Source organism: Stegastes partitus, unplaced genomic scaffold (assembly GCF_000690725.1).
Source record: "Stegastes partitus isolate 25-593 unplaced genomic scaffold, Stegastes_partitus-1.0.2 Scaffold19, whole genome shotgun sequence".
Taxonomy (NCBI): Eukaryota; Metazoa; Chordata; class Actinopteri; family Pomacentridae; genus Stegastes; species Stegastes partitus.
This window is the reverse complement of record NW_007577750.1, coordinates 698,721-770,360: the sequence shown is the minus strand read 5'-3', so window position 1 is coordinate 770,360 and position 71,640 is coordinate 698,721. Positions and strand designations below refer to the sequence as shown.

Genomic DNA, 71,640 nt, shown 5'->3' with positions numbered 1-71,640 from the left:
GTTATCTACAGAAAGCCTTCTCCTCTTTCTGTGTGCTCCTCACTCTGTTTAGCTGTCTCTCAGACATCTTGAGCACTGCCAACAACAGCTGCTCATTAAACCTCCAGTCCTTGGGCCCCACAGCAATTTATTTGGTTAAACATAAACATTCATTTACACAAATTAGAAGTGTTTTTTGTTATCATGCTACACATCAAACTAGTTTTGTTTTGTATGTTTGTTCTTAGTATTGACAGGTTTATATATTATTAACAAATGCATATATTACAGCTTCCATCAGCTAACTACAAATACAAACTTTGCTTCACTGTTTGGCTACAGAAGTGTGAAGGTCGTGTGCCTGCCATCTGTCAAACATGTAGTTGGAAAGCTGTCCAGCTGTCTTCTGGAAGTTTTAGGTTTTGGCATCAGCATTGCACAGAATCACTTGTCAGATGTGAAACAAATCCAGATTTCAGTGTTAGTTTAGTTACTCAAATTTTCAAACTATGTTGATTTCTTTGTGTTTGGTAAGCTGGTCAGAGATTTAAATATACATCAGAGAGCCAAAACATTATGCGAATTAAATGTTTGGGTTTTTTTGTTGTTGGTTTTTTTTTCAGAATCATGTCTCCTAAATTGGGGTTGCAAGTTGTGAATGTGAATGTGAGTGTGCTTGGTTGTCTGTCTCTCTGTGTAACCCTGTGAGTGTCCCCTGCCTTCATCCTGAGTCAGCTGGGATAGACTCCAGCCCCCCACGACCCTAGTGAGGATTAAGTGCTGTATAAATGAGGGATGTCTCCTAAATTAACAAGAAACACTTTTACAACAGAAATGGAACAGGTACTCTTAGGTAGAGCAAAGGTAGAAGTTATTTTAAAAACCTTTATTTATTTAGTCGAGCATATTCATAGAAGGGCTGCAAGGTGGCTTGGTGGTTAGCATCGTTTCTTTGCAACAAGAAGGTCACCGGTTCGCGTTCTGGTGAGGACACCCGGGATCTTTCTGCGTGGAGTTTGCATGTTCTCCCTGTGCAGCGTCGATTCTCTCCGGGTTCTCTGGCTTCCTCCCACAAGGTCCAAAAACATGTTGAGGTTAATTGGTGATTCTAAGTTGTCTGTAGGTGTGAATGTGAATGTGCTTGGTTGTCTGTCTGTAGTCTGTAACTGTAGACTGGTGACCTGTCCAGGGTGTCCCCTGCCTTTGCCCTAAGTCAGCTGGGATAGGCGCCCCCCCCAGTGAAAATTAAGCGGTGTATAGATAATGGATGGATGGTTATTCATAAAATATAATGAACAAAAAATATAGTAACAGTAGAAAAGAAAAATTAAACATGCAAACTTGAGACTAATTTGTTGAACCTCTGTCCATGGTGCTGAAACCCTTCTGCTGTCTTTCCCGAAAGAGGGCGCTGAACACGTTTAATGGCTAAAATAAACTTGTCACCTTTTCTCTTGATAAGTAAACACCTCAACCCTCTTTAGAAAATAACGTGTCTGTTACACTGTTTGTGCATGTCTGTCGTTATACTTTGTGTGTGTGTGTACGCCCACTTGGACTTTTTTTTTTTTTTTTTTTAAGTCAGACTGTATCATTAAATATCTCCGCTGCTCTTCAGGATCCATCCTAATTGGATGCCTGTCAGTTCTGACAAGAGGAGTCCAGATTAAAGGACTTCAGGCGGAGGAGGCCATTAAGTAGACACAGCTCGTTGATATATATCCTGAAGTGGAAGTGGCAGACACACTTAAATGACTTGTAATTGCTTCAAGGTGGGGGAGCATTATAATTGCGATTTTTTTTTTAGGCCTAGAAAAAGATGACGAGTGTATCGTTTCTCTCCTTTTCTAATATATCGATTTCTCCCTAATCCTCTCCTATTAGGGCATCAGGTTGGGTTTTTCATCCTTCACAGTTGCGCAGTTTTTGCGCAACTGTGAAAAGTTAATTGTACAGTAGAATGCCACATGTGGTGAGAGTGACAGAGGATGAAACGTGGCTACGCAATCAGGCGGCTGTTACGCACGTATTCATTGTTTCATACGTAAAAATGTTTATATTAAAATTCATGTCAGGAATTCAGTGATTAAAAAAAAAAAAAAGAAAGAAAAGAAGAAGATGAAGATGCCCATCCGTCCACGTTACTGAGTCGAGGAATCTCTCCCACCCTGCAGTCAGATCAGCCAGCACACTGTGACGTGTTTCCATGCAAGGTGCTCATTAAGAGGGACGTTTGGTTCCTCTGACGCGTGTCCCGGTCCTCTGACGGCACCTGCCCCCTTATAAGCCTCAGTAAGTCACCCGGGAGACCCCCACTAAGGTTTCATTTGACTGTGCAAAGAGGGACGAGGATCTCCATAAACATCTAGCTGTTATGCGCATTGTTTTTCCCAGGTGCCCCAGCACATGACTCTAGAAATACTTAAGGTAAGTTTTGCTTTTTTCTTTTCTTTCCTTTCCTTTTTTTTTTTAAATTTTTAAATTTTTTTAATTTTAATTTTAAGTTATTCATAAAACAACATTTTTAGAGGACTGAATTGCTTTTGGAGCATTACTGAACTCGAAAACTTCCACATAATTTGGACTAGCTGCCATTTTTCCATATTAAATCCTGCGCGTAATGTGAGTTTTACGCGCACGAATCCTTGCAGAAGGAGACGAGCAGAGAGAGAACAAAGAAAAGGACGGACCTAAAGACATGACCACATGAGTGGGAAATCAATTTGATTGTTTAACCCTAATTCTGACAGATTCACCTGGTTTATTTTTTAGTTATTTAAGAAATTAGTTTTCACGTATAGCACATTTGTTGCACCTAATGTTGGGCTTTACCGAGATGGATTGAGGAGGGGGAAAATAAATTGAGCTTCCAGGTTTCTTTTCGGTACATTTTCATCCGTTAAACTGTGTAAATTCTGACACAAACTGTAAAATTACATTTTTAGAGAATAATTAGCTTTCTAGGCTATACTCTTGCCCTCGAAGCTCTGTTTAATACCTCCAAAAGCGCAGGAACTCTTTTGGATCGCAATTAAGAAAATGTTTCTGGGTTATTCTGATCTGTTTTAACAAGTTAACATGGGTCAAGACCCCCCCCCCCGCCCAAACACACACACACACACACACACACACAAAGGAATATTTGTCCTTTTTATGTATTTTAAAGCAACCTAACAGATCAACATGTTGTCATCTATCACTTACTTGTCTAGTTGTCCAAATGCAGGTAATTGAATGTCAAATTACTGCTCTTTTCACTGTATGTCTGATCCTCTTCCTCCGTGCGCCCACGCAGGTCTTCATGCCTTCCCGTTCCTAGCGAAGGACCGCTGCGACCATGACCATCCATGTAGAGGGGCTTGTGGCTATCGCGCTCTTCTATGTGCTGATTCTGTTGGTGGGCATCTGGGCGGCATGGAAGAACAAGCACACCGGGGAGGCGGAGGGCACCGACCGCAGCGAAACCATCATGGTCGGAGGGAGAGACATTGGATTATTTGTCGGTGGATTCACCATGACGGGTGAAGTTCGTGTTTGTTACTTTTTAAAAAACAAACAAACAAACAAACAAACAAACAAAAAAACCAAAACTCGAATCTTAGTTACTTTAACTGATTGTCAGCAGCAGTTTGGTGTTTTTATGAAAACAGTTTCACCTTTTAACATTCAGTGAATGAAAAGTCAGCAAATGGAGACATTTTATAATTCCATCAGTATTATAATGTTTTATATATGTTTTATAAATTGATATTAATTTAGAAAAAGTCAGTTTTTACATTTTTAATTTTTAGAATTAGTTTAAAAGTGATTTTAAGCTTTAATTGTGTGTCTGTGTGTGTCTGTGTGTGTGTGTGTGTAATTTCCAGCTACCTGGGTTGGAGGAGGCTACATAAATGGCACAGCTGAGTATGTGTATCTTCCAGATTATGGCTTGGCTTGGGCTCAAGCCCCCTTTGGATATGCACTCAGTCTTGTTGTGGGTGAGTGCTGCTATATGTTCCTCCAGTTTAAAACTGTTTAAATGTAGCTTTTCTATTATTTGTCAGCATGAGCATAAGAAAGAATTTGTGGTCAGTGCACAATGAACCAAATGGTTCTCTACCCATTTAGACAAACACAAAACCTGCATATTACTACACTGACTTGTGCGTGACAGTGTGCCTGATTGAAACGATCAGTTTGGTTGCTAATTCAACCTTCACAAGTGGTCCTCTGTTAACCCTTTTGAAGGGGGCACTTAGACTATGTTCCGGTATCAGCATCTTTTATTTCATGGTAGGTTTTAATTGATTTAGTCAATTCAGATTAACTTCAGGGGTCCTCTTTGGAGGGCAGTTGCTTCATTTTTTACCCTGTCATGTGGTCAATCTTTCTCCAAGGTGGTTTATTTTTTGCCAAACCCATGCGCTCACGAGGTTACGTCACCATGCTGGACCCTTTTCAGCAGATGTATGGGAAACGTATGGGTGGCCTCCTCTTCATACCCGCACTCATGGGTGAGATTTTCTGGTCTGCTGCCATCTTATCGGCCCTCGGTGAGTTTATTTTTCTACTTAATACAAAATAAAAGCTTTTTGAGGATAACAACATGAAAGCGTTTTTCATTTCATGATGCTGAAGTGCCCGTCATATCCTTTCTTCTGTCCATGACCTTAGGTGCTACTCTGAGTGTCATCGTGGACATCAACATTAAGATGTCAGTGGTTATCTCTGCACTCGTTGCAATCTTTTACACCCTGGTTGGAGGACTTTACTCCGTGGCCTACACTGATGTTGTGCAGCTGTTTTGTATCTTTGTTGGCCTGGTAGGTTCATGTTGAGCTTAAGTGAAAATTACATCCTAGCAGTTAGTAGAATTAATACTGCATATAGTTTTATTTTGGCTTAAATTTCTTATAGAATTATGGACAAAATTGCACAGAAGCCTACACATCTGGTTTGTGCTTCTTGCTGTACTGGTTTTTGTCTCTCTGCAGTGGATCAGCGTCCCCTTTGCTTTGAGCAACCCCGCGGTGTCAGACATCACTGTCACTGCGGTGAAGCAGGTGTACCAGTCACCCTGGAGAGGCAGCGTCAGCAAGGCCGATACCTGGGTCTGGATCGATAACTTCTGCCTCCTGGTACGGGAACCATGAGTGGTCACATCTCACACTTCATCAGAATATCTGAAACTGATCATACTGATGAACTTGATTTTGAACCTTATTAATCTTGAAGTTGATGGTCAGAAAATTCCTTGGGAATTAATTTGATCTGTTAAGTCATTAACAAAGGGAGACAAGTGAATGTTGCTGGTTTAGACCTTTAAATGTCAGAACTTTGCTTTAACTAACTGTTGGTGTAGATTTGTCTTTGTTGTTTGACATTTTGTAGACAAAAACTACATATCAATTCATCTCAGAAATAATCTATGGATTAATAAATCAGGATAATAATTGTTCATTGCAGCAATGAAATGATGTTGTCTATTTTGATTGGACAAAATTAATCATCTGCTTACTGACAGCTGCTGTACAGATGAGCTCTTTACCAGTGTAGCTTGCTGTAAGGAGTTGTTCCTGTCAAATAGGTTTTGGGGAGTTTATTCCAGTCCAGATAAAATGTCTAAGGCTAAAAAGGCATCATATGCTCTAAATCTGTGATTCTAGGGCTATAAAAAAAACAAGACTGACTTCCCATGGCTAAGTTGAATCAGAATGCTATTGACTGCTCTTATTCGCTGTGCTGCAGATGCTTGGAGGAATCCCCTGGCAAGTGTACTTCCAGAGAGTCCTGTCAGTCTCCTCCGCTACCTACGCTCAAGTCCTCTCTTTTCTGGCTGCATTCGGGTGCCTCATCATGGCTGTGCCCTCCGTTCTCATCGGGGCCATCGGGGCCTCCACAGGTTAGAGACTCATTAGTTTGCATATGCACAGTCTGTTTGTTTGTGTGGGAGGTGTTTGCTGCATTTGTGTGTGTATGTGTCGTGGAGGCTCTGGATGGGTCCGTGTTGCCCTTAGATCTGAGAGAGCCTGGTAAATAGCAGCTGGTTCACCTCATCCATAATGAAAGCAGCAATCCGTTTAATAACCACGCTGGTTGTGTAAATATTACATTAGAGGGAGGCAAGGGACCAAATTAGTGGTTTGATCTCCAGATTTTTATGCATCAGATTCCTCAGTGAACAAATGGATATGTAACTCTGTTTTCTCTTGTCCTGAAATATGAGCTAGCCATTTCGAAACTAAAATCAGTAAAGGAAATTTTGCACTAAACTTACAGCTGCAAACAGTGAGAATTTATTAGTAAGGCTTAAAGCTTGATTGTTTTTAGTTCCATTGTCAGTGAAATATTGTTCATATTAGCCAGAACCTTTTGCAAAACAGGTATAATGAGCCAAAAGTTTATCAAACAAATAAACTAAATGGACAAATACAATGTTTCAATACAAATATATTTCATTTTGAAATCAGTTGATGGATGTTGCAGTCAAGTATACTGATTGAGCAGCGGCTTACATTTTCATTTTGTTTTAGTGTATATTTCTCAGAATTTTTAATTGCAAATGATTTTTTTATTTATCTCAGTTGCAGTAAATGTGTATGGGATATGTTGGATTTCATTCTAAATGTAGATTTATTTTTATTTTTGTACTTTCTCAGACTGGAACCAGACAAGTTATGGTAGTGCTTCTCCTAAAGAGAAGGAGCAAGCAGACATGATTCTACCCATCGTACTCCAACACCTTTGCCCTCCGTTCGTCTCTTTTTTTGGCCTGGGTGCAGTTTCTGCTGCTGTAATGTCATCAGCAGACTCGTCCATCCTTTCAGCAAGCTCCATGTTTGCGAGGAACATCTACCAGCTCGCCTTCAGACAGTCAGTGAGTACATGTGTCTGTTTCTGTTTAGACACCAACACTTTTCTGTTTTAAGTTGACACAGAATCTATTTCTTTGTTGCTTGTCTTTGGCTGTTCTATAGATGTTAAAATTTTTTCTTCACTCCTCTCTTTCTGCTCAGGCATCTGACCGCGAACTTGTGTGGGTGATGCGTGTTACCATCTTTGTGTTCGGCGGTCTTGCCACCTTGATGGCGCTGGTAACTGGAACAGTTTACGGCCTCTGGTACCTAAGTTCAGACATGGTTTACGTCATCATCTTCCCCCAGCTGCTCAGCGTGCTGTTTGTCAAAGGCACCAACACATACGGCTCAGTGGCTGCGTACCTGTTCGGTCTGGTGCTGCGTATAGGTGGAGGCGAACCCTACCTGCTGCTGCCTCCTTTCATTTATTACCCCGGCTGGACGACTGAGGAGCGGTTACACCCCATGACTGGACAAATGGAAGAAGTTGTTATCCAGAAGTTCCCCTTCAAGACCATCTCCATGCTGGCATCTTTTTTGGGCAACGTCGGTGTCTCATACCTGGCAAAGTACCTGTTTGAGAGCGGTAAGATTTCACACAAGTACGACTTTCTCGACGCGGTGGTGTCCAAGCACAGTGGAGAGATTATGGATAAGACAACACTTGTAACTCGTGGCAACAACATCGGGCTGTCGGAGATGGCGCCCGTCAAACCGCGGCTGAGCGTGACCTTGGCGGCCGCCTTCACGCGCCGCGACACGCTGCCGACGGAAACGGTGGAGGAGGAGGAGGAGTCCAGCCCCGACTCCTCCCACCATGATGAGGAATGACAAAGTCAGGATGTGATTTGAAAAAAAAAAAAAAAAAATAGCATAAAATAAACTCAGCAACGTGACTGAACTGCCATAGAACTGCCAACGAACCAGGAGACTGCAAGCAAACATCCTCCCTTGGGACTACAAAGTTCAACATCCCGCTAGACTGGACAACAGCCACATGTCAGGATATATAGTGTAGCAGCTTGCTGATTGTCCAGACATGAAGCTGTCTTTCTGTGAAGTAAAGTAAACACACACACACACACACACACACACACACACACACACACACACACACAGCCCTCACAGATAGTTGGTTGTACTGTATATTCAGCTTTTTTTTTTTTCTTCGAATGATTTGGGGATGTACTTAAAAAAAAAAAAAAAAGTTGATAGACTATTTATGTGATTAATTTAATTCTTCATCACTAATTAATTTTTAAAAAAAACTCTAATATACCAGATGAGCTGAAATATAAGATGTGGGCATGTATACTGAGAGGAAGTGGTGAAATATTCAGTCAGAAATATGACAAATAATAAAGCAGTAGTTTATAAGAAGTGACTGACAGCACAACCATTGTTTAGACAGAGAGCAGACTGTATGTACCAATTAAATAAAAAGCAATAACACATAATAACACACAGTTTACCACCTCTTATTATGATGGAATTATTTGTGAGAGTGGAAATACAATAGACAAACAAAAGGAAAGAATGGAAAACATTGTATTTTGTAGCTTTAACTTGTCACATCAAGCCAGGTTCCTTATGCGATGTGCATCCTAATTCACCGAAACAACTGGGATTTGTTTTCTTAATTATTTGTCGTATCAAATTAAGACAGGAAATCATGTCTCTCATGTTATTACTGATTATCACTGATATACATATATTGACTGTGAATGAAGAAAGACACAATTCATGCATCATGCTGAGTAGAAAATATATGAGCAGTAGCGATGGTAGCCGACTCGAAGCATTAGCTAGTATTCTCTTTAACGACAGGTGTAGATGCAGTTTTAAGCATAAGAATCAATGTGAGTTAGTGTTTAAAATTATCTTGTATTCAACTGCCTTAATGAAGCTCATGAAAAGAGATACTTTCATTTCCATGGTTTTGATCAGATGCTGGTCAGACTGAAGTGAACAAAGACTTGAACATGAATGTAACCTCGACAAAAAGATCTCGTTATATCTAATAGTGTACTTTTAAGCTTTTGTTGATGATTTGCAAAGTCAAACTAACTGTTGCAGAACAAAGCGGCGACGGCAGGTTCTGATTTCTAAAATCAGCTGTTTGTTGGCAGCAGTGTGCAGATTATTTTCTCTGTGATGTGTATGTTTGTATACATATGAGGGTGAAAAAGATATGTAGATAACAAATATTGCTGGTTGAAATTATTCACATAAGATGGAAAGGATGCTGTCTAAATGTTTATTTATTTTTGATGTCATAAAAACATTAAACAATAAAAAAGAAAATCAGGAAATATATATATATATAAATCATACAATCCTACGAAGACAAAATTGGTATTTCACTTCATTTCCGAGTCTTGTTAAAATTGTTGTTGGTATTTCAAATGCGAGTTTTCTGAATTGTGGGTTTTCCTTTGTTTGCTTGTGATGTCGAAACGTGAAGAGCATTGTGATCTGTGTGGGTTTCATGGCTTCCGACCTTTATGGCGTATAATATCTTTGAAAAAAAGACCTTGGGATTCCTTTTCATGCTGCAGAGATTTAACAAAAAAGTAATGATTCACTGTTCATTGTTGTATGTTTATAATTTTAGGTCTGCAGTATTAAATTTACTAGTATTTTACAAAAGTAAAGAACAAGGATTACCAAAAAGAAAAAACCTAAGACATAAGATGTAAGAATTTTGTTTTGCAGAAATATTTTGATTTCAGCTTTCCTGTTAAATATTTTGTCCTTCCCATATTTATCTTACAACCGTCCTGAAAGATCTGTTCTCGATAAATTTCTGGGCTTATTTAAATATTTTTCATGTTTTCTTTTACATATTTTATATAACTCAGAGGAGGAGGTATCTCAGTCTCAGTTTTTAAGACCTTTAGCTGGCTGTTATTTTATAATATGTGCTTCTTTTTTTCTTCAGAAAAAAGCTCACAGGGAATTTGCTGGTCTTTCTTGTCTCTTCAGACCCTTCGGCTAAACTGGACGGTAGACCGAGAAAAGAGAACATGTCGGAAAACGTGACTGAAATTACAATCGCTTGGCTTGCATCTTTGTCCCCCTCCTTGTCCACAGTGAAAGACAGCATCTTAAAATAGCTCTCCTCTCTGGTTATTTACATTACTTTAAGTGCTGTACTCTCTCTTGTCTGGGACTTGGGGAGGAGCCACGATGGGGTGGGTGGGAGGGTGAGGTTGCTGCTGGTCAGGCAAGGAAAGACCGACTTTAGGCGGAGGGGGAGGAGGTTAGGAGGACGCATAGCTTACTGGCGCCGGCCGTTGCCATAAAACCCACCCGCCCTCTGATGCGCAGGAATGACGCAAGTGCCCCACCCATCTACTGCACCTCCCTCCTCCATCGCCAACGTCCTTTTTGATGCCCTTGAGAACTACGACCAATCCCGTAAAAAGAACAGAGGGTGGGGAAATAGGGAGAGAGTGCCATCTCCATTCATAGAAAGTACCTCAGAGAGCACTCATGATAATTAACAATTATGAAAGAAAACTGATGCTTGTCCAAAAGTCAATCCATTTATTTGAGGCCTTTATGAGAGGAGAGGAGATCATTGGGGGATGGGTTTTTTTTCTAGATAGCAATTGGATGCAAACCAAAACACATTCAGTCATTTATAATCACTGGATATACTTAGAACGTCCTATTGCGTCTTTGCAGGTGTCATTGATGCCTTGAACAGATTTTTTTTTTTTTATCTTGAATTTGTGACAATTACCAACTAAAATATTCTCTGACTTTCATTTTGGTAGAAGTATATAATTAGATCCCAAAAGAAAGCCAGCAGACTTTAACCCACCCTTGCCACCTTCTTTTGAAGGTTGCTGCTCAGTATTACTGTGACTAAAATGGCCATTTTGTTTGTTATGTTTCATTTCTTTTGCATCAAATTTAGTTGATATGCAATAGAATTTTTTTTCTTTTAGAACAGGTTCAGTTACATCACTGCTTACTCTGATCAGTAATCAGTAATGACAGCTTTCATAGTTTTTCAGATCTCACTTTAAGTCTTCTCTGTTATCCATGAAACCCAAATTTTGTTTTTTGTTTATGTTTTGGCCTTCATTACATTTTATCTGTTTCTTCTGTCTTTTCTAATTCCTATCTGGACTTATTTTCCCAGACCGACCTTAAGAGATAAAAGGGAATTCTGGGAAACAAGGTCTGACTTTCCCTCAATATGGACGCGAGGTGATGAGATTACCGAGAGCAGACGGTGCATTCAGATAAACATCTAATGTGCTGGAGTCGGGCATAACTTTGGAGAGAAGACTCAAGGCAAGGTGACTGTCCAGGTATCAGTGTTTGCTGAAAATGTGATTTGTGAGTTTTTTTTTATTTGGTTTATTTGTAAAAGCTTCTAAAGATTAGCATAAGTTAACATCATATTCATTACAAACATGTAACATTTAGTTTCTTTTTAAGGCCAATATGTCATGACAAGGCAGATTTTCAACACCATCGTGGTGAAGCAAGTGAGCAAATCCTGAAGCTGAAGGTTCATTTAAAGGTGCAAATACTCCAGGAATGAGTGATAATGAGTAGTACTCATAAGCCTTGTCATTCAGTGTATAACAAAATAACCCAAGTTCGTCTAACATTTGAGCTCACAACCTGTTCTTTTTGTTGTTGTGGTTGTTTGTTTTACCACAAACTTACCACAAACTCTATAATAGAAATTGGAAGAAGCAGCTTAACAAAAAGCATCACTGAATTGTATAAAAGGAATTTTAGGACCACACTTTTTTGGAGAATGACTCAGTAAAAGAGGATTTTTGATTTTAATTTAAACTCTTTTACAAGTTAACCAACTTTATAAAAGTTTAACACAAACTTGCCCCATTTGACAAGAATTGTGTCAGCGATGACAATTTCCAAGGTCAACTCAAAATTTACTGTGTAGGTCTCATTTTAATGACAATGCTCAGATTTTCAGTGCTTTCATGTGACTGAGGCTCCAGAATCTCACTTCGTCCAAACAGTGAGATGCAGACTAGAAAGCTGCCCTGATATTTCCTCTTGTTTACCAATAAAATGAGACATAACATATAAAAATACTGATTTTTGAATAGTTTTTCTACAAAAGGTGCATCTTTTTGCACAGTGAAGGTCAAACATATGACATGCAAAGCACATTTTTGAGTGGAGGGAAGCTTTACTCTTTCTTACTGTGAATCCAGAATAAGTAAAATGTGTGGCTTAAACATTAAGTAGAGTATGGGACATGGTTTCTTCCAGGTAATGTGACACAAGACAGGTCATATCTCATCTGAGACTTAGGCACCACATCACATCGGTGGACTACTATTTATGTCCCTCTTAAGTAATGTCCCCTGTAATTTAATTACAAGGCAGCTAATTGAAACACAGGACGATGTCAAAGGATGGAAAGGGGAAGAAGAGGTGACGCAGATTTGAGGAGATACGTAATAGCATGTGTGCAGTCTATTAATGTAAAATAACATTTTATAAAAAAGATTTTCTTTTTACTTATCACCACACACATAAAGGATTTTTATGCATGAGTACAAATGTGCACAAGAAAAACACATGCGTCGCATTATAATGTCATGTCTAATTGGTTCCCATATATCTCTCCATCTCCTCCATTAGTCCCCCCAAGCAGCTGAGGAGCATCTATAGCAAAATGAATGCAGCGGCTGCTCTAATCACATCAGCCAGGAGAACCTAATTATAGAACCGGCTTTGTTCCACTCACGGATGCTGCAGGTAGACCGTCTGGAGCTCACCGCTGGAATGAGACAACTGCTCCGCAATGAGCAAACCCACTAATTCTTAATGAGTCGGAGCCATGAATCAGCTTGGCTCATGTAGAATTAGAGCTGTGACTCCAAGAGTTACTCCGATCCTGTGAGACCAGATTTTGCAAGTGGTGGAGGGCCCTCGGCTTCAGTCGATCAATGAGAATCAAATGATTCCAATGCATCATGGTCAGTGTGTCGAGACTGAGAATGAGGAACAAAGACAAAGCTCTTACATGTGAAATTTAAATGCACATACAATAGTCATACAGTGTAACACAATGTCAATTTCTATTCTGGTTGAACTTACTAATTGATTTTTACAGTCTTCCAAAGATACACACGAATTTTGGTCACAGTACAATCTTTGATGGGTGCTTAAAAACACACTGTAAAACATTCCAGATCACTAAATCAATGGGTTTTTAACAGGTTGTCTTTATTAAACCAACAGCACTCTGGTAAGTAGCACTGTCACACACTGTAATTGCTAATAACTGAAGGGTTCATTTGCAAAAACAGATAACTCCCTTTTTGTAGATTTTCAGAAAACATATTTTTTGTTGTTTGCTTGAGATAATATCAATCAAACTGAAGTTGAGTGGATTTGACTCAGTAGAAGTGACATAACAAAAATTGAGATGACTTAAGTTTGATTGATATTGCCTCAGGTAGATGATGGATAAGTGGGTTTTCTGAAGGTTTGTAAGATGGAGTTATCTGATTTGGAAAAGTGAACTCTTCAATACTACCTCATTTCAGTGTCTTTTTGTAATAGCAATTGTTGTTTAACATTATATACATTCTAGTCATTCACTATTACTATACTGTAACAAACACAGCAAAATCAGCATACCCAAGTTAATTCTGTCAAAATTGATTTCAACACTTTTGAAGTGTCTTTTTTGGTCCACACCACAAAGTGTTACTTTAACTCTTTTTGGGGGGTTGATATCTTAACACTAACTGACTGTACTAAACAGGTGTTAAGCATCAACTCTCTCAAGGCACTTTTTGTCAATTCAAAATCAGTGTTACGCCAACAATAACACTGTAGGGGGCAACGGCTCTTCTGAATGACTAAAAATTACTGAAAAGTTTTCAAAAATAATAATAATAACAATAATACATTTTATTTGAGTACAAGTGCTTTTCATGACATCCCAGGACACTTTACAAAACAAATACAATAAGTATCAATTTGCAGAAACAAAAGAAAACACAGGAAAAGACAATAAAATTAATAAAATACCAAGGTAATAAATTAGGTTAAAAACAGACAAAGCAGCTGCATTAGGATGGGATGAGCAGTTCTAAACAAGTGAGTTTTGAATTTGGCTTTAAACAAGGTGAATGAATCAATGTTACTGAGTTCCAGTGGTAGTGAGTTCCAGAGCCGGGGAGCACAAAGCATATATATATATATATGGCACAGAGGCTCAAAGCTCTGCACACGTTACGTTCCCCCAGCTGCTTGTACAAAATAATGTTGATATTGTATGACTAATATTGTAGTCTGACTCACCAAAATAACATTGTGCTGTAGGCTACTGTTCGATGTAAGCTAGCGCTAATGCTAGCTTATTGCTAACAGCCCACAACCAAAACATTAGTTCAGTTAGTGTTACTTTAGCTTTTGAACAGCTCTGTAGATAAACTGTCTTATAAAACTTTATCATAGCTTCAGTGTTTGCTATCAAATGTGGAGTTTTATCGGTGGGCATGTGACAGTGTGGCGGTAAGCAGTGTGACTTATACCAAAAACACCAGGTGCCGGAAGAGAGATATTTATATTAAAACATCCATCCATTATCTATACACCGCTTAATCCTCACTAGGGTCGCGGAGGGGCTGGAGTCTATCCCAGCCTACTTAGGGCGAAGGCAGGGGACACCCTGGACAGGTCACCAGTCTATCACAGGGCCACACTTAGAGACAGACAACCAAGCACACTCACATTCACACCTAGGGACAATTTAGAATCATCAGTTAACCTCAACATGATTTTGGACTGTGTGGGAAGAAGCCAGAGAACCTGGAGAGAACCCACGCTGCACGGGGAGAACATGTAGACTCCATGCAGAAAGATCCCGTTGCCCCCACCAGCGACCTTGTTGCTGTGAGGTACATATTAAAACATAATGCTAACAAAACTTGGCCTGGTCTTGGCCTGGTTTAGAGTTCAGAGTGAAACGTTCAGCGTTAATGTTACAACAATAACACTTGCAGATTTGATCTAAAGACACTCGGCTTTGACACTCTGTTTTGACACCAACTACTCAGAGTTAAATACAAGGGGTTTGCCTCTATCTAGAGTAAAATTAACTCTACTCTTGCCGAAATTTCACCATCACCCAAAATGTAACTCTTTTCAATTTGCTGTGTACAATAACGAGAAAAAAATGTGCAGTGAGTTTTATCAGTAAAGTCAGAGTGTAGACAGCTATTGTCTAAATTTACGATAATTGTATGATTCAACTTCAGTGCTGAATGTATGAAATGTGATGTTTTGTTAAGCTTGCTTTCTGTTGTATTACTTAATTTTACACTGATATTTTTATTCTGAGATGTTAAGGCCACCGTTAGGAATGTGATGATTTGTGTTGTGAAAGTCTGTTGTGAATATTGAGTGAAAACATGTGAAATATTAATCTAACTGTAGTATTTTTATCTCTCTGCAGTCTGATGTGTGGGTAAGGGTTGTTCTGCTTTACAGTATGTTCCACGGCATCCAGCTTTCTTTCTAAATAAAAAAAAAGAAAAGAAAAAAGAAAAAAAACAAAAAGAAAGAGACATGCTGGATGGACTGTCATTTTATTTTATTTTTTTCATCCCATAGAAAGTCAGTGGGGAGAATAATGCAGCGGCCACACACACACACACGCACACACACACACACAAAAGCTCACATTAGCCCCAAGGGACCTGTTCACGCTCTGAATGAAGACGCCAAAGGAAGGAGGGTGGATAGACCCATGTGAACCATTCAGACACACACAAGTACACACCAGGGCCCTGGTGGGGATGGTGGTGGCGTTGGGGTATGTCATATAATTTTACATTATTAGTCTTAAGGTTTAAGAGTTTGTTTTTTTTTCATTCTAAAGCCATGACAAGTTATTCTATATAACCATCATTTACTGCAGCAATGCATGAAATTGACTGTAGCACGCTGAAGCAACAAAAGAAGAAACAAAGGACAAAGACAGGAGGAAGATGTGAGGAGGGCCATCGTACCTCTTAGCTCATCACGACCGATATCAGCCTCCAGCCCCACCCTACGCTATGTCTGAGTATGTGTGTGTGTGTATTTGAGTGTCTTTTAGTATCACAATCAGTTCCCTGGCTGAGTCTGAGCCAGAGGATCCATTAGAGCTGATTGAGGAACACAAGGGTGCAGATGTAACCCTGAGAGAAGGTGACAAGAACACACACACATACACACACACACACACATACACACACACACACACACACACACACACACACATACACACACATACAAGCCCAGTTCGGTCCCATAAAACACGAGTACAACTGGAGCCACATGCAGCTCTGTCACAGGCATGTTAAGAAACAGGAATGAGCACTGAGGTATCCCCTGGAAAGTAGGTATCTTTGTGAGGACATAATGCATCCTGTAGCCAATTCCTTTAACCTTAACCATCACAACAAAATGCCTAAACTCAACCTTTGCTCTATCCTAAACCTAAACCTTAATCCTGACACCAAGTCCAACCCTCAAACAGTCCTTTAAAGGCCAAAAGAAAAAAAAAAAGTCCTCACTATCCCAATATGTTCTCATTTTTGATGGTTTAAAACATAACCTTGTCCTTATAATGATTGTTGTACAAGCACACATGCTCTACAAAGATTCTCATTTGTACAAACTGCGCAAGAAGAACACAAATCATATACTTAATTAATCCGTAACTAATGCATGACTCCTAAATATGCAGGCGTGACCCCTGTTTCTGCATGCATTTCAAACTTAAAAAGAGAGAGGATTTTAAAATTAACAAACAACTTCTGTGCCAAAGATGATTACTTTTAATTACTTCATCTGGACTTCGATAGAGGAGTCAAATGCCGGACACAGAGACAAGCAAGTTGAGAAAAATAAAAACCAAGCCTTAATGCTAAGTGACCTCCAGACTACATAAAACAGGCCAAGGCAATTAAAAAACAGAGAGTAGGCTGAGGACAATAATCCACGCACACAAAAAGAAGACACAGGGTTTCATTTAAGAGACAGTGGCCACATTTAAAAGCCCAGAAACAAAGGAGATGGGTTGTGACATAATTGAAAATAACATTAATTTAACAATATCAGATAGTATGTAGTGTGAATTATCTTTGACAAAGTTGTCTCTTGCATACTGTATGCTATATAAAGAAAGAATTTATTAACCTCAATTTAAAGTGATTTATTTATTGTTTTTAAATGTTTTATTGTCAACATTTAAAGAGGGATTATGCACTGAAATCATGTCAAATTTATGAGCTTGTAATTGGTTGATATGTCATATCTGAACACAATGTGGTATCAGACAATAGTGAGAAACACATAAAAGCACATATTAGAATAACAAATAAAGATGAGAAAGGTGAGGAGAATATAACATGCTGCTTAGGATTACGGATGCTCTTTTCTAAGTATGGTGTACATTTTTATGTATGGTACTTCCCACCTAACTTTCCTCATTTGTCTTTCAGTCTCTCAGGATCATAAAAAAGACGTCCTCCCAACTGGGGTGATCCTGAGTGCTCCTTTCTGCTGGTGGACTGCAGAAGATGACATGGAGAAGACAAGTCCATGACATACTGTACATGTTGAAAAATATTTTTTAAAATGACCCCCGCGACCCTAGTGAGGCTTACGCGGTGTATAGATAATGGATAAAGGACATTAATAAAAACAGCCAATTAAAAAATGGTTTTATGGCAGGCACCATTTCTCATTTATCCATGCTGCTTGATAAAAACCGTTATTGTGTCCCATCTCTTTACTGAGTTATCAGTCTTACAGTTGCTACAGGTGATACATACACTCCTGATCAAAATCTTAAGACCAGTTAAAAAATTGCATGAATTTGCATTTTGCACTGTTGGATCTTAGGAAGGTTCTAAGTAGACACAATTTAACTAAAATAGGCTGTTCATCAACTGATCAAAAGTTTAAGACCACAACCTTTAAAAGCCAAAATCTGTGCAAAAAATTTGGATTCCATGTCATTTCCTGTCAAGTGTGAACTGTGAAGATCTCTTTATGGCAAAGGCAAAAAAGCTCACCGTCTTTGAACGTGGTCGGATTGTTGAGCTGCATAAACAAGGCCTCTCACAACGTGTCATTGCTGCTGAGGTTGGACGCAGTAAGACAGTCATTTTGCATTTCTTAAAAGATCCGCAGGGTTATGCAACAAAAAAATCAAGTGGTAGACCCAAAAAAACCTCACCAGCGCTGAGCCGGAGGATCCGAATGGCTGTCCGTCATGACACAGGATGATCCTCGTCCCACATTAAGGCCACTACTGGTGCTGACTGCAGCCCAATAACCATCAGACGGCATCTGCAAGGGAAGGGCTTCAAAAACAAGAAACGTCTTCAAAGGCCACGTCTTTCTCAATGCCACGAAACTGCCCGTTTGAACTTTGCAAGGGCGCACCAAATATGGGACATTCAAAGGTGGAAGAAAGTTTTATTCTCTGATGAGAAAAAATTTAACCTTGATGGTCCTGATGGCTTCCAACGTTACTGGCATGACAAGGAGATGCCACCTGAGATGCTTTCTACGCGGCATAGTGGAGGGGGCGCCATCATGATCTGGGGTGCTTTTTCCTTCAATGGAACAATGGAGCTCCATGTTGTGCAGGGGCGTCAAACAGCAGCTGGCTATGTGGAGATGTTGCAGTGGGCATCCCTCATGAGTGAGGGCCCTCATCTGTGTGGTAATGACTGGATTTTTCAACAGGACAACACTCCAATTCACAATGCCCGTCTGACCAAGACCTTTTTCCAGGAGAATAACATCACTCTTTTGGACCATCCTACGTGTTCCCCTGATCTTAATCCAATTGAGAGCATTTGGGGATGGATGGCAAGGGAAGTTTACAAAAAATGGACATCAGTTCCAGACAGTGAACGCCCTTCATGAAGCCATCTTCACCACTTGGAGCAACATTCCCACTAGCCTTTTGGAAACACTTGCATCAAGCATGCCAGAATGAATTTTTGAAGTGATCAACAAAAATGGTGGAGCTACTCATTACTGAGTCAGTTTTTGACACTTTAATTTCTGTTTTAGGAGGTTTTGGGTTTTTTTTTTTTGAGCTGTGGTCTTAAACTTTTGATCAGCTGATGAACAGCCTATTTGAGTTAAATTGTTGTTTTCAATAAATTGCCTGCTCACAACTTTTGGTCTCTTGTTCCCATTTCTTCTTTTTGCATTTTGAAGCTCTACTCAGAACCTTCCTAAGATCCAACAGTGCAAAATGCAAATTCATGAAATTCTTTAACTGGTCTTAAGATTTTGATCAGGAGTGTACAACTGTGCCATAACAACACCTTTTTCCTGCCAAATCAAGTGCACCTTTTTAGTCGATTTGTTTCACAGGATTTTCTTTAATTAAGATTCCTGATCTTAATTTTTAAGTATATATAATTAACTGTTTGCATCTTCAGTTAAATAATGATCTTAATATTATATTTAACTATGGTTGCGAAATGAGTGTGATCTAGTTGTTAATGCATTGTAAATGAGCATGTGTAAACGGTGGGAAGTAAAAAGGTGTTTCCACACTATAAATAAATATGGAACTCATTCAGGTAAGATTTAGCTGAGCTCTGTATCATCACTGCTACACTGCTGCCTCCTATCAAGACATCCTTACAAAGTAAGTAAATTTAACAAGTAAACTTAAGTAAAGTTCCGAGGAGTGTAGTATTATTATATCAATGATAGATCACAAATGAACTCACTCCACATGGCCAGTTCATCAATTAAACCACAGCGGAGTATTCGTAGAAATATAATGCCACAATTGTGTAATTACCTTAGAATTAACAGTATGCTAAATTCAATAGTTTGACAATGTGTATTCTCAAGTTTACAGTATAAAATCATTCATCATTCAGGAAAAACATCTTAATTTCTACAGAAACAAGATGCTGAAAATTTTGGGTGTCTGTCAAATAATGGCAATTTTACTGTAAAATATATATGGTTGAATATGATGTGATTTCCTGTAATTATACCTCCATACCTGTGACAGATGTCAGAGACATCATGTTTTCTTAGAAAAACCTAAAGAAATCTCTTTAGATTTGGCATAAATGTTTACTTGGACTAGAGGACTGACTGATTTGGTGGTCAGAGGTTAGAAGTCACTGAACCACAAAACATGTTTTTGGGCTATAACTGATGAAGACCCAATACAATAATTATGACAAAATTACATGCAAATGTTGAACAGGATAAAATGATAAAGAGATCGCATTTTATATCAAAAAGGGCAAAAGTCAGAGTCATTTGCTCCCCACAGAACATGTTTCTGGCCATAACTTGACTCATGAATGCGATATCTTGAGGGAAATTTCTCTAGTTTGGCAAAAATGTTTACTTGGACTTAAAGAAGAACTGATTAGAATGTGGTGCGACCTCACAGATCGTGTTTTGGGCGATTAGTCAAAAAGTCATGTATTAATTATGACAAAAAGTCCACATTGTCTAATGAGATAAAAGTAGGAAACAATGACATTTTTCATCCAATAGGTCAAAGGTCAAGTCTGGACAGACTTGGATGTAAACTGCACCTAAGTTATTTTTTATTATTATTATTATTTTTGAGAGAAGCATTTGTCACCACCTGAGTGTGATGTAAATAGTTACTATTGTTGTTGTCAGTAATAATATTTTTTGTTGTTGTCTTTTTCCACGCTGCAGACTTGATCATTCAAATCCACTGTGAACAGACTTGAAGACTAGTGAGTGAAGCTCACTAAGTGGAAAATAGCTTTGCTAATAACCTTTATAATTGATAAAGTATCTGAGCAACTGGCAAAAACTGATGGATTTTATCACTAAGCTATCATCTGAATTTGTTTCACCCATGTAGACATAAATATTCAAGTGCCTCCACTGAGAAATTAGACAGTCATCACACATTTGCTACAACACAGACCAGGTTCAGCAGTACAAGATCTGGTCATTGGCATTTACAAAATCTTGGGCCATTGGGCTTTTCATGGATACACTGGAATAGTTTGTGCTTTGGTATTTGTACAAATGCATTTTTGCTTTGATAATTACATTTATTATTGATTATTCATTGATTTGTAGTTCATCAGTCATTGTTTGCAAAACCTTTTCACTATTCATCATGTATTTGAAAGGCTTCTGGTCTGTGTTGGAACAAATGGGACAATTGCATGATTGGTAGAGCGAAAGCATGTATGTATTTAAACTGAAAGTCATCATGGGGGAAACAAATATTGATGGCCTCATGCTGAAATGTATCTGTTTCTACCTTTTGTCCTGATGCTCTTTCAGTTCTAAATGTGATGTAGGAAAATCAATTGCAGAGTGCTGGTTTCCTTTACGTGTAGTTCATTGAAGTCCAGTTAACAACAGAAGGATGAGTTTATTTCTGTGTATAGGCGTCATAATCAAGCACTTCATCAAGCTAACTTTATTTCTGTTTTCTGGCTTCAGACAGGATCATGCCAGTCAATTTACACCTGATGGACAACATGTAAGTCCTCAAGTGGAACAGGCAACAACACATGATTTAGTTTCCAGTTTCATTAGTGTCATGTCCATGTGAAACTGTCCCATGTTGACCATCCTCTTGTGTGACGTCTGGACTCAGTGACTGATTTTTCTTGACCAACCAACAATAAAGATTCAAGAGGTTTTTGGGTTTTTTTTCCCTCTTAAAAAAAATAGAAAAGAAAATGTCACCTCAAACATAATGCACTACCTCATTATCATTGTGATGCCAGTACAGTGCAGTGTGCAAGAGTGCAGTCGTGTGTGTGTGTGTGTGTGTGTGTGTGTGCGCGTCCACCTACATGTTATATACATGATCTAGTGTGCTATAGCAGACAGACGAGGTGCTATGATTTAGACTTGAGGTCAGAGTTCGCAGTCCTGACAGCATGAGGAAGGACCTGAGTCTCTCTGTGTTTGCCTTGATATTACACCAGCGCCAGCCAGATCGTAGCCTCTGAAACAGTCTGTTGCTGGGGTGGTGGGGGTCTTCCATAATCCTGTTTGCTCTGACCACGCTCCTGCTCGAGTAGATGTGTTTGTGGGTAAGGAGCCCTGTGCCCATTGTATGCGCTGCTGACCTCAGCACCCTCTGCAGGGCTCTCCTGTAGCAGTGCTGTTCCCGCACCGGTGCATGATGTTACCAGTCAGTGCACTCTCCAGCACTCCATTGTAAACAGTCCTCAGGACCTTTAGAGAAACCTTGGATTTCCTCAGCTGTCTGAGTTGCCTTCTTCAGTCTTGTGCAGTCTCCTTCTACAAATCCTCTCCACAAGTGATATGTGTATTCTCAGTGGAGTGTAACTCCTCTGCTGGCTTCTCCCGGTGTCCACAGTCAGCTCCTTGGTTTTACTGACATCCAGTAGCAGGTTGTTAGTCTGGGACCACTGTGACAGGCTGTCAGCCTCCTCTTACTACGTCCGGTCATCATCGTTACTGATGCATTGCAAATTTTACAATGGTGTTCGTAGCCACACAGTCCTGCATGTACAGGGAGAGGAACAGAAGGCTTGGGACACACCCCTAGGGGGCTCCAGAGTTCGGGGTGCAGGGGCTGGAGGGGTGTCAGGGGCAATTGACTGCTTTTTCACGTTTATTCGTTCATTCATTCATTCATTCATTCATTCATTCATTCATTCATTCATTCATAAATATGGACACATGCTGTTCTTCAAGAACTCAACACTGCTTTGAGTGGAATGAACAAGTAACTGGGTCAGTTGTGTTTGGTTTTCATAGAGAATGTATGAATCCAAAAAAACTTTCTTAAAGTTTGTCAGTGATTGTCTGTGCCTTTGCTTATAGTGAGCTTTATTTGTTCCTTCCTTTGTAATTTACCACAAGCAGGTGTTGAATGTAAAATCTATGCCAACCATATTTTGCAGTACTTCTTGTGCACACATAAACACAATCAGATGATGCCAACATGTTGATATACCAAAGTTGTTTAAAGACAATGTAAAATGACTCTTCTTTCATTTACAGAAAAGAAGGTGGGAAGAGCATGAAAGTACCAAAGACAGCAGCAGGAGGAGCTGCTGTGGTTGAGGAACATAATCAAGTACCTTTTTCCAGAAGCAGGCGTGTTGCCCAACTTTGTTCTGGAGTCACTTAGTAAGTTATTTAAATCAGACTGCAATTCGCAGATGTACTTTTTTGGTTTTGAAATTCTTTTTCTCCTGCTTTTCTGTGTGTTGTTGTGTGTAGGAGCATGTATTTTGAAATGATCAAAACCATACCTGACACAAGTCGAAGGCCTGACATTCTTTGGAATACAGAATCAATGATAAGCTGTAACCCCAAGTATTGTCATTCAGGTAAAGAACTACACTTACAGGACAGAAAGACACAGTATGGGAACAGGTGGAATTTCTATTTTTTTATACACTCATCACACCACCTAAACTCTCTTTATTCTCTTCAGGGGCAGTTACATCTGGTCCCAGATCATTGCTGGGCTTTTGCTGCAGGACATGGACATTCGTCCTTCATCCTATCTTACAACGTTCTCATCAGCCATGTGACACCGTATCACGTATCTTTGTCCTCAACTGGCTCCATCTCTAGTGCTTCCAAGGAGTTCTATGTAAGTCACAGGTTGTTTAATTTTCACATGATGTATATGGAGAACAACAATGTGTTCAGCTGGATGTGTATTTCTTTAGATGATGAAAACATCCACCTGGGAACTTTCCTTTAGGATGAGGACGTAGACCCGATACAGACCTTCAAACTACCATTGAGTATAACAGCATTCTATCAAACATATTAACATGCATGTTTGTTTGTTTTTTTCAATGTCAGCAGCTAATTTGAAGCTACAACTAATTTAAAAGTTAAAGTTTGTCCTTCTGTCCTTACTGTATTCACCATATCCCTGATTTGTCATCCTCTTGTTATTCTCTTTTCTTTTTTTTTTTTTTAGCATACACCTAACATCTGTCTTTTTTGTCTTGTTTGTCAGTATCATAAACAAGATGTCTTCAGCTATGTAACAGTGGAGATCAAAAGCAACCAGGGCAACGCTGAGTACACTTGTCTGTACAGTTTCAGGGTTCATGGGAAGCTGGCAGACTGAAGAGGACGCCAAAAAGAAGACCATGACAAGCACATACTTTTATTTTCGCAATTTATGGTTATAATATTGATGCAGACTGATGAAAACAAAACAAAACAAAAAGCCTTGCAGAGGCCACTATATGATACTCTGCCACAGATGAAAAAAAAGGAAACAAGTAAAGAAAGAAGAACATGGGTTGACATATGGTGAAGTCTTTATGCATGTGTACTGTGGGTTAAGACAAAACAAGCACAGGATGTCATTGTGTGTTTTGGAGGAAAAGAGTAAAGACTAGTATTTCCCTGTTGACAGAGAAAAAGAAATGGCTTCTGCTACTCTTCTCTGTCTGTTTGTCCGACAAGAGCAGGAAGAGGATCACTGAAGAGGACCTGGGAGAGGGCGAGAGAGGAGAGACAACACACGGATGATGGGCCGGGTGCTGCAGAGGTCACACTCCAGTCCACAGCAGAGTGACAGTGTCTGGCAGGGTATCACATCAGAAGGCTGCTTTATGTCACAAGCAGGGCGTCACACTGTTCCTTGGAGTGAGAGAGAGGTAGTAGCAAAACACTGCAGACCCACATACACAGACAGATGGAAAAAAAAACAAAAAACAATGAAATACACAAATGGAGCACTAGTACTGACAAATTCACAGCATGCAGCAGCCCTTCAAAATACAGGGCAATCATCCTTGACTTGTATTTGGAGGGCTGCTCATTTTAGACATTGTTTTGTGCTGCTAGGTGTGATTATACAAGCAACAAGTTACAGTACATGGGTGAATTCAGGTGAAGTAATCAATGACCTTCTCAGCATGAAACAAATACAAATCTTTAAAAAAAAAAAAAAAACGAACAAATTTAGTCAGTCAGTATTACAAACACGGAAACATACACGAGCAGAGTGTTTAAAAAAAATATTATGTCATCTGCATATCTCCACACAACTAGGTGAAGTTGTCCTCTTTTTCTTCTTCTTCTTCTAATAATAATAATAATGATAATAATAATAATAACAAGTTACTATAAATTGAAAAATGAAAACTTGTTTATTTTATTTTTGTCAATAAAATGAGCAATGAGCTTGAAGATCTTCAGGTGACTTTTGCTGTAACACCAGAAGGTTTAATCTGTTGTCTTTTTTTAGATGGCACCAACAAAAACAGAATGGAAGGATTTTACCAAAATAACAATTTGCCTGAGATGATCAGTATTAAACAGCAATTTAAATCAAAACCTTTAACATAACACAGTATGTGCCCCCAGAAATATAAACCAAAAGCCATGAATGGACTCTTGAACTAATGCATCTCTGGAGGGAATGCCATTAGAGGGAATGACAGGGACAGCTTTCTGCATAGGATTAGTAAATGAGATGTCACACTTCTTATGGTAGCCTTCATATTCTCAGAGAAATGGTTGGAGAGCTAAACTTTACAACTTTCTTTATCCAATTATCTTCTGCCAGACTATGGGAAAAGAGGGTAACCTTTCACAGCGATGACACAGACAGGAGGTCGAGGCTGGACAGAGAACAACGATTTTGGTGTGGTGTGCAGAGACAGAGGATAAAAAAGGGAGACTCATTTATACTCTGCATTTCTGGGGGGGAAAAAAAACAAAAAACATTAAGATGAAAGACAACATAAAGGATAAAGCAGAGCAAAAGCACAGTTCTAACAAATGTTTTGTTCAGTTACCTGTTTTTGTGTGTGTGTGTGTGTGTGTGTGTGTGTTTAAAGTGTATAATGTAAAATTTATGAATAATTTATTTACTTTCTATCATAACTCACAAATGACGACCAGTTGTCTTGAAGGCGGATAATACAAAAGTTGTAGACAATATAGGTTCGTACTACAGTAAACATCTAATGTTAGTAGCACTAGAGAAGCAACCTGCTTCTTTATTTTCAGCCCACTAGATGTCCCTCTAATCCAAAGTTTGAAACTAAAGAAAGGCAGGAGGATGTGTTCAAAAACAGTAACTGTCAAGAAAGCAACAAGTTCACATGCTTTGAATGGCAGAAGTTGCACACTTGCAGAGCAGTTTTCATGATCAGAAACTGTGAACTTTGCACCTGGAAAAGGGAGTAAAAAATTTTCAGGATTTCACATTTCCATGTCATCAAGACATGATAATTGTCATCCTGACAGAACCTTAAATGTTTTTTCAGTGTCTATTTTTTCTGTTTATTTATTTTGTCAAAATGCATCAACATAAAAAGGTATTTAATGATAAGTCTGTTTTCTGTCTAGTTTGAGTTTATTAGTCCACGATTTAGACTCAATAGCTTGATATTTAAAGTGATTTTTGCTTCATCAAAATCTAACAATCTCCCTTCAACATTTCCATGATTCTACACTGTTATGTGCAGATTTGTCCCATATTTACATTTATTGCACAGCTATATCAACTGCGACTTCACAGCAATTCTGATTAGTTCTGATTAATTAGCATTGCAATCCGTTTCTGCAGGCTGCCGTCGTATCTGAATGTTTGTGTTCTCTCAGACCTCGTTTGTTTCTGAGCAACATTGTGATGATTTGTTTTTCACAATACAAAGGGATTTTAATCAGTGGTCTCCCCTATAAACAACTGATGCGCTTTGTGCATCAAACTAAATTCAGCATCTAACATAACAACAGAGCAATTATATCTTCTGCTGAGAGCGTGAGCCATGATGTCAGTGGTCCTGCTCTGTAGAAATGCTGGCATGTGGACTGAAATATGAATACAGTCTACTCTGCACTTTAAGACTAGATCAAAGAGCTCTTTGGTGTTAAGCTAAGATCGATTTAATGTTAAGACTTATGTGGGTTTGAGGAAAGATATAACCTCTTTTTAAGGGATTTTCGAGACATCCCTGACCAGCTAGACCGGTGCTATGTTGACTTTAAAAGTAGAGGTTATTGGTACATCATGTGTACTCAACTTTGCCTGTTGCACTACTTTTCAGGAGACTTCAGTCACACATACCCATCTTGGGAACAAAAGATCAGCTCCTACCCTGCCTGATATTACGCTGTCATTCATCCTGTCAAACACAGTATAGTTTGTCTCAAGGGTCAGTCTGTGTCACTTCAGACAGAAATCAGGAAATAAGTTCCTGCACTGTCTCAGATTTTGTTCAGAGCTATTTGTTATTGGGGACCCAAAACTATGTTGTGTGAAATATTTTGGCAGAATTTTGAGAAATTTGTGTGTTTTAGGAACTGGGGGTGTTGGTATTTTCACCCTCAAAAGACAACCACAAAACTCCTGTCCAACCTGAAAAGTAATTTTAAAGAGTTCAATAGTTCCAGAAATACTCCCACAGCTATAAAATTTGGTGAGGACACAGACAAAATGAAGTGATAGCTGGACTCACTACTGACAAGAATGAAGAGAAATCAGGCTGTAAGGGTAAAGTTTATGCACTTACAAGGGCCAGCATCATCATTCAAACAACCCACAGCTGATGATATCTGATGGGTGTTCTCTCGACCATCCTAGCTTCAACTGCAGTGAGAAAGGGGAAGACAGTACAAACTTGACAGTGGGGCCAACAGAGTCATTAAAATGGCTATTGGGAATTTCCTTTCTGCAAATGTGAAAAGCAAATAGTGAGTCTTTTGCATTGTTTTCTTGTGTTGCTTTCAGTGCAGCATTGATCTTCTGTTTTACTTGCCTTGATGCGTTACAGCAAACACGAGATTTATTGTGGTGTGTTGAATTAACATCAGTTTCTCTGGTCAGAGTTTATTTCAAGTATATGCATGGTAACTTCTGGTCAGGCAAAATAAGCCTCTTATGTTCTTCAATGTCAATGTGGTGACAACCACTGTAGCAAGTTGGTGCAAATATAATGACATGACATTGACCCCTAGTCACACTAGTTTTCGTGGACTTTACGCACGAGTCCACATCTCTATTTTGACATGTCAAATCAGCAAATAAAATGAAACCTTTGCTTGCCATTCTTGTAACAAATCAAATTCTATTGATGCTACTGGCCACAAAGGGAACTTTTTTGAGGACCTGAAACAACCGTTGTTTGAAAACTTTGAACTGTTTTTTTTCCCATTTCAAAGGCCAATAAATAAAAATGTGGCCTCTGCTGGAGCCATTTATTCAGCTGTCTGTGCTGGAAACTGTTTTGTCTCTGTCAACATCAAGTGTTTTGGCTGGGACAGATACATTTCTGGAGATACTGGACCCTTAAAATGGCTTTTCAGGTGAGCTGTATTTTAGTCCTCCAAAAAAAAATATGTCACTTGGGAAGCCTTTTTTTTTTTAGGGCTAAAATACAAGAATTCTCAGTTCTGAAAACATAAAACATTTTACAGAACTTAATTTTGGAACGATTAATAGGTCAACTCTGATCAAAACCTGACACAACACAGCAGCACTACTCTCTGAAATGACATTTCACCAGCAACATTAAAACTGTAACAAATTCTTGCATCTTAAAAACACAGTAAAATAAGAAAATGCTTACCTGATAAAGATTTTAAAAAGTTCATTCATGCTCCCAATACTTGGAGGGTGAACTACCTTATGCTCTCCTTACTGGTCTTCTTAAATCGACTATGAGACATTTGCAACTTTCAAAACGCTGCTGCTAAAATACTGACAAATGGCATGAAGGAAAACTCATCGCTCCAGTTCTTAGATCCTTGCACTAGCTTCTGTTGAAAGATAGAACTGAATTAAAGGCCAGACTTATTCTATCTATGTTTCTTAATGGTCAAACTAAAAATATGTACTACTATACGTCTGATAGGCCTCTCGATCCGCAGGGACTGGTCATGTACTGGTGTCAAGTTCAAACCACAGATGGAATCAAGTCTGCTTACAACTTAGATATGACCCACCTGTAGCCATTTTTTGAAACAAAGCTGTTTTTACTGCTTTAATAAATATGCTATGCCTGTACGGTACTAAAGTTGTTCTTACTTTTATTTGTTGTACTTTATCTTTAAATCTTTTTATTTTTTAAATTCCTTTCATATGAATTAAAATGTTTTTTTTTTAATCCATTTACCTCCCTTTCTAAACATTTTAATGCACTATATAAAGCACTTTGAGTTGCTAATGTGTGTAATGTGCTATGCAAATAAACTTGCCTTGCCTCAAATGTGGGAAGCCTGATGATGAGTTTGATTTCCCCAGGGCCCACAAGAAAAAGTACCTGTATGACAAGTATCGTTTCGCCCCTGCACTGCTGAACTCGAAGCCTTACTTCTAACTAAAGGCACAGTCACTACACATTTTAGCAATGCTTTGAAATACGTTCATGCACAACAAATAAGGCAGTAACAAAGTACCACATCAAACCTTTATAACGAATGCATTACAAAGTCCTATAATAACAGGGATAAAGCATAATAAGCATGTTTAGCAGTATAGCTGTACAGGAGCTTTCAAACAATCCTCCTGCAGATTGAATTCACCGATTGTCATAAAATTGCAAAAGTTTAAAGTTTCAGTTTTGTGAACAAAGGTTTTACCATGGATAAGAGCTCAGAAAAAAAAAAGTAACTGGGCAGATTCCTGCTGATAAGGATCATCTGATGTGATAAAAAAAAAAAAAAAGCTCCAGAACTCCGACAATACTGAGTGGATCCTGAGTATCACAGCTGTTTATATCACTGTTCTCATTTTATGTGACAGCTTACATAAATGTGGTATTAACAGTGTGGTGCTTCATGTAAACATTATGAATAGAGAGTGTTATGGTTGTCACAATAGTTTTATCTTCATAACAGCTTGTCTGCTTATAGTCAGTTAAAGTTGTATTAATAAAATCTGAACAAATCAAATGACATCAGTGTTTCTGCAGCCAGCTTGACTTTTTTTTTTACTGTTATAGTGCCAATAAAAAAAAAACAGAAAACATTCACCCCCTTTGGAAGCTTTTCCCTTTTATTACTTTCCGCATTGAATCATGGTCAATTTTATTAGGCTTTTTTGATCTTTTGATATTCATCCATCCATCCATTATCTATACACCGCTTAATCCTCACTAGGGTCATGGGGGGCTGGAGCCTATCCCAGCTGACTTAGGGCGAAGGCAGGGGACACCCTGGACAGGTCACCAGTCTATATCATCACATACACTCAGTCCCCACTGTGAAGCATGGTGGTGGCAGCATCATGATGCGGGGATGCTTCTTGGCAGCAGGCCCTTGAAGGCTTGTAAAGATAAAAGGGCAAATGAATGCAGCAAAGTAAATCCTTTAGAACAACTTGATGCAGTCTGCAAGAAAACCTGGACTTGAGCGAAAATGTGATATTAGCAAGATAATGACCCAGAGCACTCGGACAGTTACACAAATGGTTTAAATACAACAACGTGAATAATCTGCAGTTGCAGTCAGAGCGTAGATGTCAATTAACTGAGAACTTGTGGTTGGATTTGAATAGAGCTGTTCACTTGCAATCTCTGTGCAACCCGACAGAGCTTGAGCAGTTTTGCAAAGAATAGTTGGGTAAAATTGCAGTATCCAGATGTGCAAGGCTGGTTGAGAAAGGCTAAAATTGCAGCCAAATATACATCTACTGAGCACTGACTTGAAGGGGATGAACAATATATGCAATCACTTATTTTACCTTTTTTTTTTCCTTTAAAAAAATAAAAAATAAATAATAATAATAATTGGAAGTACTTTGTAGTTGTTGTTGTTGATGTTTTCATTTTGAAAGTCTGAAAAACAAACAAACAGAAAAACAAAAAACACTTCAACGCTGAAAAGAAATAAAAGGGGAAAACTTCCAAGGGGACTAAATACTTTTCTTTTCTTTTTTTTTTAAACAGTCACTGTTTGTATTGTGCAGCATCAAGACACAAAACAACCAGATTTCTTACTTCACTTGAAACAGTGCATTAGCTGTCATAAGGCCTTACCACAGACAATACAGAGCCATCCATTATGGACACAAGAAGCTCCGCAGTGTTCCCACCTGTCATGAAAAATGGACAATAGCATTATTTAACTTAGGTTGTCTTATAAATAATGAAGTCTTATGATGCACTGTGCAAGTTTTGTTGATCAGACAAGTTGGAAATAGTTGCAGTGGAAGAAGAAGTAGCAATACCAACAGAAATGAAGTAAACAGTGAAAGAATTCACCCTGAAATGGTGTAACTAAGTACAGCTGAAAAGTTCATTCGCAAAAACAGATAACTCCATTTTTGTATATTTTTAGAAAAAATATTTTTTGTTGTTTGCTTGAGATCATATCAATCAAAGTGAAGTTGAGTGGATGTGACTCGGTAGAAATGACATAACAAAAATAGAGATGACTTAAGTTTGATCGATATTGTCTCAAGTAGACGATGGAAAAGTGGGTTTTCTGAAGGTTTGTGAAGATGGACTTATCTATTTTTGCAAACAAACTCTTCAGTTTCTCCAATACTTCAACTAAATTTATGGAATTCATGATATGGGAATCATTTTTTCCACCACTGTCAGACCATCAGACATGACATGATACAAACTGAGATGTTTAAAGGTTTGAAGAAGGAAGTTTAGACTTCTACATGGAGCCCTTGAAGGCAGCATTGTGTTTTCTCAGAGCTTTCCGCTTAACAGTTAATGTCTCTGCTGGCCGTCCTTTTCCTTCTCCTCCCACACAGACAAACCAATATAAACATTTCTGTACAGTGAGGATACTCCCCAACTCTCAGGTTCCCTACAGGACTCAGCACACGGGCAGAGATGGCACTAACCGAGCGACAAAGTTCAACTTTCCCTGAGATAGTGGAGCTGAACGTGGGCGGGCAGGTGTATGTGACCCGTCTGGAGACTCTCACCGCGGCGCCCAACTCTCTCCTCTGGGCCAAGTTCACCCAGAGCTCCCCGGCGGAGCTGCCCAAAGATAGCAAGGGCCGCTTCTTCTTCGACCGGGACGGCTTTCTCTTCCGCTACATTCTGGATTACTTGCGCGACTCGGAGCTTTTCCTGCCCGAGTTTTTCAAAGAGAAGCGGAGGCTACAGAAGGAAGCGGACTTCTTCCTACTGCCGGAGCTGTCGAAGCGCCTGGCGGCGGCCAGCAAGGACAGCTCGTACACGGAGGACAGCGGGGACCCGGAGGAGGCTGAGCTGCCAAGCCCGGTCACCTCCTCCTCGGACCGGGCGCTGCGCTCCCCCGGGGCCAACGCGGGCTTCATCACCGTCGGCTACAGAGGCAGCTACACCATCGGGAGAGACATCCAGGCGGACGCCAAATTCCGCAGGGTGGCCAGAATAACCGTGTGCAGCAAGATCTCTCTGGCCAAAGAGGTGTTTGGAGAAACCCTGAACGAGAGCAGGGACCCGGACCGGCCGCCTGATAAGTACACCTCCAGGTACTACCTCAAGTATAACTTCCTGGAGCAGGCGTTTGACCGGCTGGCCGACGCTGGCTTCCACATGGTGGCCTGCAGCTCCACCGGGACCTGCTCGTACGGCAGCAGTGATCCCGGAGAGGACAAACTGTGGACCAGCTACACCGAGTACGTGTTCTGCCGATGAGCGCGTAGGAGTGCGTTCAAGCTCAACCCGGGGGAATAAAAAACATTAGTTGCATTAATTAACACCCAAAAGTGGCAGTTTAAGCTTTCGGTTTCTTCTGTTTTTGTCACTCTTGTGCTCACAATAGGATCAGGATGCAACCAGAGCCAACTTTTCTGGCGTTTGTCTCCTTTCCCCTGCTCTAAATCTCATTGTGGGAAAGCAAAGACAAAGTGACTTCTCTGATATGTCACTGAGTCCTCAGCTGGGTTATTTTAAGGCCTCATAACCTTTCTGGCTTTTACAAAGGCTGTTTTGTTCTTGAGCAAATGAGACAAATGGTTCCTCTGGGTGGCGGAAATGTTTGGAGCTGCTTTCTTTTGATCCTTCCTGAGTTGTGCTTGCATCTTCATGTTACTGCAGAGAGGCTACCGGGAAACACGTCGGCTAGGACTTGCACTGTAAATAGTCTGGTTTTGACCTGTAGCGTGCTCCTGTAATCTACCTTTATCTTCCCCTGCCTTTAATTTTGTATATTGAGTGGTTTCGATGGTGTGGCTCTTTTATTATTGCTTACAGTACCACTGCTTTCAAAATTACACAATGGGATGTTTTTTTTGTGTGCCATCTTTGGGTGGATGTAATTGTTTTCTGCTTAGATATAAAGGTACAGCAAATAAAGTGTGACATTGGAACATTTTTCACCTCATTGTCATTTTGGGTTTCATGCAAAAAAAACAAAAAACTTTTTTAGGATCTGTATTTTGTTCAAATGCTCCAATGCTTCTCTTCAGTGCACACACGTTTCCTAAATCATCTTATGTGGGTCCTTTTGTAGAAATTTTCATCCAGTCATTTCCATTGAAACATTCATCGAGCATCCCTTGTGTGATCAGCAAACTTTTACAAGTTCTGACATGTTAGACATCTGATACATCTTCACTAGATAACAATGCCATCAAAAGGACTGGATGAGATTCTGACCTGATTGATATTATGCCATATTATTATTTTTTTTTTTTTACTTTAAATGGGACATTTACACATTGTGAATTCTGAGAGAGGATGTTCTGAATTGAAGCTGCCTTATAGCATACACATTCTACCAATGAGTCATGTTTTTCAATGGGAAGGCTGACATCAGTCATGGCTCAAATAGCACTACAATATAGACATGATAGATAAGTTGTCTTCATTTAAATCTCCATTGGGAATTTTCTGATTTCTGCATGTTAGTTATGATTTAAACCAAACTGTAGCAGAGTAACACCTTGCATTCTCCTTTTCCCCCACTGAGGCCTATAACATTGAATCTTTGTAATATTTTTACTACTGCTTCAGCTGCACGACTTTCCCCTTTTACCACAGATTTTCTTATGCTGAAACCAAAATGAATGTGGACGAATCGTAGCCATAAACAGATCTTACTTGCCGATCTGGCACAACAGAGCAGAGTGTCCTTTCTGTGCAACACAGCCGAGTTCTGTTATCTCCCCTGGGCAGGATGGGAAGGAGAAGGAGGGGGGATTTCTCTTTGGCTGACAAGTACAGTAATCAAATGTCTGTTCTCTGGTGGGATCCTGGGGCACAAATCCAAGCTCTCCCAGGATCAATACAAAAAAGGCTTTGTGTGGGTTGTGTTAGAGTGTACTTGAATACAAATGTACTAAAAAAAATAAATCTGCAAAATGAATCATTTATTTGTAAAATGTCCAGGAGCATCTAAAGTGGTTACTGTGAAATATGTTATGGAGGGGCTTTGTTCTCTAAGTCTTTAAATGCAAATACACACAAATGCACGCTCACTTCTCCAAACGCCCCAACCACCCACACACACTTCTGCTACCGAGGAGCTTCATGAGAGCCTCAAAGATAGACATGTTCGTATGCTGTCAGCTGATGCTGCCATCTGGACAGGAAAAAGGAAGGATCGACTGCAACTCTTCCTCCAGCGTGATCTCCAGAAACAGGACGTGGAGCTCGCTGTCCTCGACCGAAACAAAACAAGCGATGCTCAGCAGAATCAGACACATACTGATAATACCCGTATTATCACGAGAACACCAGATGTTGCTTTAGATTGCTCTGAGAGGCGATGATGCTCTCCAATACTTTACGTCTTACATTCTGAACTAAAACCACGTGCCATGAGAGTGACAAATGTTGGTCAAAGACACTTTGAAGGCTTACATTTAAACTTCCCTTGCTGATAGTGAATTTATTTGCCAAGCAGTTATTTCTAATACAGACCTTGTTCTGTGTGTGGTTTTTCATCCTTGGTGATAAAACACCTCCAAAACACATTTCACTTGATGTATGCTATTTTTTTTCCCTCTCTCTCTGTACAAAAAACTAACACACTTATGAATACGCCGAGTGCACGAGGGAGAGAGATAAAGAGAGCCAAATTAGCCAATTTGCAGAGCTGGAGATAACACAGACCTGCTGGCTTTCTTCATATCAGCCTCTATGTGCTAAATCTTTCACACTTTCTCTCACAGTCGCTGCCTCTTAACTCACTGTGGTCGGAATGTTTTTAATACTGCATATATTTTTTGTTAATTCCATCTCCAGTGCCTCTGACAGACATCTCACACTGTTCACAGTGGAAACAACACATGAATAATTAATTCAAGCTGTGTTTCTCTTTGTTTAGATCAGGTGTGAGAGCAGAAAATAAAATATGATTGCCCTTAGGTAAATGCAGGAATATACTTCCTTCATTTGGTGATACCTGAAAAATATCACTTACAGTAAAGTTCCTTTACTGCTAGCAAAGACATTACAATACACTTAACAAAACTGTGCAATGTGGTATTTTTTAAGCACTTAAGCTTACTGTAAAGCAAGATGACCTTAATTAGCATATTTTGAGCAATTTTACTTTGAGCAATTGTTTCGCCTTTTAAAAAATTACAGATAGCTTTCTGTTAGAAACTGAATGTTTCTGAGACCTTTATAAAAGTAACAGGAAGAAGTGAGGGTATAATTTTGCCTTGTGATAAATTTTCTGTTTGATGCAAATCACTGATAATCAATCTACTACTGCAACCACCCAGAAGTTTTTGCTGCAGCAAAGTACCAGTAACGTGCAAAACATCTTATGATCCAGAAATTATCCAAATCTATTTAGTACAGTAATAAGTCCTAATTGAGCAAAAAAATCTCTCAACTTCAAAACAAAGCTGACTTTATTTGAAATGGCTACATTTTATCCATCCATCCATCCACCATCTATACACCCCTTAGTCATCACTAGGGTATTTTATTCATGTATACACCACAAATTCAATAACTGGGGAAATTAAAACAATTTAAAAAAAAATCTAAAATAACCTTTAAAGAAACATTGTATATTGTATGTTTGCTGAATAAAAAGCTACAGCCAGCAGCAGGTTAGCTTAACTTAAATTCTGCAAAGTGGTACCTCTAAGCTCACAGTTGACCTAAATAAAACCTCGACTTCTTGTTTTTAAACTTCAGCTTTTGAACAGATTTAACAAATGAGATGTTAATTAAATCATAAACTTAGCTTCATATTTACCATAAAGGCATGGATGTGGTATTACTCTTCTCATGGAACTTGAGGGAAGATGGCAAATATGTGTATTTCTCAAAATGCAGCTGTTCCTTTAAAGGTTTATCTGTGATCCAACACAAGAATGGAATCTTTCCTCTTGACAAACTGATTGGTATTTATTTCACTCGCATAATTAAATTATTTTCCATCCAAAATGGTTAAAAAATGCAGAGTGGCCTAAGATCTCCGTCTTGAACTTGGTCCACTTGGATCATGTGACTTGGCTCATTTATCATGGACGTACTGAGACTTTGAGCACCTTCAGGACTTGTCATTTATGTTAATTTAAAAGCTGACACTTTATTTTTAACCTCGGAAACAACAGCTGGCAAAACAGTGTCAACTCAAAGTCCACCTACTCCCTAGTACTTGAGCTTTTTTCATTGCTCTTTGAAGTCTTCAGTTATCTTGGTATTTTAACACGTCATTGTTTGAATAAACCTTTTTCACCGTTGATGGCTAATGTAAAGTACACATCCTGCAGCAGAGCACAGTTACAAGACTCTATCACTGTAGACTGTTCATGTTTGATAACCACCTGAATACATAATTAACACAGTTAAGTGTCTGTGTTACCAAGCAGTGAGGCCATTAAGGGTCCACACATTCCTTGAATCATTAACACTTCCTAGAAATGTGTTTGGATAATAAATAAATGCGTATGTATGTCTCATTATGTGGAATATGATGCATTGCTGAACTTTTCTCTTTCTACAAAGTGCACCAGCATTTTTCACAAGAAAACAAACATTCTCTTTCAGAAATCCTTCCCTGGAGCAGCAGTCTGGCAGAGCTACTAAAACACTGTTTAAGCCACAATCCATCATTTGAAAGCTCAGCTATACTCTTGAAATGTGACACTCTAATCCATAGCAATTTAGTGCCAATATTTTTCATTCAGTAGCATCATTCAGTTTTACAATCTGACAATCCTGTTATTGTCACGGTGGATTGCGGTGATATTTCACCCAGTTTCCCCCTTTACGTTCGAGAGTACTACATGTCTGTGTGTTTAAGGAGAGCATGGCATTCGATCACTGCGCACAAAAAGGAGGTAAGACGCAGGAAATTAAAGCAATAATGAATTCCAGTCAGAACTTTGCTCCCCCTGCAAGCCCGACATAAGCCTGCTTGATCCTCTGAAGTCGCAGCAGTAAGACAGACAATCCTGCAGCAAGCTTCTGTTCCTCCAGTTCGCGGTAATGATGACCACAGCATAACATAGAATAAAAAATAATGAAAACCACAGATTTAATCACAAAATTGTGGTCAATGGTTCTTCTTGTTTTTTTTGGAAACTGCAAGTGACCTTTATCAAGTACAAGACAGTTCATCTTTTCAGTTCAGCTGTGTGCAAGAGCTTGAAACAAATGTGATTTAATTTATGTTAACTTAGGGTAACTTTTTACTGTTTTTACTGAGTTGTAGAAAAAAAATGGACGAGTATAATGACATCTGACTTAAAATGCAGCTTGTTAGTATATGTGAAATACCAGTGAAGAGTTCAGTAAGTTCTGCTGTTTAAATGTTCCTCTGGATACTGTCTGACTGTTGCATGGAATGTGTTTGCTTTCGAAACGCTTCAAAGTTGCATGTCTCCACTAACAGCCAAACGGAGGATAAAAGCCAGGTATAGCTACAGACAGAGAGATTAAAATCTGTGATCCTCCAGTGGCTGTGTTATCTGTCTCCTTCAAGGACTCTACCTCTGTGCCTCTGACCATAAAGCTCTTTCTCCCCTGTCAGCTCTGTGTAGTTTTTGTCGGGTAGAGGGAGGGTGTAAATGTCGCCAGTCTCCGCTGAGCTGCTCCCAGCGCCCAGCAGCAGACCGGAGATTGGTGTGGGTCCCAGTAACAAAGCTGAGGCTTGCACTGTGCCTGTAAACTAAAAGGTAAAAGGCTGCCAGCATCAATCAGCTGCAGGGAATAGAGAGGAAGAGAGCGAGTATCCTCATCTCCTGCTGGTGTTGCAGTGCGCTTCCTTTCACAAGAAGTGCAGCCCCTCTCCTCTGCCTCCCTCTCAGAGCTACTTGAAAGGGCAAGACGTGAAAGAAGCCAATTCAAAGTCCATCACTAAACAGCTCATCATCCTCACTGTTTATTTGTGAAACTTATTAAAGTCATCTGAAAATAAGTTTCTATGCATCTTTAAAAAATGTAAGATACTGAATTATTTTGTACTTTGTGCAACGTATTGCAGCAAAAAAAGTATTTCACTTCAGTGACTGATTCTGAAGGAAATATCTAAATTATACTAGCAGCTCGTATGCAACTTTGCATGTTTTTCTAAGTTTAAAGATGATTTCGCTCAATGCAATATAAAATAATAGCATAATCTAGGCTTTTTCTTCTGTCATTTTGTTGGTCTGCCACCAAATTGAAATCTGTCATTAACTGCTGGAAGGACTGCCATGAAATTTACAGACATTTGTTGTACCCAGAGGTTGAGTCCTAATGACTTTGAAGATTCATTGACTTTTCCATCGTCTGGTCAGAATTTGTCCATTTGCTACGGTAGTCCAGACCTAAATCTGTCATTAACTGCTGGAGGGACTGCCACTGAATTTTCAGACATTCATTGTACTGAGAGGATGAGCCCCAATGACTTTGATGTTTGCTTGACTTTTCCATTATCAGGTTAGAATCTGTCCATTTACTGTGGCATTCCTATCAGCAGCTGTAATACACTTTGTGTTGTGAGAAACAAGTATTAGCATGTCAACATCCAAAAGAGGGCTGTGACCACAGCTGACCATAGCTGGTCTTCACATTATAAGCATGTTAGCATGCTGATGTCAGCATTTACCGTAATGTCCGGACCATAAACTGCTACTTTTTTCACACGCTTTGACCACAGCGGCATAAAAAAATGATGCGGCTAATCTATGGATGTTTACGATTTTTACGAATTTGCCTCAAGACGAAAGTGACATTGAGAGTGACAACGAAAGAGAGACTGAGGAAGTGTGTGACAAAGTAATTCTGAGGCTGTTCAATTCCGACACTGAAGAAGACGAACTTCGTGGTTTTAGTGCGCAAGAGGAAGATAAAGATAGCGATCAATGACTTTTCCTGGAAGGCTACTGTATTTTTTTATTTTTTTGACCAGCCCTGTTACAGGCGCTGTACGGGAAAAAAGCATTTACGGTACATATTTGTGTATGTTTCTGCTATGTATTTAAGTTTAAAAAAATCTGTCTGTCTGTCTCATGTTTCAATGTGGACACCTGCGGCTTATAGACACGTGCGGCCTACATATGCACAATTTTTTTTTTCTTTTTAAAGTTAGTGTGTGCCGCTTATATTCAGGTACGTTCAATAGTGCAAAAATTACAGTAGGTCAAAGAAACACTGCGCTTACTTGAACCTCACACAGCCACATGCTTTTTTGTTATTTCATACTGAGTAAGTGTGACAGCATTTTGAAAAGTGCTGATTTCTAGACCCCTAAGAAAACGTTTCTTTTCTTTAGCCCTTGTACGTAACTTATGACCTAATGCACCATATTCCGTCTCGATTTAAGCAGAAGTGAGCTTTGTCAAAACAGGTTCCAGTTCAGCCTTCCTGACTGTCTGTTGAGGTGGATGTGTCTGTCACTGTGCCTGTGTTTGGACTCTGGATAATGTCACAGCCGTGATGTTTCACTCTGACGAAACACTGATATCTGCAAGGCCCAGACCCGCCTACTACTTCTTCCTATTTTGCCCAGATAGTGCACAGGCAGCCTAATGTGGAGCTACACTGCAACAGTTAACAGAAATGTACACAGATGAATTTAGAAGCACATTTGTAACTTAAAACTACTCTGTTAGGCTGTAACAAGGCCTGCTCAAAGTCTCAGTTTGACAGCTTTACCAAATTGTTCACTGTAATGTTTGTGTGCTGTAAAATTTCAAAACACTCAAACCAATTTTCCCTAAAATCCAACATTTGTAGAGATAAACCTAATAAGATTGACACAGGTAGGAAACTTTTAACTAATGATAAAAGATTTGTCCAACCAAACTAAACTTTGTTGGAAGAGATCTGAATGAAGAACATTTCCTCCAGAGACAACATAAAGCAGGTTTCAAATAGTACTAGAAATACACAGCTTCAGGGCATCTCGGAAGTTCTCTCATGTTAAAAAAAAACAGTCTTTAGGTACTTTCCTTCACCCAAAGGAAGCAAGAAGCCTTGAAAATACTCTAGATTTTTGATCGCGACCCAGGTCAGGGTTTTCCACTTGGCTGCTTTGCAATCATGTTTTAAAAAAGAAAAATAGCATCAGTAGCTTTTGGAAAATGTTGTGGTGATGCTCAGAACAGATCTCTCCCATCATGTGTGTCACGGTTTTTGACTAAGACTTTGTCGGTTTTATCAGATTTAAAAACATGCATCCTGTGCGGCAACCTCTATCATTTCTCAAACGTATACATTTGCATTATTCTGCTGCAGTCCACTTGTATCTGTTCCAGATGTTTTCTAGCTCATATGAAGATAACACTGATGGGTGAGTGCAATCTTCTTTAAAGTCTTGCAGATTATTATTATTATTTTTTTTGTTTAGGCACCCCCCAGCAGTGGGAATGTTTGAGATGACTGCTTTGTAAACACTGTCCGCACAATGTGCTTAATCGCCCCGCTCCCAAACTAAATTTGAACCAACTGTCTAAATGTGCAGCCTTCCTGTCCTGCTTCAACCCTCTGCCGTTTCCTGCTTGCTGTACTCGTGGTATTTAAATGGGTCAGGCTGGAGTCACAAGTGTCATCCTACACAGATGGAGCATTTCAGATACTGAAAAATGTCTCCACAAGTGCCTTTGGGGAACTGAACTCTCCCATCCAAAAGACCAGGTCACAGTTAACCGTAAAAACATTTCCATTCATTAAACCAAGAGCACTGAATGACCAGTGTTTAACATCTCAGTGCAACCGTGTCTGTCCACAGAGAGCTCATCGTTCCAACAACCAATAACATGATAGTTGCTGCTGCAATGACCTAGATAACATCTCTGACGCTTTTCTTGCAGCTTCCTTTCCTCACCTCAGAGTGTTCTACCTTATCCAAGTTGAAACGGTGGCATCGAGAAAAGTCAGACCAGAGTGTCACTGTGAACTGCAGCAGATCTGTACTGGCAACACAACTTCCTTATTTGAATGAAATGCTGGCTTTGTGCTCCTCCACTACTGACATAATAGTTAAACTAATGCAAAGTGACCTTCCTCATGACTCAAAGAAAGGTCACCTGTAGCTCTGAGCAAACTTTTTTTTTTCCCCTTGAAAACAACAGACTCCTCTTAAATTTAAATGTCAGAGTCCAAATCTACCATGGCACTTCCCCATCGCAAGGCCTGCGGACAGTAAACTTTCTCTTCCTTTTTGTCGCTCTAACCTTGCTTCACCAATTTCCTCTAAGTCAGTTGACCCAAATACCACAAAAAACATCTTCAAACGCTTTTCATTTTTACAAGCTTTTCATTGGAATTTTTCTATAAATGGAGAAGGTGCCTGCTGGTGTTTTACAGTCAATAATCTAAAAAAATAATAATAAAAAAAATGTTCCTCCATACTCCAGTAGAGAAATAACTAGTGTGCAGTGAAATGATTAAACTATTCATACAAATGGATACATGTGTATATTAGTGACTTGTCTGCTCTTTGAAGCAGTTAGATCTGGACTGTGTTGTGGATGAGAAATGGCATGAAGAATGACCTCACACAGATATGCTATCATTTATGATAAAAGCCTTGTCACTACAGTAAAGTAAAAAAAACAAAAACACAACGCAGAGTAATTCTCTTAAAACATACAACACTTATCAGTAATTTGAACAAAGAAGGCATTCATTGGTGCTGTTTCATGGCACTGATAAAACAAACCAAAAAAATCATAATAATGGAAGTAATTACTTCTACTTCCCTATTTGAAAAGTATTTTAAAGTCACAAATATATGCAACAACTGCTTATACACAAACAAAATGTTGTTGCATTACACAACAGATTAGAAGAACAACCACAGATGCACTCTATTTCCTAGTTCTGTTGACCTTTAAATCACTGTATTCTTTTTATGTAATCTATCTTTTGCCAGCTGTTCATTCTTGTTTAGTAGTGTACAGTGCTATTGTAGTTGCATAAAATTATATCAGTAAATGCTACAAGAACCTGCACCTTAAATTAATCTTTTTAAAAATCCCATATGCCATGAAGAAACAACAAAATATAGTCGTATTATCCTCTACTGAAGCAAACATTTTTAAAAAAAAAAGTCACTGCTTTGTTGGTGTGACTTTAAACTATCTAGGCATATTCAAAGACATTTCTACCTACAGTGCAACACGGAAATTTCAGCTTCACTATGCAACCAATGATGCCACCGTGTGGTACACAAATGAATCACAAATAAAGAGCCCTTCTTGATTATATTCAGTGCACTTTATTTACAAAAAGGACATTTCAGTTAAGATGCCAATTTTCATGTGACAAATATATATATATATATATATATATATATACCAGTGATTTATCCCAATGTGCGCGTGGTGAGTTTACAATAGAACAGAAAGTGCTTCAGTAAAATGTGCTTTCATGCCTGGGTTACAATAACAGCCTCTTACGAAATTATCTGATATCTCTAATGCACTATTGGGTAAAGAAAAAAGACAGCACACAGATGCCACAAATAGCAACACTATCATTAAAATTAAATCAAACAATAAGTCCCATCATTACTTTATTTCATATATTAAATCTAAATTTCCTTGGAAATAAATTAGCAGAAAAAAAGAACAGTCAAACTATGTGTCGTCTAATTGATAAAAACAGCGATTAAGAATCATACTTGCTTGTGGATTCACAGGTTGTCGAGATTTATGTTGTAGCATGGATTAGGAAACAGAAGTCAGATTGGCTATGAGGATGATATCATCTCATTTATTCTTCAATCTGGAGTACAGCATGCTGGTCACATGGGGAGGGCACCAGTGTCTAAAATGTAATATAAATAGAAATTAATTGAGTTTTACCTCATTCAAGACTGTCAATAATCCTACATTGAGACCAGAGATAATTTTAGAATTATATTGTCCACAAATTTGCTTTAAGTATACATGTGGAAATAGTTGTTGCTTTTCCACAGCAAGGAAATTAACCATAAAAGTAGCAACTGTGTTGACAGAGAGTCTAACAGAAGCAGAAAATATCTATCTAATCTAAAAAAGCAAATGATGTGTGGTGCAGAAACTGTGAGGTGTGACATGTTTCTGAGAAAATCGCTGAGGTCAGTGTCTCACAAAGACCAATACTCACACTTGAGTTGGAAATAGCAGAGCTCACAGTGGAGCTTCCTGTTTCGGATTCGGACCTGGGCTCCAGTCTCTGTTCCTCCGAGATGTCGACAGCAGCCCACACACTGAGAGGAGGACGCAGAAGTGAGAAAAGAATTCAGGGACGACTTAAGAGAAATCCTGCTGACCTGTAACGTGGGCCTATTGTGTCTAAATCATTTCACCAGATTGTCCGCCACCAAAGTTCACAACAACTAAGCTTTGTTTTTGCATGAAAACACGTGAGAGTACAGAAATATTACAGTTACAGAAGTGAACGGACTTTTTACATCTGCATGCTAATGAACCTAGGTCACTGGTTCCACAGTCGGTGAGACTTTTATAATAAGCACCTAAAAGCGAAGCAGGACAGTGGGCAGGCTTCCTCCGACCAACTAATGCACCAAACAAGCAACTGAGAGAGAAATGGCGCACAGCACTACTACAGACCAACAGTCCAGAAGCACTACAGACTAGAAAACAGACTGTTAGCAAAGAGAAAAGTATAGAACGGTGTCAGAAATGCTCCCACTACCAAAAGCAGAAAGCTGATATTGTGTGATTAGAATACAGACTACTTTGAGACTCCTGCTGACTTCACTGAAGATAAGGTGTGGTCACATTAGTCTTAAAGTTTTCCCACAAAGGACACCCCAAAAAAGCATGTCAGTAATACGCAGTGGGCATAATGATGGTGGATGTCAGATTTCCCTCCAAAGGTTGTGCAAATTCTACAGAAAACATCTATGAATATTAGGTTATTTCCTAATACTCGCAACAATTTGCGGCACTAATTCTGCAAACGAGTGCCATCAAAGTGCTGCAAAAGAGGAGATGATGCAATTAAAAGGAGCGAAACATGTCTGGTTTGTTTGAACTATATTAACTGTATTTAGAAGTTTTTGGTCTACAGCTCATGCAGTCATTTTCAGATCTGTTCTCCAAATAATGTGACTGACTTGACTATTTGTTTCATGCTCACATGTTCTCGTCTGCTCCAGTGAAGAGATGAAAATGGCAGCAGGGTCTTGGATGACAAATGAATCACTTGCTTCACGTACTTCATGATTTATTGTCGTTTCCATTTGTTGCATTCTGTTTAGAAATGACACACTGTCTCCCTGCTCTCAGCTAAGAGTGAAAATGTTTTTGTATCTGGGACTTTAAAAGTAGAAAATTAAAATGTGTATAATAACAGGTGCAAGGAAATGCACTTGAGAAATGAGAAATGCATTTTTTTTGTTTCGTAAATGCGATTTCACACTACAAGAGCAGTCTCACACAACAGATCACGGTTTCTATTCTAAACGCACAGATCTCAGCTTAGAAAAAGATGAACTCTGACCTGTGAGACTGAAGGACCTTGTACCAAAACTGGAATCGCTTATAGAAGTGACCGAGAGCTGGAGTAGTTATTCACAGCAATTGGAGCTATTGTGACCGCACCTTAACCCGTTCATGACCTCTCACCTGGAAACAGGCGAGGTGGAAGCAGAGACTAAGGGCCTCTATGACCATGGCTGCCCCACTACCCAGGACACGCTCACACACACTGCAAGTCCTCCTGCCACTGACCATCCTGGGGCATCACATGTTAACAGTATGAGGCCAAAACATCAGGCAAGATATAGAAAATAACACATGCACAAGGCTCCATATTCATGTGAATTACCTACCTGCCATTAGGAGATGGGTCCATGGATGTGTTTCTTTGGGACAACATTGCTCCAGTGCTGTAGCGGGAACAGGAGTTCCTGCTCGGAGCACAGAAACCTGCAGCGGCCGAGTGCGGACGAGGGTAACTCGGGAACATAGCCGGTGAGACTGGGGACTGACGCAAAACATCCAGGTTGTCCAGCGAGTCATATCTGCAGAAAAGACATCACAGCTCATGAAACGGTGCAAGGAAGTCCTTAACACCCATTTAGAATGAGGTACCAATACTGGACCCACCTCTTCATAGGAACCCCAACATAGATGGGCTCCTTGTAAAAGCTGCTGCTGCGCTGACGGATCCAGCTGTTGTCGGTCAGAAGCTGAGTCCTTTTCTTCATTTCGTCCAAAATCTGCTGCCGTTCCTGCTCGACCTTGGAGACAGATTGTCCTTTTCTGTTCCTCTGATCACCTGGACCTATCAACATTTGGGGGGGTTAGGACAGTATGTCTTTAGAACAGAGGGGAATATGATAGCACGAAGAGTGAACTGACCTTTTGACTGTTTGTGGGAGACAGCCAGTACTGGGGTGGACAAGGACTTTGCCCTGTGGGAGAAACACAGTACACATAAAAATGTCTTATTTGTAAATCTTAGATGAGATTTTTATTTTTTTATTTTTAAAAAAAAAGGAAAATCTCTCTTTTAGCATGTGCAGGTCGTGTCTCCTTTCATGAAAGGCAATTCATTATTCTAATAAACGATAAACTTGACATGCCGCACCAGGACCTTCATGTCTAAAGCTGAATACTGAGAGCAAATAGCTGTAGTTTGAAGCCGTACAAAGTCTTTGAAAATAAGTGAAAACTGGGCAAAGCTTGTTCTGACCTGTGTGCAGGGGACAACTGAGCGAAGCCACAGGAGCCATCAGCCCTGAGATACAGCGAGAGCAGCAAGAAAGGCGAAGCAAAAGCAACAGGTGGTGCAGCAACAGCAGCAGCAGCAATGTAAAAAAAGAAATTACATTTCTCAGACTATACTTTGTCTGCACCGAATGAATTTTGGGGATATTTAAAACAAGAAAAAAGCTTCCTTTACCAGTCTTTTTCAGCCATCTTGTCATCCTGCAGTCCTTGTACATTACTTTGAGGTTTTCCTCCTGCATCTTTCAGCTCTCCTCTGTTGGGGCTCAGCTCTTCTCCTATGGATTTGTTTGTCAGTCCATTCACATGGAGCTGAGTGCAGACAGGACTCCCCCCGCCACTGTTCATCTCAAAGGTGTTCTGCTTAAATGCACAAAAGAACCCCCCAAAAAACGTAAGCATTACACATGTTGTGCATTAAAAATGACATTATACACAACAACACTGGAAGTTAAAATGGGCCAGAGTGGGATTTCTAAAAAAAAAAAAACACTAAAGGAAATCAGGAGCAGCAGCTTCAGTGTTCAAACACATAGTAAACAAGTTATCTTACTTTATAGTGACTAATATTCAATAAAATAAAATCAGATAGAATCAACCTGCAACTATAAAAACAGCAGAAAATCAGAAAAGACATTACCCCTGACTTGGAGACTCCCATTGCATCCTGTTGCGCCCTTTTCCATTCTGCCTCCAACCTCTCCTGATCTCGATGGTACTGTTCCTAAAAAAAGAAAAAAAATGCTCTATACAACATGTATAAATTTCATGTGAAGAATATTTCTGTTACTGTGTTTGGAAAAAGGAGTCTTCACCTGTAGGAGGCGCTCCTGTTCTTCCTGCCACTTCTCCTGACGTCTGCGATCCTCCTCGCGGTCCCACAACCAGCTGGATGTGGAGGGGCTGAGGGATGGCACCTGGAGCTGGTGATGCACACACACACTGATTACAGACTCAAACATGATCAAAGTGCAACACATTAACTCTTTAAACACACAAGTAATGTATATTTGACCATGCATAAAAAATACAAAAAAAGACAGCCTTTGATATACAGTGGTATGGTAACTTACATCAGATATTGCAGATTCTGAACCTCCTGTGTGAGAAAATAATTGGTTATAAAAGGAACACCATACAGTCATATCACACAGGTCATACATAAGATCAAACATAGACTGGAGACACATTAGAACAATCAATAGCATTGTGAAAATGCATTGGATTACACAATGGCTGACCTTGCATCATGTTTCTTTTTCTTTTCTTGTGTTTTTTGTGTGCCTTTGCCTCATTTCGCACTACAAAATAACATCTTCCTAAGTAGCACACAAAACACTGGGTACATGAGCAGCTTTAAAAGCCCTGCTAAAGGGCCCAGTAGTTCCTCTGTTCACTGAAAACCAAAATATGTTGCACAACATGAATGCAGTTTTACTTTTGCTCGTTGTGCACCTTTACCTGCAGGACTGGATTAAAAATCTGTTCACAAATAAAGATTACCGTTGCCAAGGATCAAGTCTGCGTGTAAGTAAGCGCACTACATTCTGCGAATGTATCCCCAGTCTAAAGATGTCTCACTGCAAATACAGAGAAAGAAACTGTAGAGCAAAGAGTGAAGCATGCCATCGTAAATAAGAGAAAGGTATCCATGCGCTGTATGACAAACACAGATCTGCTTTGTACACTTGCTGCTGATGCTTCACAACAAACAGTGGATTTCGCAACATCCATCATGCTGCTCAAAATAATAAAAAAATAGAAAGAAATACACACAGTGCAAACATTTACCACACAAGTAAACCCATGAGCTGAATCCTGCAGAGCCTGAAGAGAGAAGCCATAGTATGACACACATCAAATTCATTAACAACCACAAAGGATGGCAACACAAATCAATCATTGTGCCGAAGAACGACTATTGAAAAGTTATTAATCAAAGGCTGCAACCCATTAGCACCAAGAGAATGCAACATTACAGTAAAATAGGCAGTTTGTTGTACAGTGTGTAGAGTTGTAGCGAAGTTGATGAGTATAAACTATTATGAAATGATCAGTGCCATCAGCTCTGTGGTTGTTGGGTGAAGTTGTGCCGAGTGCTGTGCAACAACAAGTACCGTTTCTCGTTTTACCTCAGTTTACAAAAATTTAAATAAATAAATAAACAAATAAATACTGCACGATAAACATTAATTTACAGAACTGCAACCTCTTTAATAGTTGTCAGATTTGGTTTGTGGTTAAGCTGCTCTGATTTAAACACAGTTACGCATTTTCTGATTCCTTTTACAAACCCATCCATCCATTATCTATACACCGCTTAATCCTCACTAGGGTCGCGGGGGGCTGGAGCCTATCCCAGCCGATCTAGGGCGAAGGCAGGGGACACCCTGGACAGGTCGCCAGTCTATCGCAGGGCTACACTTAGAGACAGACAACCAAGCACACTCACATTCACACCTACGGACAATTTAGAATCACCAATTAACCTCAACATGTTTTTGGACTGTGTGGGAGGAAGTCGGAGAACCCGGAGAGAACCCACGCTGCACGGGGAGAACATGCAAACTCCACGCAGACAGATCCCGGTGTCCCCACCAGGATGCGAACCAGCAACCATCTTGCTGCGAGGCAACAGTGCTAACCAACTGTGCCACCTTGCAGCCCCCTTTTAAAAATCGCTTCTTAAAAAAAAAAAAAAAAAAAAAGCCTGCTGAAAATATCTAAGTTAGCCAAGCCAAGCACCAGCCACCAAAGCCGCAACACAAGGCATCCACACTCAAACTAGCATTTTACCTTTCTGGTTGAAAAATTCTGTCCTCCTTTTCTGATTTTTGCTAGTGATCTCATTATAATCTACATGCAAAATGAGGATGGCTGAGGTGAGAAATTACATTCACATGCATCTATGGAGTTGTTTTTTTTACACCGTTGCCATATTCTTTGTAATAATATTGCTATTACAAATGTCATTCCTGTTATTACCTTTACTTGTGGCTGTCCTGAGGTTGTCAGAAAGCACTCCACCCATGACTTTACCCTGTATTACCTGGGCAGGTGAAAGAAGACACCACAACACCACAACATGAAGCTGCACTATGAGGAAAAAGAGCTTAGGAGCATCCAATTTTGAACTAAAGGCTTAACTTGATAAAACATTGCTCACATTGTCTGACTGCCCATTGAATTTGGACACTTTTGTGACTGCCGTTTCTGCAGAGGCAACACCGTTGGGATGGTGATCAGGGCAACCTATTAAAACAGGTGCAGCAGCAGTCAGATTGAGGGTCACCCTGCTCTGGCCTGGCAGGCTGCGATGACTCCCATCGCTGGTGTTCCAATCTAATTAAAAACAACCAGCCATCAAACCCAAAGTCACGCTGTAAACCAACGTTTGTGACCACCGGTTAGAAGTTAGAGGTTAAATGATCACAGGCAATTTCAAGGAGTTGGCAGAGGGCACGATCGTCTTTCTAGGCTCATTATCTCACCCTTGTTGCCAAAGCGTCGGATGTCCATGGTCAGGTTGCCAGTTTGCAGGGCAGACGCCATTTTATCCTTCCACTGGTTGTAGTTCAACTGTGTCACTGGAACTCCATCAACGGCCACAATCTCATCGTCCACATGCAGCTGGCAGAGCTCCGCCGGACTGCCTGAGGAAGGAAGAGGCATCAGGAAAATGAGGAGACATGAGAACGAAGACAACATTAAAAAAAAACAAAAAACAAAAAAAAGGTACAGGAAATATTTGCTGGGCATGAGGTCGAAAGGAAGCCACAGTTGGTTGAAAAGTGGGCCAGTAAGCCAAAACTATGTAGCAGCGGGTAAGTGACACCTCGGTCACATCTATTTAAATTATTCATTGAGTTTTAAATCACTGGCCGCAAATGCACACAAATCTTCAAACTACTAAATGGTCATTTCTCTGCACATCTACACAATTATTCCAATCAGTTTGAGAAATCAGGATCTATCAACTATTTCGACATCTCTTCTTTCTAAGTATAAAAATTAACTTTCCTCCTAGCATAATAATAATTGATCTAATAATAACGGATCTAATAAGCAAATTTTTTGATGCCCAAATAGTCTAACTTGAACAGTCATGTGTTCTAAATGCAGGCTGTGTGAGCAAATTTCCACTTTGCAAAACAGAACATATCATGTGAGCACCGAGTAGCAACACTATATCTGTCACGGACTTGTCGCTGTTCCAGACAAACACCTGATCCTAATACCGTTTCCCCCTTAACTGTAATGTATTCCTCTTGTGAAAGAACTTTAGGAATCCAGATTTATATTCAGCCAAAAATCTTACCAGGTTGAATAAGTTTCACTCTCGCCCCCATGGAGTCCCAGTGCGTATGGAAACCAAAGTCTGCTACGCTGTTGGGTTTAAGAGTGAGGCTCACTCTCATGTCACTGTGATCCACCTAAAACAGACAGACACACATTCGCCCAGGTAAAGGTGACACCCCATGATCCAATGTCCTGCGCTTCCTGGTGAAATCAGAGACAGAGGCCTGCTACACAAATATAGTGAATGACCCATTTGTTATTATTTTCCTGTCGAGAGATGCTGATTCAGTTGTTTGTGGCTTTAATGAATGGTGATGCAGCTTTAAATTGAGTAGTGTTTGAAATCTCATCAACCTACATTTGCCCAATTAAATGAGGCTAGATTCGTGAAAACACCTCATAAACAGTTTAAAAAATGTAATCACATATTAGGCATTTTATTTTTAAATAAAATTTAAAAGTCTTGCATGCACATACACAGATGTTTTCAACAGTCTGCTGAATATACTGCTCTAAGTTTAGACACACCAGTAACAATGTCATAAAATAAGTTGTCTCCTTGCAGGTTCTACAAAACTAACAATGTCCCCTTTTCATGGCGTTCCGGCTTGTCATAGTACAGCTATAAAAGCACCTGTGAAGCGAATACCGATAATGATGGTTCTGTTCCATCAGGTGTCCGCTAAGCCATGACAGCCAACCAGCATGTGCAACACCAGCCCCCCTGGAAACTGGCTCACCTAAATGAAATACAATCATTTTTCATTACACCTTTGTTTTTCCTGCAATGACCCGTTTCCTGCTGCAAAAAACAACGTCCTAAATACTCCACAATGCTAATATTTGGCTCCACACTACCAGCTACTTATGATGTATTTTGTAAGTTATTTTAATGACACAATCTTAATTACATTACAGCTTATGTTGCAGCAATTTCTACTAACTCTTCCTCTCAGATCATGATGGTGAAAGCCGTGAATAAAGCAAACTACTTTACAGCTAGGTGTATGGATACCGATTAGTGCTTAATCACGTTCGAGTAAAATAGCTTAGAACTGCTCTGGAAAGTAATTATTTTTCATTTAATTTTTCTATAGATCAGCCGGCATCTTCAAACAAACGTAAATGATCTGATATTCCTTAATAAGTTTGATCCATCATAATTAAGTACAAGATTTTCTAAGTTGTTTACAGTTTCCCCCAAGTGCATCAATACATGCACACAGAAAAACAATGTACCTTTGGGACGTCAGTGCTTGCAGTAGACGGGGGTGTCGCATTTTTATTGCGGTGGGAGGTTTGCAGGTTTGAATACGGCTGGGGCAGAATCTGAGTGGAGGGCAGATGGGGGTAGCCATTATTCTGAAAGGAGGCCCGGCTGGGGATGCTGGCACCATTCACCTCCTTCCCCTGTTCTGTAACATTCTGCTTCGCCTGGCTGACTTTCTCCAGTGTGACTGACGCCTGGTTCTGACCCTTCAGATGGGCGGTCGCAGTCTGTCGTATGAACGATGATTTGGTGGGTGGAGAAAGAGAATCCTCTTTCTCACTGTTCAGCAACACATCCTGATTGTCATCTACCTGGAGATAAACAAAAACAAGATGTGCTCAGGAGGACAGTGCAGATAGATGTGATCGCAGCATCTACTCTGCAGCACTCAGATGTGACAGCACTGATGCAAGACAGATGGGTGCTGAGTGTCTACAACTGCCAGACTTGCGCGATAACAGAAAATGTGTAATCTTGTAAGAGAGTTCAAATTGTTCACAGTGGTGCAGCAGCACGTCTATTATTAATGAGGTGGGCGATCAAGAAAACAAAGGTAACACAAGCTCGCTCACATGTCGTACGTGCACAATTAGGACACATTCCCACCCATGCATGCACGACACGCTCTCATTACACAAACTTTAACTTTATAAGTTTCTGTGCAAACTGCCTGAGCGTTAAACTGCCATTCAGTCAGAATTATAACAATCCAGACTGTGTAAAATAACATCAGCAGGTGGCAGGTTTTCTTTAAAAGCCTTTACACTTTTGCAGCATAGGAGAGCATTTGCAGTTTTTACTGTAGAGATGGAGACCCATCTACTGTTTATCAATGTCATGCCATTTATCTCAATCACTATAATCACCAGTGTTCTGAGAGCACCTCAGTTTCAAATTTGAACACATTTCGAGTTGCAAGAAAGGATCTGAAACCTGAATGAATCATAGGCTGAAAAGTGATAGGGTTGTAATAAAAATCCATTAGACCAGTCCAGGTTTTATTCGAGGGCGGCAGAGAGGGAAGTTAGTAGTTTAAAAAAAAAATAAAAAATGTGGTTGGCAATGCTGGAAAAATATTTTGTCTGTGCCTTTTTGGATGACAAGAAGTTACCACTGAAACATTTCATTTAGTGTCTCAAACCAGCTGTGCAGTAATAATACTTCTTATAATGAATAAGACCCATGAAAAGACCAACATACACCTCCACAGATCTCCAAAAGGATCAGTGAGCAACACATTTGCAATGAATGACATGTTCCTTCTTTATGGTGGCCATGGGCACTGTAGTTTATTTTAAGGTTCATCAGAGGTTGCTAAGTGATGCCAAATGTGTATCAATCTGAAGACTGTTGAATGCAATAATGATTTTTGCTTGAATAAACTTTACTACTGCTGTGGTAGAAACTGTCATTTCACTTTTTAAAATGTTTAAATTATGTCTTCGTGACCCATTTTTAATTTTTTTTGTTTTGATATTTTCATGGGACCTTTCAAAAAATGGCAAAAATGTATTAAACAAACCCTTCAAACTGAGGAAAGAACAGCTTAGTTTGTGGATAATATTTGGTCAAACTGGAGCCTATTTAAAGAGCAACAGTGCTACAGCTATGACTACCCGTGAACTCACACTGCACAGCCTCGGAAGTGAGGACACCCTGGACTGCTTCGTCCCAAATGGTCTGGCTGTGATTGCAGAAGAGAGGCGAGCTGAACCCTCAGACCGACGGTAACCTCGGGGAAGGCTAGCTGAGCCGGACCACGACCCAGTTCTCGACAGGTACTTGTAGACGCCTGCGGCATGCTGGTCTTTGCCAAGATCCACTGCTGGTTCCCAAGATGACTTCTGGCGCTCCTCGTTGGACTTGTGGTTCTGATATGACAAGTCTTTCAAAGCATCAACTCCAGCCTGATTGACTGCATCAGGATCAATGCAGAATGAAGGTTTGTAACTTGACGTGGATGAAGTGGGATCCCTGTTGCCGGTTGGTTCTGCAGTGCAGTTTGGCTGCGTAGCTATGACAAGAGTGGAGATTTGGTTTGTAAAGACATTTTGTGGCCGGGCCAGTTCCAGCGTGGACTGGAAAAGTCGTGGGCCGCCCGGGGCTTTGACTTGGGTCTGAGAGCTGAAAGGCTGGTCCAGAGACGGTGTGGTGGCTCCTGCTCCATCTGAAGCCACAGAGGCAAAGTAGGTCTCCTCTCCCAGGATGTTTCCATCAGAGGCAGGCATGGCTCCAACTGATGATCCCTGAGAGGAAATGGGTCAACAGCGTAAAATAAAACAAAATATTTGATTTTCCACCTTGCACAACTGCACCTGAGAAACCTTTTAGGTCATCTTTCATGTGGGCATTTTGACCACAATAATAGCAAAGTAGCCAGAAGTATTCATTCAGACCAGAGAGGAAAAAACAGAACCTCAGTGAAAACTTACCCGTGTGTGGGCTGAGTTGTGTTGGCTAAGTGGAACTGTGGGGCTGAAAGGTGATTCGATGGCGTAGCTACGGGCCAGCAGAGCTCGAGTGTGCGGCCGCAGATCAGAGCTCAATGGTTTGGATGGGGGAGAGGTGGAGTAAGGACGGGGGGCTGGTTTATGCCTCCATGGTGACTGCTGTTCTCTGGGGCATTGGCAAGTAAGGGAAGAGCGGCAGAAGAAGAAAACATGCGTGTCATATTACATGAGGTTACAGTGTTATCAGGCCACACACACACAGATGCACACAGACACACACACACACACAAACACACACACAATTGGGTTGCAACAGGGTTTTGGCATTGCAAACTTGAGATTTTCCGTTGCTGTACCTCTTTGTCAGTCCGCCTGTACTCTTCACAGCTCCATTGGTCATCTGGTTTATAACATGCTCTCTGTCTAGTGAGTTCCTGCGAAGGTCAGACTTCGTGCTCCTGCGACGACTCTTCCACTTTGTCAAATCCTGGAACAAACAAAAGCCATTGTAACTGTTGCCTGTGCGCATATAACTATATTGACTGCTATTATCAATAGTTAACAACTCAGACACAGATAGAAAGTACTGAATATCATATCTGTTTGTTGAGAAGAAAAGTTTATTCTTGGCCTTGAAAGCAACAATTAAGATAATTCAGAATTCTTCATTGGCATGGGCATGTTTAGATACTTGTGAGCCTGTCTGGAGATGGTAATTGTAATCTGTAATCTTTCTTCATCACATCAAGATTCCCCAGTTAGCATGTTATTCTAAAAATGAATTAAAATGTACTTTTTTGTGGTCAAAAGGTATAAAAAAAACAAACAAACAAAAAAACACAACTCGGCAAATCTCGTCTGCCGAAGAACATGGCGTAACACACTTGAAAGCTCTTGAACAGCTACTAAATGGACTTTGTAGTCAGACAGTTTTACCAACCATCTTTTTTGTTTTTAGACTTGACTTACATCCTGCCACTGAGCTTCGCTGTCCTTCGCAGCAACGCTACACTTCCTATTGTCCTGGCCTTCATCATTATTAGTGTCTCCATCAGGAACTTTGCGCACAGGGTAGACCATCGGGATGTCACTGAGGGATTTGCTCCTGGTTAAGACAGACAGAGGCAGGACACTGGAATAATGATGGATATGCACAGCAAACAATATGTGGGTGACATTGCAGCTTAATATTGCATGAAAGTGACACTTTTGAACACCATGTAGCAGAACAAGCATGATCAACAGCAGCACGGCAAGGCAGAAACATGCCGGCAGTTATTGTATGCACACAAACACACAACATGCACAACAGGCCACAGCATTATTAGCTCTAACGCAGCACATTATGCATTCAAACAGCAGAATCCTTAGCCAAGTGTGAGCAGGAGTGTAGCATGCAAGTCAAGTAATACAGCAGTATAAATGGCAACAGATGTTGCTGTCTGGATAACACAACAGCCATGACTTGTAACAAGTAATAGCACTGCTGTGGGCAACAGAGGATGTCAGATGTGACATTCAAATAACTTACAGCAGCATTTAGCAGGTGGTATATCAATACCCTGACATAATTTGATGGGAGGAACCAAGTTTGTGATTACAAACAATCCTGCAGTTTGTCATAAATCCCACTGTCAAGTCTGGCCAGAAAATTAATAGTGGGAGGTGTGCCAAGTGCTCCATCTTTATGAAAAGGCAAATGATGTTTACAGCATAATTTCCTTCATAGGCAGACTGAAGGCAAACAAAAGCAAACCTGGATGAAGCAGCAATAGAAGCAGGCACGATCAGAGTGATCCAATCTCAGAAAATTGGGACTTACCATATCCAGCCAGGGTTAACCTGAACTGGTCTCTCAGGCCTGACCTGGATTTGATATGTTCTACAGAACCAGAAAAACATCAGGTTTGACAAATGCAACTAACAGCATTAACAAAATGATGAGGGGCAAGCCTGTCCAGAATCTCCAAACCCATCACACACACACACACACATTCAAATATTGTGCAGAATGTGAATTAGTCCTTTTAGACAGTTTAACTTGGGAGAACATACTTTATTTTTCAACACCAGTGTCATATTCACACAGGCAGTAAACTGGAAACATTAATGCTGGCATGAAAGGTGTTATAAATAACGCGATTGTGTTATGGCTATGGAGATCTGACCATGCATGAGTCATGTTTAACCATTATGTGCAAATGAGTCACTCAGCGTCATGCTGTCAAAATGTCTTCTCATCGTCAGCACTACAGAAATAGAGTAAATGCCAAATAATACAACATGTAGTACTTAGGAAAACATCAGTAACAGTATTGAACCAAAGCTTCAGAAAACATCTTGTAAACAAAGCAAAATTTGCATATGTTAAGAAAAATAAAATCACATATTTTGCTGCTGATTTAGAGATTTGCAAATGCGAAAATGACAAGTACACTTTGGCACTTATGAGACAATGAGATAACGAGTATGATAGTGTGATGAGGCTAATGACAACAGTCTAATGCAGTGTGTATTTGAGACTGTGCACGTTTTGCATAAAAAGTCCAGGACAGGAGTCAAGGTTCAGGCTTAGAGAGAATTTCTTCGATGTAGTGCGGAGGCTCTCCAGATGTTGCAGAGATGTTTTTCTCAGTAGCAGATCTCAGGTGCCAGGAAATGAGGTCAAAGTCAAACTCTTCAGCAAAAGCCAAGGCTTTATGGCTACAGTGAAAGAAAAGGAATAGAGAATGCAAGAAATGGGTACAACATGATCAGCAGTAGAACCTAAAAACACAGTAAGTCTTATGATGAAAAAAAAAAGACTAAATCCGCAAAATGCTGGGTTCAGTAGTTTTAGTTTACATCATCGTTCTTGCAAATTATTGCTAGTTAGTCCCCTGTGCTTAGCAAACTAGAATTTTGTTTGCTTGGTGTAGTTAAGCTGGGTTTCTAAAATACCATATAATGCTATAGCCAAAAACAACAGCACGCATGAACCCACACACAACTGTGCCACACAGCAGATTATTTTAGCATTACAGAAAGAAAAAAAATGGTTGTACTTTATATACGATTTCAAAGGAGTTAAGACCCTGCGAATGCAGCTGTTGCTTGATTGTTACTAAAGCAATGCATGGACCATTTTTGAACATTAGGCGGTATACTTTTGCAGTTGCAGTTTTTTCTTTTATTAGTTTTTATTAAATTGGCTTTCATACTTGCAATATTGCATCATGGAAAGGGAAAAAAAAAACAACACACAGACCTGAGGCTCTGCATTTTATGATACCAGGGTCGTCTCTGGGAACCAAGGTAGATCCTGCGGACACGAGTCTCCTCTTCAGGTGTCCAATATTGGGGTAAGAAGCGATCATAACTGGGGTTGGTAGATGTCTGATGGAGGGTCTGCTGCACTCGTCGGAAATACAAATCATCTCGGACAGGATCCGCCTCGGCATCATCATCTTCCGAGTCTTCCTCCCACAGAGCTCGCAGGAAAAGTTCTTCATCAATGACATGCTCAGAAGGAGGTGTAGTGAAGAGCGGTTGAGGAGATAAAGGATCATCTACAGAGCTGCAGTAAAGAGTGGTGTACTCACGTCTATGTGTATTCACAGCCATGATTTTAGATATAAACAGTGATAAGTATCGCAGGATTCATCTCTCAAAGCTGCCCCAAATGTTAAAAGGCAGAAGTGTCACTGATGATTAATGCATTGAGGCAAAATCCTTTTTTTTTTGTTATTGTTAAGGTTGTAAAGATTAGGGTCGCACAATGTTTTTCAGTTTCCAAGCACTAAAGTTGCAGGTATTGTGGTTGAGTAATAACAGAATCAAGCAGAACACTGACATCCACAGTTGGTTACACAAGAGCTGCATGGTAAAATGGAATAGTAGCATAAAAACAGAGCTCACTGTCAGCATCCTGGCCTACAGTGGCAAATACTGCACAATGTCATTGTTTTCTGAAAAAATGCAGACGCTGATGGGGCATGGGGGATTGGTAGCCAAAGAGAACTTTCCTCGTGATTTCTTACGAAGTTTAGCATTAACTGTAACACACTTCAGATATTGTTACAGCCTGGTGACTTGAAACTAAATTGGTAAAGTGACTGGCAAGAGAAAGTTTACTTAAAACAGCCTAGTTTTTGTTTGTTTTAAATGTGCTTATTGCTTAAAGAACCAAAGATACTCAAAATCAAAAAGGTCAAAAACACTCTTCAGCAAAAAAAAAAAAAATGCCATTAAATAATAATTTCTTTGCCCACACAATAAAAAAAGGCACTTAACCTTCAATCATGTTCAAGATGACGGCTTTTTTTTTTTAGGTGCTACAAAAAGAATTAATTATCAGACATCACTCAGTCTGGACGGAAAATGTTGATCTAATGCAGGAAATAAATTCAGGTTTAGGTAAATACCATAAAAATACTTTTTGTGTCGATGGAAAGAAAAAGTTAATACGAAGTACATGAATGTGTGTACGTTCATGTCTCATTAATGGATTTAGTGCATACACAACTGCAAATTAGTAAAAAGCTTCAATCTGTCTGAGGGCAGAACAGTCCTCAGCTGCTTTGACAACTGACATTTGATCTAAAATGAGTTTGAACAAAGAACAAAGCGCTGTATTCCACTAGCTGAATTTAGGAATTGTATTTTCTGTGGTTCCAAGATGAAATAACACATAAGACAACTATATGTTAACCCTTTTAATCACACTCTACAATGTGCACATATGTTCAGACGTAAACACAAAATGAAACCCAATATTGACAGTGGAGATAAATGCGGATTGCACTTTTCTCAAATATCAGCTATGGATAAGTGAGTTAGTAGCAGTGTGTGAACTTTCTGTAAACAGCAGCCAACACGGATGCAGTACCTGGGGAGTGGACTCGCGCTGCCTTTTCCAGTCTCCTCTCGTCCTTGTTTTCTTCGAAGAATCGGTGTTGGGATGTAACCTTTGCTTTGGTGGGCTGAAGGCTGCGTGTTCTCCATCTTGAACACATGCTCAGCTTCTGCGTCACTTCCACAACCTGGACATGGCACAGAAAAATGGAAAATAAGCAACAGCATTTAGATGCATTAGATGCATTTAGAGTTAAAACAAAACCTAGGCTGAGAAAAAAATAAACTGAAGTAGGAATCTATTATGGTTAACAGAAAAAGGAAGAAGGCTGCGCATTAGAGAATAACAGAGAAACCTTTCTTGGATCACTGAGCCTTCACACAGCCAAGCCTTCAGGGAGCACCAGGCCGAGGTATTTTACCCTCTCCCATCTCTCTCTCACACAGTTTTATCACCACAGTGTGAAACTTTCCACAATTCTTCACTGACGTGCACTGAGCCAGGCACGACTGCATGCAGACAAATGACACACTGAGATAAGAGGATCAGCAGCTCAGAATGTTGTTGATCCAACAAAATTAGTTTGATTGAGCGTAATAATGGGGCTGCATATGGAATTGTCAGCTTATTGTAATTCATGAGCTTCTGATGAATGCAGTTATTTTTGGGCAGGTTCTTTTGCACACTGACAATAGCAGGTTGATCCTAAAGGGAAAGTTTGCACAGAAACAATATAGGCAGGTTTAGTTTCCTCCAACAAAAGAGTCTTAGCACTACAAATGCTAACTGCATCGAAAACAATTCCAAGCATCATACTCAAACTGTATTTATAGTCAATTTTCTTATTTTATCCACTGAAGTCTGAAATAGACTGTTTGAAAAACAGCTACCCTGATTGAAAACCTCACAAAATGCTCCTAACAGAACTTTGTACTTATGAATTAACTTTGTAAACTGTCCAGTGTTAAATAGTCCAACTTCAATTTCATTTAATAATTTTGTAGATTTGTGTATATGAATATTTGCTAGGGTACCTCATCTTATCTCGTGTTTTTCCAAATCTTCTAGTGGATTAAGGTCAGCAATGAAGAGGTGCCTGACACATATTCTGATGTATATGTTCAATTTATATCTTATGCACAGATGCAAACAAAGATAAAGAAGCTCAAAGCTAAAAGAAAAATATGTCACTCACAGCCACGGTGTGTGATCATTGGGTAATTTCACAGTTTGATCTGCAAGAACTTTTCAGTCACTATGTGCAACAGCCAAGCAAAATGTGTTTTCTCATAACTTGAGCAGTGTTGCTTGCAAGATGTGCCAGAATTACTGACTCGAGATTGCATGGAGGACACACAAACTACTAGACACTAAAATACCTTCACTGTTTGATCGCAGGGCCCGGGAGTTCAGAAACTCAATGCTGTCCACAGAGTTTCCTTTCTTATAGCTCGATCGCATGCTGCTGCTTTCCTCCTTCTCTGGGTACCGGCACTGTCTGTATCCACCGTCCTTCACGATCGCGTTACTTCCCTCATCCAGAGACTGGATTTAAAAGGCAGGTTTAATGCAGGGAAGAAAAACAAAAGTACTACAGCTGTTAAAAGCCTAGAAGAGCAGCTTACCTTGGACAAGGCCAAACCTAACAGCCCCTCGAAGGCCTTGAAATGAAGCTGGGGGCCACTGTAGAAGGCATCTAAGTGAGCCTTGCGACCCAACCAGTAGATTGTAATGAGAACCTGAGAAAGAGTGGACAGAAACATGCACACAAATCTGATCACATACCACTTTCCACCAAATCAAACATAAACTTCTTGTACTTATAAGTTTAACTGCTTTTCCTGACTCACCTAAGTTCTGAAAAAAAAACAAAAAAAAAACTCCCAATTTGTTTTTCTTTCTATACCACAGCATATGACATACTTTTCCCTCCACAGCATCAGCAACAACAAAAAGCTTCCGCTGAGCCAGAGGTGCACAGCCTTCAAAAGATAGTTTAAAACACTTTACGTGGCACCGAATACTGTTGACACTCAGCCACACACTTAACAACCATTAGTAAAGACAGTGAGTAAAGGCCAGTAAAATATAGGCCTCTACCCAGCATTCAGCGTTTTAATCGCTCAGCAACTAAAGCATTTTGGAGACAATTTATTTCTCATTTCCCTCGAGATGAGGGATACACTTTTGAGGGACAGCCTCTCTCACCATCACAGACCAGCAGGCTGCATTGCAAGAGTAAATCTGTATGTTAACAAAGCCATCACAGAGCAGTCAGCCGACAGCACACTGCAAGTCAGATAGATTCCACCCCCACCCCGTGCCAGTCCTATGTAATTGTGTCTCTATAGATTTCTCAGCCTCTGTAGCAGCTTTACCTTACAGGAACAGTGAAAGCATTCACTGATACAGATGCTATCTACTAGTGTCAGTGATCAGTGTCAATGTAACAAAGAGTTGTTTTTTGGATTTTTCCCGAAAAATGATGTAAAGACACTCAGCATAATACGCAGTTCTTACTGAAGCCAAAAATTTATTTCAGTTTTCCCTAATTTATACAAGCTGGAAATATACAAACATCAAGCGCACGTGTCGGTTGTAAGCACGGGGGCAGGGTGTATTCATTATTCTCTAATACCATGCCATGCATGTCATGACAAGGAAATCATTTCACTATATGCAACAGGTCACCACAGGTTAATTCGATATCTGCCGTGTGTGACTTTATTTATATTCTGCAGAAGCCCTTAAATCATTAAAGTGCCGTCATCAATGTTATGCAAGAAAGCGTTATACTTTTACAAATGAGGACAGAGATGAATGGATTCATAACAATCCTGCAAACAATTCTACAATGATAGGCAGTGTATGTAAACACTGATCATGGTGCCAATATTTTTGCTGCAGCAGCAATATTAGTGAATAAGCTGCTTCATCACAGATGCTACACATGCTGCAGCCTTGAGCAAAACAAAATAGATGTACATGAACAAAAGGTCTTAATCCATCCATGTTTGCATGTATAGGTTGTTTTTTATTTTGGCGTAATATTAAAAGGTATGTCTGTCTTGATTTAATGTAGACCAGCTAAGTACTTTCTGGACTTCCAGAATTAAAAACAAGAAAAACATGTTTAAATGGGCCAAGAATTGATGTGCTTGGATGAACAATAATAATTGAGCTGATCAGGCTTAAATAATTTCCCTTCAAAATAAATACACTCAATCTGAAAGTAATGTTTTTTGAGGGTGTTGGTGTAATGGCATCACCACTGTATATACAAACAGTACTCTGCTGTGTTTTGCAAGTTTAAAATATACTGTATGAATAACTCAGTTTCAACCATTTGTGAATCTGGTTGGAAACCTGAATGAAAAACTGGATTTCAATGGGAGCAAATTGACCTTAATTGGTTAATTCAAAGAAAAAGGCTAAACCCATTTGAAAGAGAGAGAGAGAGAGAGAGAGAGAGAGAGAGAGAGAGCGTGCTAACAAACAGCCTCATTACCGAGTCCAAGTTTTCAGCTATTGTGTGATTCAAATGAGGCTTCCCAGATAACCAAACAAGCTGATAAGCTTTGAAACATGTAAAAATACCAGCAGTGCACATAAGCGTGTACACACACAGCACCCATGTGTTCCATGCACACAAAACACACACATACTAATAACAGATAGCAGTTTTCAGATACAGTTTAAGCTGCAAAAACAAAACCCTGGATTGCATTTTGGCACAGAGTAGCAGGGGTTAAATACCAGATTATGAGGATATGCCTCAAACTCAAATCAACAAAACAACCCCCTCGACTATCATCACTTTGATTCTGAACAAGTCTTGATGCTGATGGGGTTTTGGCACCAGCAGCAGGAGCTAGAATCTGTGCCCTACAGCTACTGGTAATTGGGCTGATAAATAGTATGTTGACCACTGACTATCTTGCATGCAGGTAAATTTAAAGTGGGTGAAGTAGAGCAGGACAAAGCTGCCTTTAAGGCTTTATAACTCACTGTCCAAGAAAGAGAAGCGAGAAAACACATGAAAAATGAATGTAAACTTACATTTTTGAGTCGTCTGGTGCTTTCGTCTCGCCTAAAATTAAAGTAAAGACACAAATAAATGGCTGTATAGATGAGTGTTAGCTCTCTTCTTGCAATTTTCATTATGATTGTGTACACAGTTGCATCACTAAAAAGAGCAATAAATGACAGCCAGATAGAGAGTTGTTCAGGGAAACTGTACAACACAGGAACATCTCAAGTGCTCTCATTTGCAAACTTGTACTAATCAGCTACTTATCAGGTTTTATAGAGACTGAGCTGCCTGCTCAAATTAATGTGAAGCTTGACAGGCAAACTTCACAACTTTATCAATGCAAAGCAGCTCATTCACATTCTGTTAACACGTTTAAGCGCAAGTATCGAACAGGGCGTAAAGAGCACTAAGCACAGTGGATACTGACAGCATGTTTCAAACATTGATTTGATCAAATTTCCTCAACAAATACTGACACACTGTATTAGAACACATAAGTTTGCACGTTCACTTCCACTTCTCGATGCCAACTTTACCTGAGTGTCACACGAGTCGACAAGTCCTGCAGGTCACCCGGATGGAACAGCTGTGAGGCGTTCAGTCCCAGTTTTCCACAGGCTTTCAGGAAAACACTGATATTATCCTGAAGTATCAAAGTCACAGAGACAGCAAAGGGGGTAAGATGAAGAAACTGTGGAAAACTGGAGAATCACATACTGATGTTTGCAATCAACCAGTGTTTGAGTCATACCTGTGCATATCCATAGTCTTTATTATATCATATTCTTAGCCTTATTGTACTTCTGTATTTCTTGTCTTGCTTCTCTCATGCTTCATTCGTATCTGGCTGCTGTACTATGAACATTTCCCCAGTAAGAGATCAATACAGTTTGTGTTATTGTGATGTTAGATAAGTTTGCAAAATGCCATTGCCAACTTTGCACAGCTGAAACTGCATCATCTAAAAGCAAAGATTTTCACTGTTGTCATTATTTTGTGAGAACTAAGTTGAGTGTAACCCCGATTCTGCTTGGCTGACTGTCACCTATATCATAAGACTACACAAGTCACCATGATTGTTGACAATAACAAATCATTTTAGTTGCACTATAACTGAACTTTGTTACTTGAACATGGAGGGTTAGTCAGAAAATGTTTCAGAAACCTCCAGTCGCAAAGAAAAAGAGCAGGACGCAAGATTCAGCTGTGTAATGATCAATAATTCTGTCCTTTTTGTAATATATAACAGTTCCGATTCCAATGCAGAAATAATACAAATTAACCCAAAATAAGACAAACATTCACTGAAATTAACAATGTCAGTGAAAGCTAGAGGATATTTATTCTGTACTTACTTCAATGGATACTTGAAGGGTAGAAAATCAATACTGACACCTATGTTAAATATTTGCATTTGTTTTAAGTACGTTTCATTTTCAGCTAATAGATTAAAACATGCAAAACCACCAGCATGGCCCTTCAGGCTGTCAAAGTAACTGCTGATTCTATGCTGCCTCTGCATCTCACATCCCTCTATCACCACCAGTCATGCATCCACTGTTGGGCTCTGTCTATTTATTGGCCTCTAATGGGAGGCTGCCATTGATCTTCCCCTGCTCTTGCTTTGGGCAGTTTTGGCAATTATACTGTATGAAACCACTGAAACACAGCCCGAAGCCAAAATAAATAAATAATAATTAAAAAAAAAAAAAAAAAACAGTCTTCATTTGCATTGATGTCCAATAAAAATAAAAAAACTTCACATCAGCAGTTAGATTGTCACACTCAAATGCAGTTTCAGGTTCATTTAAACCGTCTCGCTGTGCCTTTAACAGGAAACCACACAATGTGTCAAAACTTCCTGGCTGGCAGGTGCCGTCTTATTTTCTTATGCACTTAGATGAAACACACACGCATACATCAGATGGCTGAAGTGTAACGTCTAATACTTTCTAACACTCACCAGGCCGGCGATGGGAGTAGAAAGCCTGTTCACTCTCTTGATGATGCCAGGTTTCAACTGGTTGATTAGGCTATGAGCAGAAACAATAAATTGGCAAACAGATTATAAATATTTCAATTTTAGGGGCTCAATAATCCAGACTTCAATTTTCGATAAAGAGATTACATACAAATAAATAAATAAATCCAGACTGTAGCTTAAATAGAAGAACCACAAGCTTTGAGCTAACTATGGTAACTGACATCCAGGTTTAACTGCTAGTTTATATCTGTTGACAAATGTCTCAGATTTGTCTGCCTCATTGCTTTTTTGTACCCATTAGCTGATGCTATCAAAGTCAGCATTTATTTAGAGTGTGCTTTGAAGAAAATGACCTGTGCTCCATGGAGGATGATATAAAAAACAAGAAGCTGGCATAGAAGTTGTATTGGATGGCTGATCATAGGTTTGCATGATAATTTATGTTGGATTTGATTCCTTAAAATAAAAGTAAGACCTCATTAAAGTTGAATAACACATCGGTACTCACTCGCAAAGCAGGACTCCGTTCTCTAAGGCGGCGCGGAAGTTATCGCAACCAAACGATTTTCCAGTCACTTCCTAAAGCAAATAAACAAACAGACTCACCACTTAGTTTACTCACTGACCAGTACAGTTTAAGTTTCTTTTTGTTCCGTACTTTACTAGTCAGACTGATGTGTTTCAGACAAACAAAACCAAAGGTGTTAACCACTTCTCCACACAATAAAACTGACACTGCAATGGGACCTGCACAGCTGCATTTTCATTTGCATGCATGTGCTCCAAAAACTACATGTTCTTTCATTAAGTGCTGTCTACACTAATTGACAAGTAGAATGTTCAAGTACTGCAATGTTGTATTCAAGTGTACGGTCCATTAGTCTGACTCACTGGATGCAAGTATGAGCCTGACATTGGCTGTGCATTTCAGGCAGCTTTCTCTTCCCTTTCTACAGGTTACCGTTTTTTAAATGATCAAACAACCTGGGCTTGCAATGTACACCTTAAAAAACTAAAGTTTTACCAAGGATTCAGATTGTGCAGTAAGGCAGCCCTGCTTGTGATGAATTAGTCAAGCTTACCTCCCTGCGTGCAACTGTTTCACCATTTTGGTTACCCCGTCTGTATTTTGAGGGGAAATGGTTGCTGTAATTCTGCCTCAGCTCAGCTGAAAATGACAGTAATTGGTTTAAAGAAATATAAACATGCCAGGACTGTTTCCATCTATAGCAGAATGGTCATAAGGTGCAGTCAGACCATCTGGAGCTGCAGAATAGTCTGACAATGTGACATGAACTGTCTTTTAACAATACCTATAATCAGTGCGGACTGAAACTATGAAACAGAGTGCTGGGTAGGGACAGACTGATTGTCAGCGTTGTGGATTACAGGGGCCAATGTTGGGTATTTTTCCGATTATAGTTATTTTGCATTAACCAATTATTGATAAATTAAACACAATACTTCTGGTCTAATGCAGCCGTCTCTCTCAGTCTGTACTCACCATGTCATTACAGCATTGTCTCCTGAGAAGAGACACAGCCCACAAAAACTGAACAACAAACCAGGACATTAGCTGCTTTCACAGTGGCTACGGCTTCCCTACAGGCTAGCGGATAAATTTGGAGGCAGCAACAGATGACCCTGAAACAGTGTCTGGAAAACAATGAGAAAATATTGCCTTAAGATCTGGGCCTCACTGGGCAATTAAAGAAAAAATAAATAAATCAATAAATAAATCACAAATTAGAGAAAGAAAAAAAGCAGAAGTAACTGCACGAGACAAACTGTTTAATCTCAACTGATCTCAACGTAAACAGGAGTGTAATCCTTCCCATTGCTAACATACACATTCAGCTTAATCCTCACTGATGAAGAAGCCTAGTTATGAATGACAGGTTCCCTGCTTTCGCAAGCTGTTAAAATGCAACATTTACTGTATATTGGTTCCAAATGCTGGTCATCAATCGTTCCTGATTAATAATTGGCATCATTTTGGCCCTGAAAATCCCATATTGGTTGATTGCTAATGCAGCTTGTCTTTGCAACACAGGATTTAAAAAATGTCCTACTAACAGATTGTACAGTTCACATTTCAGTGAGACAGAGTTGTTTTGAGAGCACAGAAACGACCGAGGGGGTCACAGTGTTTTAGATCGTTGCACATTAGTTGATAAGGGACCATAAATATAGACCGAAAGATATGTTTGAGGAAAATGTGGCAACAGAGTTTGTCCTCATGAGAGCAAAAGGATGAGTTGGTCCTATATGCACTCATGCTAATATGAAGCTGTTGAGTGTTAGTTCGTGAAACAATACAACTATAGCAAAAAGAAGGAAAACATAGTTTTGGTTGAACTTAATTAAAAATAATCCTTTAGCTCACAATGCATGCATTCCACTTTTTGTAGCTGTTCCTGTCAACTATAAAACTAAGTTAAGTAAATTAAGTTGAGCTGGGTATCATTAAGATTTTTGCCTCAAAATTTCTCCAGCTGCAGCATAAAAGCGAATACTTACAAAATATCTAAGAGCAAAAAAAGCCATAAAAAATGTATGCAGACAAGTATTCCCACAAACATTCAAAAGATGTTTTTGGTCAAAACAAAGAACACAACATAACCTAAATGACTGTACATGGCAGGAACAAGCACAAGGCAAGGGGGTTTTGTAATGAGGACATAAAAATGGGACTATTAAGTTTCGGCTCCATAACTAACAGAGAGTCCCAAAAGGCTATTCTTCTCACTAATTAGTCCCCCCAGGAATCCACAATCACAATTCGTTTTTAGTAGAGCTGGGCACTGGGCATGGAGTGGATGCTTCTCAGTGGAATCAGACAAACAATGCATTGCAAGGTTAACACAATACAACACAATGTGGCACTGTGCTGTATTGTCTGTTCTGCAGCATCAAACTTTAATTGGTCATCTCTAAGAAGAAAACGAAAAAAACAAAATAAAACAATAGTCCCTAAGAAACCCTAGATTAAAATGAATTTCAACCATATGTTCTTAAGTGTGACTTTCAAACTTCTCGATACTGCTTCATTTGTTAAAGAGAGTTTGTGAAAGGATCAAATGAATTAATTATATCACCCGGGGTGAAAAAAATGTAAGAATAACTTGACAATGAGCAATCAATTAGTCTGCAACAAAACTGAGCAAAAATGCCAAATATTTGTTGGCTCCAGCTTTTTCCAAAGCAAAGATTTGAAACTATTCAATGTCACACATAGTCATTAAGTTGCAGCCTAGTGAAATTTAAAGAACTGATTATTTCTTCTTAAGGAAAAGACGGCACTGTTCTAAACCAGAAGAAGCTGAACTGTTCTGCTTCTTTTCCCCCCACAAACTAGATTGCCTGTTTACATAATGTAGAAGAGGCCGATCCATTCTCATTTCTCCTCGAGTCCAGTCGGCATTAAGCAAACATTTCCATGTAATCGCGGCCGATGCGGTGCTAATGATGAATATCAACACATTCTGGGTGGTCTGATATTATGATAGCTTGTTATTCTGCAACATGTAGCAGGGATGTGAGTCCAAACACATTCCCTATTGTGATGTGGTGCATGGAAGAGTTTATGACACCCTTTAAAAGGCAGCATGCATTGCTCCCCTCCTGTCTAACACACACACATCACTGTTCACCCAAACCTTTCATCCGTCAGTGCAGGAAAACAGATGGGTAAAATTGGCATGGGGCGTTCTGCCAGGAGAGCACTGGACAAAATTCTCATAATGATCTACTCAGACACAAGTGACATTAATGGTCCCATTTGGAGTTGGTCTAAATTCAGTGCCCCGTAGTCTACAAGTTGTGTTCATTGGCTGCGATATAAATAGTGCAACTTTTACAGTGCTCGGACAGAAGAGGCAAACCTCGCTTTGCTAAAAAACCACATCCTGACAAAGGCTGACTGTTGTCATGTGCCACAGTCGTTTGCTAAGAGCTGGTGCAGATTTAACCCATCTATTGCATCCTTTCAGGAAACAGAAACCAGAGCTCTCAGTGGAAGGCATGCACTCACTTGTCTTAATTGTAAACATTAACCAATTATCTGTGTTTCCTCCATTTGAATGTCCCTCTGAAGCCCTGTGCAGTCAAATTATTTCTATCTGAACAACCACACAGGAGGCAAACTCTTACCTGAGTCTTATCAAGGTTTGTTTTGCATGTGGACTGGACTCAAAGATAAGCCTGTAACTTTGGATTTAAGAGTGACTCATTTCCTAAAATATAACCACTAATAGTTGTTTTTTAGTGAGTCCCAATGCACAAGGGGATTTTTCATGGCTGAAATGACTTGTTCCCTGTATACACAACAGGTTAAATGACCAAATCTCCACATGTATTTGCACAGAAAAACGTGGAGGAGCTAAAATAAGCTGCACGTCTCTGAAACAACTCAGGAGGGGAAAAAAGTGATTAAAGTGAACCATGTACCTCAATCCAGCGCTGAGCCTCGCTGAACGCGTCTGCACAGCTGACATTGGTCTGCTGGCGCCACTCCATCTTAATCTTCTCAACAAGCAAATGGCACAACTCTGATGGAAGAGCAAGGAGAGGCAACATTTGGTTCAATTAAAGACAAAATGCGCCACCAGCCAGCACATAAGTTCAATTAATGTCAGCAAACATAAGGAAAAGTCATGCTGTTTGACTGAAAACACACACATATGTTAATAAACAGCAGCTTGTTTGGTCACCTTACGATCCTGTGCGTGGCTGTTCACCGGTGAAAGCTCTTCCCTGATTGACATCCAGTTTATCACTGGGCTCTGCGCACTTCTGCCAATGACTTTCCATCACCGACAAGTTCCGCTTATTGGGTGAAGTTTTGACAATGGTCTCCGCCCACTGAAAACTACAAAAAGTTTTTTGGGGTGAAGTGAAACTAAGAGGATCAAAAAGAAGATCTGCAGTGTCATCAACCCTCTGGTGGCCTGTTGGTGTCATGACACTGTGCGTAAAAGAGCCAGACAGACTGAGCAGTGACCTGGATGTTTGAATCAGGCTACTAAAGGCATGAGAAGTATATTTTAGCACCATTCAAACACATAGAAAACACAAAAGAAGAGAAAATGGATTCGATAATTTAAAAACACAACAAACATCCTACAAAAATGTTGATAAATTTGTATATTGAAATACCATCCAAATAAAGGTAAAGATGAAACAAAAACGGTCACTTATAGGCTATAAGTAAAACTGCTGCAGAGAGATACATTATTTAAAGGTGGTCTGCAGTTTGTATCTATTATTTATGATAAATTACATTTATTTTAGACCAAATTTAACCATGTACTTCCAGACACATCTTATTTGTGTGCACATTTACATTTTCAGTTGAATTTATTTAACAATATGATCAGGATAATATTTATTGTGGGGAATGCAGGATCCTTAACTCATCTATTTTTCTATTAAAAAATGAATAAACAAATCACTAGTAATGCAGGAAATTAAAATTTCTGACTGATACCGATATCCGATGTTACCATTTCTGATATTGCCGATAACCGTTATTACCGATTTTCAATTTTTGTTCACACTGAAAAAAGAGTATAAGTAAGCACTGTGAGAACATAAAAACTATTCAGAAGAAGCCCATACCAAATTAGACCACATAGTCTTCTTTATTACGTAACAAAAGTAAAACATACTTAAACATATTTTAATATATTTAACGTTTAAGTCCAGGACCATTTAAGTAAAAACATCTGTGAAATAGCAGTAATATCAAATTTAGAGACAAGGCCTTAATGCTAGACAATCATTGTTTTTTGGCATTGGTTGAATGTGTTCATCGGACTGATACCGATATATAGGAAAAAACACTAATATCGGCTGATACCGATGTGGTCGCTGATATATCGTGCATCCCTAAAACTCACAGTTCCGAAACAGTTCTTCAGAACGCTCTCTGGTCCTTCAAAATGCCAGTTTAATTAAAGGAGTTACTTTTTATGGGAGTTTCACACGTGGTTCTTTAAAATACTAAAGGTTCCTCATTTTTATTGGAATTATTTGGGTTGTTGGCCATAAACTAATGTTTGTTTTAATTAATAATTTGCTGTTCCACAAAATGGGCTGCAAGGTAACTCGGTGGTTAGCACCATTGCCTTGCAGCTAGAAGGTCGCCGGTGCTGATCCCGGGTGTCCCAGTGAGGACATCTGGGATCTTTGTGCGTGGAGTTTGCATGTTCTCCCCGTGCAGCGTGGGTTCTCTCCGGGTTCTCCGGCTTCCTCCCACAGTCCAAAAACATGCTGAGGTTAAGTGGTGATTCTAAATTGTCCATAGGTTTGAATGTGAGTGTGCTTGATTGTCTGTCTCTAAGTGTGGCCCTGGGATAGACTGGTGACCTGTCCAGGGTGTCCTCTGCCTTCACCCTGAGTCAGCTGGGATAGACTCCAGCCCCCTGGGACCCTAGAGAGGATTAAGCAGTGTATAGATCATGGATGGATGGATGGATGGATGGATGGATGTTCCACAAAACATCAGAAAATGGTGAGAAATGCTCATCACAATCCCCAAATTCCAGGCTGGCATCTTGAAAATGTTGTTCCATCTGACAAACAGTCAAAAACCTCAAATATTTAACATATATCTTACATGTGACTTTTTTTGTTTAAAAATGACTAAAATGGTTATTAAATCCTTCCATGAAAATAGAACCAGGTGGGTCCTCAAAGAACTGTCTGGCAAATGTTTTTTTCAAACAAATCTCTTTTTGCTAAGTCTTTTGGAGTGCTTTTTGTAGTCCCCAAATGATTCATTTTTTAAAGATTCTTTTAGGCCCATTTGCTCAAAGTTCTTAGTGGAACCAAGCAGGATCCTTCTATGGCATCACTGCAAAGAAATATGTTTGATTACATCTAGCTGCC

The 71,640-nt window shown here is 39.7% G+C and overlaps 4 protein-coding genes across 7 annotated transcripts; 2 read left to right on the top strand and 2 right to left on the bottom strand.

The window, feature by feature from the left end:
• The first annotated feature begins 3,316 nt into the window (after positions 1-3,316).
• Positions 3,317-7,649, top strand: slc5a7a (solute carrier family 5 member 7a). Its single transcript, XM_008292698.1, has 8 exons — positions 3,317-3,500; positions 3,846-3,959; positions 4,359-4,514; positions 4,636-4,784; positions 4,956-5,099; positions 5,710-5,863; positions 6,621-6,838; positions 6,978-7,649. Exons 1-8 carry the CDS (start codon positions 3,317-3,319, stop codon positions 7,647-7,649), a joined length of 1,791 nt encoding a protein of 596 aa, XP_008290920.1.
• A 23,901-nt stretch (positions 7,650-31,550) lies between these two features.
• Positions 31,551-33,115, top strand: LOC103365279 (BTB/POZ domain-containing protein KCTD12-like). Its single transcript, XM_008292687.1, has one exon. The coding sequence runs from the start codon at positions 31,640-31,642 to the stop codon at positions 32,432-32,434; it is 795 nt and encodes a 264-aa protein (XP_008290909.1). The 5' UTR covers positions 31,551-31,639; the 3' UTR covers positions 32,435-33,115.
• A 9,278-nt stretch (positions 33,116-42,393) lies between these two features.
• Positions 42,394-69,544, bottom strand: LOC103365250 (LIM domain only protein 7-like). Of its 4 annotated transcripts, none has more exons than XM_008292661.1 (30): positions 69,462-69,544; positions 69,199-69,299; positions 65,258-65,328; positions 64,729-64,798; positions 63,302-63,408; positions 62,792-62,822; positions 60,358-60,471; positions 60,112-60,277; positions 58,766-58,919; positions 55,721-55,780; positions 54,868-55,003; positions 54,255-54,385; positions 53,881-54,064; positions 53,077-53,694; positions 51,418-51,759; positions 50,198-50,312; positions 49,371-49,532; positions 49,046-49,221; positions 48,865-48,928; positions 48,676-48,735; positions 46,953-46,978; positions 46,695-46,802; positions 46,520-46,603; positions 46,055-46,242; positions 45,511-45,563; positions 45,256-45,433; positions 44,979-45,170; positions 44,773-44,881; positions 43,286-43,388; positions 42,394-42,964 (listed from the first exon to the last, which is right to left on the bottom strand). In XM_008292661.1, exons 2-30 carry the CDS (start codon positions 69,265-69,267, stop codon positions 42,942-42,944), a joined length of 3,894 nt encoding a protein of 1,297 aa, XP_008290883.1. In that variant the 5' UTR covers positions 69,268-69,299; positions 69,462-69,544; the 3' UTR covers positions 42,394-42,941. The 4 variants fall into 4 exon arrangements, with proteins under 4 accessions (XP_008290883.1, XP_008290890.1, XP_008290876.1 ...); XM_008292668.1 differs by having other exon boundaries at positions 43,288-43,388; positions 49,046-49,131; XM_008292654.1 differs by lacking the exon at positions 69,462-69,544 and adding an exon at positions 69,430-69,456 and having other exon boundaries at positions 43,288-43,388.
• On the bottom strand, positions 55,934-58,689 carry LOC103365244 (LIM domain only protein 7-like). The gene is made up of 2 exons (XM_008292643.1): positions 57,146-58,689; positions 55,934-56,601 (listed from the first exon to the last, which is right to left on the bottom strand). Exons 1-2 carry the CDS (start codon positions 57,499-57,501, stop codon positions 56,457-56,459), a joined length of 501 nt encoding a protein of 166 aa, XP_008290865.1. The 5' UTR covers positions 57,502-58,689; the 3' UTR covers positions 55,934-56,456.
• Positions 69,545-71,640: the final 2,096 nt, after the last annotated feature.

Excerpts from the sequence above, each read along its gene's own strand:
- LOC103365244 (XM_008292643.1), bottom strand. The coding sequence starts at position 57,501 with ATGGCTGTGAATACACATAGACGTGAGTACACCACTCTTTACTGCAGC. Across the intron at positions 56,602-57,145 it reads CATAAAATGCAGAGCCTCAG|CCATAAAGCCTTGGCTTTTG; the intron begins GTCTGTGTGTTG and ends CTTTCACTGTAG.
- slc5a7a (XM_008292698.1), top strand. The coding sequence starts at position 3,317 with ATGACCATCCATGTAGAGGGGCTTGTGGCTATCGCGCTCTTCTATGTG. Across the intron at positions 3,960-4,358 it reads TGCACTCAGTCTTGTTGTGG|GTGGTTTATTTTTTGCCAAA; the intron begins GTGAGTGCTGCT and ends TCTTTCTCCAAG. Across the intron at positions 4,785-4,955 it reads TTTGTATCTTTGTTGGCCTG|TGGATCAGCGTCCCCTTTGC; the intron begins GTAGGTTCATGT and ends GTCTCTCTGCAG.
- LOC103365250 (XM_008292654.1), bottom strand. The coding sequence starts at position 69,267 with ATGGAGTGGCGCCAGCAGACCAATGTCAGCTGTGCAGACGCGTTCAGC. Across the intron at positions 62,823-63,301 it reads TCGACTCGTGTGACACTCAG|GCGAGACGAAAGCACCAGAC; the intron begins GTAAAGTTGGCA and ends CTTTAATTTTAG. Across the intron at positions 45,564-46,054 it reads AAGATGGCTGAAAAAGACTG|GGCAAAGTCCTTGTCCACCC; the intron begins GTAAAGGAAGCT and ends TTTCTCCCACAG.
- LOC103365279 (XM_008292687.1), top strand. The coding sequence starts at position 31,640 with ATGGCACTAACCGAGCGACAAAGTTCAACTTTCCCTGAGATAGTGGAG.